This window comes from Amblyomma americanum, chromosome 1 (genome assembly GCF_052857255.1).
Source record: "Amblyomma americanum isolate KBUSLIRL-KWMA chromosome 1, ASM5285725v1, whole genome shotgun sequence".
Taxonomy (NCBI): Eukaryota; Metazoa; Arthropoda; class Arachnida; order Ixodida; family Ixodidae; genus Amblyomma; species Amblyomma americanum.
This window is the reverse complement of record NC_135497.1, coordinates 48,023,429-48,095,517: the sequence shown is the minus strand read 5'-3', so window position 1 is coordinate 48,095,517 and position 72,089 is coordinate 48,023,429. Positions and strand designations below refer to the sequence as shown.

At 44.2% G+C, this 72,089-nt stretch overlaps 1 protein-coding gene and 1 pseudogene across 1 annotated transcript; both read right to left on the bottom strand.

Annotated features, from left to right (window-relative positions):
* Positions 1-25,146: 25,146 nt before the first annotated feature.
* Positions 25,147-44,628, bottom strand: LOC144134173 (uncharacterized). The gene is made up of 7 exons (XM_077667165.1): positions 44,230-44,628; positions 42,666-42,855; positions 42,398-42,592; positions 40,712-40,762; positions 37,153-37,203; positions 35,411-35,611; positions 25,147-25,400 (listed from the first exon to the last, which is right to left on the bottom strand). Exons 1-7 carry the CDS (start codon positions 44,626-44,628, stop codon positions 25,147-25,149), a joined length of 1,341 nt encoding a protein of 446 aa, XP_077523291.1.
* Positions 44,629-57,551: 12,923 nt separating this feature from the next.
* LOC144132648 (uncharacterized) lies at positions 57,552-66,768 on the bottom strand (annotated as a pseudogene).
* Between the last annotated feature and the right edge of the window lie 5,321 nt (positions 66,769-72,089).

Here is a 72,089-nt window from a genome sequence, read left to right as displayed (position 1 = left end):
ACTTATGCTGAACCCTTTTCGTTAGCCTCCACGTATCTGCCCCATATGTGAGTACTGCCAATATACAGGTGTTGTATCCATTTCTCATGAGGGGCATTGGTAAACGGCTAGTTCTGATCTCAGAGAACCTGCCATATCTGCTAGAGCTGATTATTATTCTACTAGTTCATGATCCAGATCAGCGGTCACTATCTGCCCTAAGTAAACTTATTCAGTTCCAGTACCTTCCTACCAATTGTGAACTGCTGTTCTCTTGCGAGACCATTGAACGTCGCTTGTTTTTCTGCGTGTTAATTTTTAGACCCACTCTTCTGGTCTACCTGTCTAACTTGTTGACCATGCTTTGCATTTCATCTTCTGGGTGACTTAGCAAGGCAATGTCATCAGCTCATCGCAGATTACTTAGGTATTGCCCATTAACACTTATTCCCAACTGTTCCCAATCCAGAGCTTGGAATACTTCCTGTGCACGGCCAGTGAATAGCAATTTCAAGATCATGTCTAAATTCCTGACACCCTTTCTTATTGGAATTATATAGCTGACTTTGTTTATGACTATGGCAGCTGAGCAATTGTTATAGATAATTTTAAGTATTTTCACATAAGGCTTACATAAGATTCCGCAGTGCCTGCTTGTTGATAAAGTTTCCCCTGAGTTAAATGTTTTGTCGTAATCATGAGGTTTATATATAGGTGTACGTTATATTCAGGGCACGTCCCTGCCACCTGATAGTGTGAATATGGCCTATTGTCGAGTACCCTTTATGAAACCCTGCCTGATGATTCGGTAGTGAGAGGTTGATCAGATGGTTCTTGATAATTACAAAGTGAACAAGGGAGGGAAAACCTCAGGATGTTTGCCAACGTAATGACACAATGACTTGTGTTCGTCAGGGCAAAGTATTGATCATTGGAGGGGTTTAATTACAGTCATACCTTCGATGAGGAAGGAGTCGTGAGGGGTAGGAAGGTATGAAGTTTGAATGGTGTTAGGATGGGGAGAGTTAATCTTGTCTAGGCATGATGGCTGCTCAAGTTGATTAACCAGCTGACCTGCAAAACTCTAGAAAGGAAAAGGACAGCTCAGGAGAAAGGAATCCCGTGGTGTGGAGCGTGGAGAGATAGAGAGTGTGGGATTGATAGGTTGTGTGTCCAGCTGCATCAGGTGGTTCAGGTGGCGTCAGTTGGCTTGGTATATTCGGCTTTAACTGAGAAATATGCTCTTGATGTTCATGCAATGAATGATAATCTGACAGCTATCATTACGGAGTGCGCAGTTGAAGTAGGCAGTCGGACGATTCGACAGGATACCGGCAAGCTTTCTCAGGTGACGAGGATCTGATTAAGAAACGCCAATGAATGAGGGTATCTAACCCTACCGACGAATAGAACTGGCAGAGATATAAAAGGTTATAACTAAGCGGAAGGCAGCCGACATAAGAAAGTTTAATATGGAGAGAATAGAGCATGCTCTAAAGAACGGAGGTAGCCTAAAAGCTGTGAAGAAAAAACTAGGCATAGGTAACAACCATATGTATGCGTTAAGAGACAAGGAGGGCAATGTAATTAGCAATATGGATAAGATAGTTAAACTAGCCGAAGAGTTCTACACAAATCTATACAGTAGTCAATGCAATTAAAATGTTAATGAGAGACAGTAGTGCACAGCAATGCATCATCGCGCCAGTAGCGAAAGAGGAGGTAAAGAAGGCCTTAGGAGCAATGGAAAGGGGAAACCCAGCTGGGGAGGATCAGGTAACAGCAGATCAGTTGGATGGAGGGAAGATCGTGCTTGAAAAACTAGGCACCCTGTATACGCAATGCTTTATGACCTCGACTGTATCAGTAGCTTAGAAGAATACAAACATTATCTTAATTGACAAGCAAGGAGACGCCAAGGACCTGAAAAGTTACAGACCGACCAGCTTACTATCCGTTGCCTACAAGGTATTTACTAAGGTAATCGGTAATAGAGTCAGGGCAACCTTAGACTTTATTCAACCAAATGGTCAGGCAGCCTTTCGTAAAGGATATTCCACAATAGATCATATTCACTCTATCAATCAATTGATAGAGAAATGAGCACAATATAACCAACCTCTATATATAGCCTTCATTGATTACTAGAAAGCATTCGACTTGGTGGAAACCTTAGCAGTCATACAGGCATTGCGTAATAAGTGTGTAGCAGAGTCTTATGTCAAAATACTGGAAGATATATATAGCAACTGCACAGCTACCATACTCGTGCATAAAGTGAGCAATAAAATTCCAATAAGGAAAGGCATCAGGCAGGGAGACACATCTCACCATTGCTAATCACTGCCTGTTTACAGGAGGTATTATGAAGCCTGAGTTGGGAACAGTTGGGAATAAGTGTTAATGGAAAATACCTAAATAGTCTGCAATTCTCTGATACATTGCCTTGTTGAGTCACTCAGGAGGTGAACTGCAAATCATGATCAATGAGTTAGACAGGCAGAGCAGAACGCTGGATCTAAAAATTAACATGCAGAAAACCAAACTAATGTCAACAGTCTAGCAAGGGAACAGGAGTTCACAATTGGCAGCGAGGGGCTGGAAGCGGTAAAGGAATACGTCTACTTTGGCAGGTAGTGACAGCTGATCCGGATCATGAGAGGGAAATAGCTAGAAGGATAAGAATGAGCTGGAGCGCATATATATGGTGGGTTCTCCCAGATCATGAATGGCAATTTACCAATATGCCTTAAGAGAAAAGTGTACAACAGCTGTATCTTACCAGTACTCACCTACAGGGCAGAAACATAGAGGCTAATGAAAAGTATTCAGCTTAAGTTAAGGACAATGCAGTGAGCCATGGAAAGAGAAATGATAGTTGTAACGGTAAGAGACCGTGCGGCCAGAGTGGGTGAGGGAACAAACACGGGTAAATGACGTCCTAGTCGAAATCAAGAGGAAGAAATGGGCTTGGGTAGGCCATGTAATGCGAAGGCAAGATAACCAACGGTCCTTAAAGGTAACGGAGTGGATTCGAAGAGAAAGTAAGCATAGCAGGGTGGGACAGAAGGTTAGTTGGGAGGATGAGTTTAGGAATTTTGCAGGGAACGGTTGGGTGCAGCTGGGAAAGGGCAGGGTTAATTTTAGAGGCATGGAGATGCCTTTGCCCTGCAGTGGGTGTAGTCAGGCTGATGATGATGATGATGAATAAATTGTCCCGCCTTTGCCTTCTGTAGGCTCCTTGCTGTCAGCTCGATGACATTTAGTCTGGCGCTCATTGATTGCCCGGTTTACCCGATATATTGCATCGGACAAGAGGAGCATCAAAGCATGTCGATAACATTAGACAATGTGCAATTAAAGCTTGCCTTTATATCGAACCTGAAGTTGCCTGTCACGCCTCTAACAGTATTGCCGCTTTTTAAATGATTTCATATGTCTTGCTATGAGGACATTTCTACATGCCACGAAGCGAGGGTATGGGCACTAAAAGCTATGACTGCGAAATCACATTCTGAGCCTCTTTGCACAGGCACTCATGTATCAGTACACGTCATCATGATCCAGCTGTACTAGTTGTTACCTTCATGATATTAATTGACATTGATGACCACTGTAATCATCGACATCATCACTTTGTCTGCTTCCCGGAAAAGCTGCTCCCAGTAGCTCGCGGCGCGTGGCAAAGGCGGGACACTTGTTTCTCCTGCCCTCTCTGTGTCTCCTCCCTTGGTTGTGTTCGGCAAGAGCTTATAAGGAATGTTACGGACATGCACCACGCATTAGGCATGTAAGAGACTACACTTGGTACCTGTAGGCGGGGCTAGGGCATTGGCGCTCGAGCCGAATAAGGCAAACGCCACGTTTGAACTGTATTTAATCTAAATGGTGAATTGCAGCAGAAACCGACACGGGCGCAAGCAAGCGGCGAAGAGGTAAAGGTGGCGATGTGGCGCTGATACCGGTACAGCCTTTGTCCAAAGTTTAGAGCACATGGGGTCTGTTTTAATCTCTGTACAGGGGCTTTTGTAGCGCCCGTGGGAGTCTGAGTTTGCAGAAGAGTGAGGTATAGAATTACTGTTCTCTCCACGAGGCCTGTTGATTCATAACAATCCACACTTCATGCATCAAGGGCGAGCTTCCTTAGCTGTAAACAGTGCACAGAGGGTATACCTTATCTCTGAAATTTACATCATTGCAGCTAGATCAAATTGACGCCATTTACACTCCACATTTTTGTGTGTCGACAGCAGCCACTTGAAAGATGACTGATGCAAGCGTTACCAGGACATACGTTCTAAGGTGTGCATGATTTTTGAGTTTCCCAGATATTGTGGCGCTCCAATTTTCAATACTTTTTTTCTGTCAAATGTTCACAGCATAGACGAAAGTGCCCGCGATTAAAACAGCTTGCCTCTGTTCGTGACCGCCTCTCCTCAGAGAACCCCTTACCTTGCTGCTGTCGACTTCATTGCGGAAACTGTCATGTGAGCTCGTGTCCTTTAAAGCATTGGGTCGTGCATGGCGATATATGCGCACAGGCGTGTTTCATGCAAGCAATGCTGCATTTCCTTCGATATTCAATAGAGACTCCCGCTCGGACTCTACCCTGCTTCACTGCAGCAGCGTCGCTTCACTGTTGACAGGAAGCAGTGGCAAGGCTTATCATCAGGGCCGCATTACGCGCTTATTTTTTGTAATGTGAGGAATTAATCTCATGTGCGACATTTATCAATGCTCTTCCTTTTCTATTCATTTTATTAGCAGAAATGGCCACCTAAGAATACTATCACTGGAAGCCTGCATACTTCTCGGACGAAACATGGCGTAAACTCCCGGATGACATCAAGAAGCGCTACGGGAATGTTGACAGACATGGATTAATAAAGGAAAGGTAAGTTTGCACTCGTTTAAAAAGTTAAATCAGGTTAATTATAATTTCTCATCACTGCTAGAACCTTAGTTGCGTTAGAGTACAACTCATTTGTCAAGGGCTGTATCATCATTGTAAGATTTGTAAAATCAGGCATGCAATGCAAGCACCATTTTTATTGTGGGGTAGTTGAATAGGATCGAATTTCTAGTGCACCAAAACAGAAACCGAAGAACAGTTGGCTGCGTTTATACTTCTTGAAATGTGTGCTTTTTGGTTTTGTATGATTTTACCAACAGGAAGCCTAGCTGTGGCACTTAGCTTGGAGATGCTATGTGACCAGGCATTGTATGCTCCGAAAACTTCTTATGCCACAAAAGAGTGCGATGAGATCCGGCAACTTGAGTTCCAGATGCTGGCTATAACTCGGTGGCTCGGCATCCTGTCTGCTAACGTTGTAAGAAGGAGGAAATGTTTCTCTGTCAGCACTTCTGCCAGCCAGGAGTAGCGGTGCAGTAGGAAGGACCAGGGAAGGCCCAAAGCGGATGCTGGAGCAAGAGGTGGCGAAAGAGGGGGACTGATGGATTCGACATACTCGAAACGGCAGTAATAGAGTGACTTCTCCACTTAAGCTGTGGTTCCAGGTTCGTACCCCGGACCAGGACGAATTTTTCTTTGATCGCGAAGCTTCTGAGAAAGCTGTATATCTTTCCTTTGTAGTCGTATGACTGCGCATGGATGGATGCCAGTGAGCAATGTACCCTTAATACAAATTTACTCCACCTTGGGTTTGGGGTTCCCCTAAACATCTGAGCAGGTATATGTGTACGTTAATAATTGAACACTATGCTGGAAGTTTCAAATCAGAAGGATGCATAGCGAACACGTCTAAAAGTGGCACCTCCAGCGCTGGTGCGGATTTTGTGGTTTCGGACACCAGTATTTCCGCTACTGCGACATGTCGTGTCGAAGTGCTGTAAGGCAGAAGCTATCATTCTGCCTTAGCGCATCCAACATAGTGACACTCAGTCCTCACAGAATTATTAGTAATTAGGAAACTGGCACTGGCAAATGGACCTTGTAGGCAACGTGCTAAAAAATTAAGGGGACACTTAAGCTGTGCCTTAAGGGTATGATGCCAAAGCATTAATGGTTATTTGCTCCATTCTTTCGTAATTAACGCCTCTTTCTAATCATACGTACTCATTACCATATTTAAGCACATGCACTAGAGCAGGTGAAATACAAGAATACACTTGAAGTCTTTCCTTAACCAAGTAGAACGAAAGTGCCTCTTTGGCCTAGGGATAGTGTATCTGACTTGTAACCCATGTGTCATGGCTTCGATTTCCGGTATATTTCAGCAGTTTTTTTAAAGCATAATTAATTTACATTCCTACATGTTATGATGACATTTCAGGCATGCTAAGGCCTCATAGTCAAATACAGATAGGGGTTTTGGTTGTTTTCATTCCACAGGTGAACGTGTGACCTTCAGAATGCTGTAGATCAATCCTTAATTAGTGCAACAACGTGCACGACTTTTCTTCTGAACCTCTGCTCTGCACTGTCGCGTTAGCTCTGATTTCATTTCTTTCTACTTTTGTCTCAGTGCCATTCAAAGTAACTTCATTGTGTACAAACAACGAGCCATTTGGCAAGTATATTATAAAACGATGTGCTTATGAAGAGAAGGATATGGAGAGCTAACAACAGGCAGTCTCTCCGCTTTAAAGACAGAATGTGTTCATATTCAGTTAGGAAGAAAGGAGCGTGACACTCTGTCCAAAGTCACTTGAAGAGATAACTCACCTTTTGGGGCTGACTTACTAACTTCAGGTTTGACGGGATGGGGTGCGAAAGACGCTAATCTCAGCTTCGTGGTGTATGGTGATGGAAGGCAGCCTGCAGATTTGTTTACATTGCCTGGCGTGTTTGCATAATCCAGGGCTCTTAAATCTACCGCACTGGTGGGTTTGGCCTTTGAGTTAGCTACCCTCGAATTCTCAAAATCGGCTTGATGATCCAAGTTTTCGGAATGCTCCCTGAGAGCACAGAAGAGAAAGAAATTCAGCATTAGTGCATGTTGGCCGAGGCTTGAACCTCCTGATGTTTTAAAATGACATGTGACAAACCTGCATTTCCTGCTCATGAAACAGGTGCCCCGGCATTTCACTGCTGCTTTTGACATAAGGAACAGGGATGTGGCTTGGTTTGGAGGCCTGGGTAGTTTGCTCTTTTTTTCAGCTTGCAGTTAAGGTGTCAGACACCCGTAGTCATAAGTTCATGTTGTCATTGCGGCAGAGATCACCCAAGATGCTTTCTTTCTCTAGCTTTGGTTTCATGTCTGAGGAGCATTTTTTTCTTAGCTTTCTTCAGCGAAATGAGGCCATGGTTGCTTTGCGTGTTGTCGAATATTTTGATCGCAATTCTAGAAAGTACCCAGAATAAGTGGGTTTGCTTTAAACAAGGAATGCCAATTATAATCCTGTTCACTGCAATTGCCTGTCAAGACAATAATCTGTTGCTTGCCTCATGTTGCAGGCTGAAATTGGTGTCCAGATTGTATAAGTATACAAGAATGTCTTCTCCTGCGGACTTCTTTAGGATGGCAAGAGAGTCATACACGGTATAACGTGGGTCGATTCGTGAAAAACTTGGAGCTGGTTACTAGATCGCGTTGTCACATAGGCACTGGTTGTTTGCATTCCCAGTCGCACTTAGACAGTGAGAGAGTACCTGTTGCGGTCACTCAGGAGATGCCCTTAACTCAACAGGAGAAGCACAGTGGAATCTAGCCACCAAATGGAAAAAGGGTGCCCCTTTGGTGTCCAACTTTCGGCTGTCAGAACCCGGAGGATTGGCTGGAATCCCAATGGTTCACAAACAAAGCAAAGCTTTGTACAGCCAAGAGATGATACCGGCGGAATTACTCAGTACTCATAAAAAAAATGAATGCAACACATGCAGAGCACTAAACAGATGCTACAGTACAAAGAGGGATGTTGCACGAACAGTGATCCAATGCACTGGAGAGAATAGCAAAAGAAACAATTTAGTCAGCGGGTACTATATCAGTCTGTCGACCAGAGGATCACGATGGGCTGTCCTGAAAACTGCCGCGTGCTCCCTCGCCAGTTCGTAGCTGGGTGTCAGTGGCGTTTACCTGGAAGTTGTGCGGGAGTGCGTTGGAGTTAAACTTCTCCATCATCTGGCCACCGCCGCTTGACATTCGTCAACTACAGGGTGCGCCGCACCTGTAAATCTTGTTCTGACCCAACGCTGCTGCTTCTGAGCGATTGGAAGAGGTCATCACTTAATACGAGCGAAGCCAGGCATCCATGAGTTTTTCTCCACATTAATGGGTCCTTCTGTGGCATCGGGAACCCAGTTTTCGTTTGCGCCGCTCCAACTTATGAACGTGTACTGAATTTCCAGTCATACCTCCATCGTCTGCTTTGCAGTGGTCCCCGATATTGCCGCTCACATCGCGGTTGCAGCGGCTTGCCTGAAAAATTCTTATTTAACGCAGAAGTTGGTCGTCTACGCTGAGGCACTCCCTTTCGGAAAATCGGCCAACCACTTTGAGCCCTATCCTTGCTTTGGTTGGTTTCGTTTAAAGATTTAAATGTGACAGTCAGTATTTGTACTTGGTTCGTGCACACAGGCTTCTCAAATAATAACTGAAGTTGTCTGGCTTTTTTAGTCAATGATACTGAATTAAACTCAGTGGCTTACTTATCCAGTGGCAAGCCTCTGTTTTTTTATTTTGAAATTTCATTATCTGCTTGTGAAGTCGGTGGTGTGACTTTTGGTAGCATCATGATGGTGACCTCTGGGTTGGAGCTATTGATTCGTAGTGTCGTTTCAGAATTCAGCCATCTGAATTCACATGTTGCGATGATTCACTTTCAAGCCTAGAAAAGACTGGGAAAAAGAACATCACACGCAGAAAGGTTAATAAAAGAAAAGAAAAGATGAGTTTGCCGGGTGGAGAGGAGGGTCTTCTCGGCAAGGGTTTGCATAGGACACCGAATGATGTAAGGCTGGACCTGCAGTGCGAGTACAGCCATATAAAACACTTGCAGTTCTACGAGGCAAGGCAGATGTGGAAATGACTGCTCTATGAGGTGTTGCAAACCAGTTCCGCTGCCACTTCTACCGATCTAGTGCCAGGGGTGCACAGCAAGCCCAGTGAGCGATGTAGCGATGCCCAGGGAGTCCTCATTGTAATGGTCTACAGGGGCGCTACTGCTAAACCAATATGGCTGCTGTGCCACTTTGGTGGCTCAGTGGTTAGGCATTCGGCTGCTGACCTGAAAAACGTGGCAGTTGAATTTCGTAGGACGCGAAAATCTGGAGGCCGCAGTGTAATGTGCGTTGTTAGTGCACATTAAAAAACCCCAGGTGTTCAAAATTTCCAGAGCCCTTCACTGCGCTGTCCCTCATAGTCTGAGTCGCTTTCGGATATTAAACCCCATAAACAAACAAACAAACCAGTCAACCAGTATTTCTGCTCTCGAGGGGATCAGGCAGCCACCGCGAAGTTGGTGTGTGTACGTTTGCTCCCTTTTAGATACTTGAGTCCATAATGCTTGCACAGTTTAGGAACCAGCTTACTGTGCGCTGCAATATATCCCACGTTAGAGTTGAGCAAGTCACCAATTTGGTGTCTTGTAGAAAGCTAAGAGGTGTTGAACTTAGGCTGGCCACATCATATCCTTTGGTGGGACAGTGTCGTCGTGCTCAGTGCGAGATCTGCGCATTCAGGCATCAGAATAGTGACAAGAACCATGTGCATTGTTATTGTGTCGATGCAGTTTTCAACTTTTCTTAAGTAGAACGACCGAGTCCTTGCTTCAAGTGCACAGCATTTGCTAAGGATATAAAAAATTCTCATTTCGAGATTGGGAAGAAAAAGCACTCTCTGTGGGTGATGCCAAGTGTTTGACCTTAGTAAAGCAGCCTGCTACAGGGCCAACACACTCCAAGATTCAGTGGCAGCTATGTGCGTGAGTGAATTAAAGCATACCTGGTGTCATAAGTACTGAGCATAGTGGTTTTAATAGAAAACATTTGTTCATTGCACCAATGGCATGGTGCAGTTCTGGTTTTAAAACCACAATGTTGCGGTCTTGATGCAGATTAGGGGAAAAATTCTTCACCCCATTCGGGGTCTGCACTAGTGGTCTTGAAACTACTATGGTTTGCTTTGCAACACATGAAAGGGTCGTATCCTTGAGAATGAGCAAAGAAAAGAGGATTCATTTGCAACCACTGCTAGCGCACGCTTTTAAGCTGTCTTGATTGTATTTGTATATAAATTTATGCAAAATTTTTTCTTCGCTTGATGGCAGATGCTAGGCAGGAAGCATTGCAAGCACTTTTTGCTAGCATGCCCTTATTTGGTCATAGGTATTAGCCACTTTCTGGCACAAGCTGCCATTGTTTGGCATCCATACTGCATGCAACATACAAAGGTGATGCCAAACCTGCTCCCAGATGGTCACAAAACCACCTGTAATGCTGCTTGACTGCTTGCATGCTGCACCCCACAAGAGACTCCAGTAGGACATACTCTCTCTGCACTCTCGCATAGGCTTCATTACTTATCTGCCAATGTGCAATTTCATTAGTGCCTCTCGCCCAAAACAAACGCGCTGGCTGCAGATTACTATCTAATTTGTGGTATGCTGCAAATACAGTCACTGCTGTATTACCTTCTCTTTCCAAGCGTGGTAATGCGCTTACAGACATCAGCATTGGCTTTCAAGCTTTTCTGTATGCAGAGAACATGTTGAAAATGAAAGGTGCGGCAAATGTGAACAAAGCAGCACCTGTGTGCTCTTCATCATTGTTGCACTATGCCCTCATCGAGTATTCCAGAGGGGGCCGTGTGGCGGTGCCTCCATTCTTGAAAATCATGAATACTGAATCGTGCCATATTGACGTGGCTGGATTGAGCGTGTAGATGTGGAACAACATCTGAAGGGCACGTGCAGAAGGATTCTGTGCTTGCATCATGTTCTCGAAATCGATAATGAACAACTATAATTAGAACAGTAACTTTGTCGGGAACCAGCTGCTACAAATACGATTTTTAAAACATCCATTTGCATCAAGCATTGCAGCGTCTGGCTACGAGAGCTGTTGTGTTTCGGATGGCATTGGAATTCCACTATGAGCATAGCCCTCAGCTGCCCATGCTGGGAAAGCACTGAAACGGCAGAAAGGGAGATATTACATGAAGCTTTGATCTTTGTGTTAATTTTTGTAGCACTTCATTTATGTTTTACTGACATGCTTTCTTTTGTTTGCATTCGCAGCATCTCAAAAGTTTTTATTGCCTGTTTGCCAAAAAAAAAACCTTGTACAACCTAGCATATCCATCTGGCTCAGAGTTTGATGCTCGATGCTACAGTATGATTTGGATGGAATTACCAAAAATTGCCAATAATTTTTGAGAATAGCATGGATTTAATAGAGATATTTTATGTCCAAAGCTACTCGTGAATATCTGCAAAGCTCTACTGAGCGAATGGCCTGTACTTCCAAATTCAACATACTTGGACTCTACAATCATTTACACCCTCCAGGTTTTAGGGAGCACAAGCATTATTAGTTAATGCATGCCTTGCATCTACTTGCTATTGACAATCCTCGCAGCTTTGGCAGCATATGCCCGGTAACTCATAATGTGCGGAAGACATGACAACGAGGTGGCAGAAAGTATAGTGGTAACAGTTCCTCAGTCCACTAATCATGAACCAGCTGTTTTTGCCTACAGGGTGTGAAATTGTATGTGCTAGCTGTGGTCCTCTATGAGAGCATTCGTGTTGTAAGAGAGCATGTCTCAATGGTGCCTTGGTCGTCTGCAAGAAAAAAATGGCTGGTAGTTTAGCACTGCTAAGCATGAAACATTCTACGATAGCATGCCACACGGCCAAGGAACTTCCATACCATGTGACCAAGCAACTGTCATATCACATGACCATTCAAGTAGCAACAGTATTTACTTTCATAACAAAATGATCGTTTCTGTAACCACGCAGTATACAAGGCAACTTTCATGCCATGTGACCATTACATTAGCATCACCGTAAGCAAGCCGATTTCTTTAAACTTTAATTTCAAATTTTATTTAAACTTGTAATGCACATGATCATACAGTAGCCGCATAACCTTCTCCTAACCACACAGTATCGGAGTCATTTCATCTAAAGGTCAAAGGGCGGAGGTCGAGGGTTAGGGGACCCATCGGTTTTTTCTGGATCACTAGTGAAGTAATACTTTTGCACTAAAAAACCAGTGCCTTATATGTGTAGTCACAGTTGCTTCACTGACAATCCACAGAAGCTCTTCCACTGTGCTGTTTGAATCTGCCTTCCAAATGCATGACTGGCACCAAGAATGTACTTGTGTTGAACACGGAGGAATTGAGCACAGCTGCCTATGAGCATTTGGTTTTTGTTATATACATGCTTTATTGCTCTCTTTATTTTCGCAGGCATTGAAGCTCCCCCAGGAAGATAAAGACGAGCTTGCAAGAAAATGCTGCTACAAAATGAGTCAAGCCGATATTCATGGTTTTATTGTAGCTTGAAATCATAGATTGTAAAATAATGTATGATGTACCTAAGCACAGTGGGGCATTCCCGTGTTCTTCCCTGTGTACCAATGGTATTGCTGTGGCTGTGAATGTCCTCTGCTGCTACAGCTAAGTATACATCTGTTTCTGCAAGTCCATGTGTATAAGTGCACATACTGCATCGGGCTTTATCTTTCTTACCATACTATAAGGTACAGTTCCTTATCTTCTGTTTCTTACTTTTCCATGTCTAGCATCTCTGCTAGCCCGCAAAGTTACAAAACAAGATTCTATGGAGTAAGCCTGTCTTTGTGGTCCTCGTTGGCTCTTGCATGTATTTTTGTTCATGTCTTTCTTTTGATGATTCTTAACAAATGGCTGTCTTCCTGATTCATTTTGATTTCCTGATTCCTGTTATGTAGTGATGTTCTGGCATTATTTGCTTACTTTTGGGCAGATGAATCTTTGGGCATCAGTGCATGTGAACCGTCACATAGACCTGGGCCTTTACTTGTAAAGTACCTTTTTCTCAGAACGTTAACGAGATGTTAACTGCTGATGACCGTGTTGTGTGTAACTGTTGTAATCGGTCATAATCTCTGTAAAGTAAAGCATTTCTCAGTGCTGTGCTGTCATCATAAGCTTCTCCCGGCTCTTCCCCAATGCTTTTGCTGTCTTCCTTTCATGCTTGTGTTTGTCACCAATGGTTACTAATCAGAATACTTCACCTTTGACAACTCGTGCGGACATAAAATTTATGTTTTAGAAGTGTGCTCTACATTTTGGAGTAGAAAAAGAGGCTCTTTTTGTCTTAATATTTAGCGTAAGCATTTTATATTTGAAAAGAATGTTGAGTTTTGAATCCTTAAGTATATTATGTATGTGGTGGTAGAAATATATAAATACGGATGAGGTCAAGAAAGAAAGGTAATCAAGATAAGAAGCCTTTCTTCATGGGGCCATCCATGCATTAATTTTGTCTTGTGTTGCTCATTCAGTTTTCACTAAAAAGATGCCCTGCTGATTTGTCGTGGTCATCCTGTAACCCCATCTTTCCCATTATTTTCCACCGCCATCATTTTCCACCTCCATTGTTTTCCAACCCCATTATTTTTCACTGTTGTCAAGTGCCCACGTGCTTTGCATAGGGCCAAAGCTTTTCCCTCTGGCATGGTGTTCTGCTCCTCTGGCGTAGAACGCTTGGGAATATTGCTCTTTGATCCCACTTTGTGCAGGACTCCTTGGTCAAGCTGCCTTTGTACCATTAAAATCAGTTCGTAATCATTGTACATTGTTTCCCAGTGCACACACTTGTACCGTACTTTGCACAAGGCTTTGATGTTAATGCAGCTGTCCTTGTACATGAACAATCTGTGATAGCCAAGAGCATTTCATTTAGAGGACCTGTTTTCTATAGGGGCAAAATCGTTTTTTTAGGGTTTGTTGCAGGTATTGTGTAGGTAGAAATGCACGTTGCTTAAGGGCATTTCACACATCTATGCCATTGTAATAGGCCTCTTGTTCTGGCTCTTCTCCAACACTTGGACTACCTTCTAATGCCATTGTTTATTTGTTGCCTGTGCCAAGTAACCATAATACCTCTCCTTAATGAGAGGAGCAAGTAGCACAGGAAAGAAATGATTTGCAGCTACTGTGCACACTTTATTTGGGAGTGGCAAATAAGACTTCATTCTCTTCTTTTCTTTTTGATAGTACATGAAAAGGACATCTAGTTTGCACTTCGCATTTTATATGTGGCAACAACAAGCCAGTGGTTTTGCCAATGTGGGCACTTTGCAGGTAAATGTACAACATGTAAGCTGGCCTGTACAGCGCAGCTATCTCAATGCTTCAACAATCATTCAGAGGATCCACTACTCTTCCTGTCCGAAACCATGCGTTGTATTTGAACTCTTCAGCAGACATTGCAGGTATCCTCTGGCTGTTTGCTTTTGCATTCTGCAGTGGCACCAACAAAAACCTTGACATTCTCCTCTTTTTTGGTGTCCGAAATGTCTGAAAAGGAAAAATATATTAGCAAGGTTGGAGCAAAGTCTTGGGTACCAACAATGTATTTCCTCTTTTTTTTATTCTTTTTCAGGTGGGAAAGCTATCTTCTGACATGTTTGACAAAGTGGAAATCTCCCTTTTGCAGGTCTATGATTTGCTCACAGCCAAGCCCGTCTTACTTTCACTCCTCACTCCTGTACTGATCTGTGAAGAGTGTCTCAGGATTAACTGATGTGCACCACACATTCACAGTCTGTTGTGACAACGTTATGCCTGTATTGTCTTCACCTTTTATATGATCTAGTATGCATGTTTATCTCATCTATATTCATTGCACACTTCCAGTAGCAACAATTATTCTGCAATTTTCTGTTTATGGTGTTCAAGCTGCACTTTGTTATTGGATGGCAACTGCATAAATTTTCAGAGATGTTTGCATATGCTAAACAAGAAATGGATCAGCAGTGCAGTCACATTATTGGTTCTTTTTGACCGCTATAGAATATGAAACATAGAAAATTTTACTAACTTTGATTAAAGAATCACCTAATGACACATTGCTTCAATATTAAGGTCTTTTTCCTTTTACCATAGTTTTCTTCAGGGGCAGGCTTCTAACAGTGTCTGTGCTTTTGGAGCACAGCGAGACTGCCAGCAGGGATTGGATCAAAAGGTTCAGAAATTGTTCCTGCAACCAGAGGAGCCTTTACAGCATATTTGGCATTAAAATTTATGGAAATGAAAGGGGCCATATGGAAGTGGAATGAGTATTTTATGCATCCAAAAAAAACACCACTGCCAGTTATAGCTGCAGGATGTTTGGCTGTGAAGCATGACACATTGTATGATCGCATGCCACACGAACAAGCAACTTCCTTACCATGTGGCCAAGCAACTGTCATATCACATGACCATTCAAGTAGCAACAGTATTTAACTTTCATACCACGCAATTGTTTCTTTAATCACACAGTATACAAGGCAACTTTCATGCCATGTGACCATTACATTATCATCACAGTAAGCAAGCCTGTTTAACTTGTTATGCACATTATCATACAGTAGCCACATGACCTTCCCCTAATCACACTGTATGTGAGTCATTTAATATGAAAGTCAATGGCCAGAGGTCGAGGGTTAGGGGACCCATTGGTTTTTTCTGGATCACTAGTGAAGTAATACTTTCGCACTAAAAGACCTGTACCTTATATATGTAGTCACAGTTGCTTCACTGATAATCCACAGAAGCTGTTCCACTCTGCTGTTTGAATCTGCCTTCCAAATGCATGACTGGCACCAAGAATGTACTTGTGGAGAACACAGAGGAATTGAGCACAGCTGCCTATGAGCATTTATTTTTTGTTATAAACATGCTGTATTGCTCTGTTTATTTTTGCAGGCATTGAAGCTCCACCCAGGAAGATAAAGACGAGCTTGCAGGGAAATGCTGATACAAAATGAGTCAAGCCGATATTCATGGTTTGATTGTAGCTTGAAATCATAGTATATAAATAGTGTATGATGCACCTAAGCACAGTGGGGCATTCCTGTTTTCTTCCCTGTGTACCAATGGTATTGCTGTGGCTGTGAACGTCCACTGCTGCTACAACTATGCATGCATGTGTTTCTGCAAGTCCATGTGTATAAGTGCACATACTGCATCAGGATTAATCTTTTCTACCATAGTACAAGGGACAGTTCCTTATCTTCTGTCTCTTATTTTTCCATGCCTGGCATCTCTGCTAGCCCACATCATTACAAGACAAGAGTCCATGGGATGAGCCTGTCTTCTTGGTGCTCCTTGGCCTTTGAATGTATGATTGTTGATGTTTTTCTTTTGATGATTCGTAACAAATTTCTTTCTTTCTGATTGATTTTGATTTCCTGATTCCTGTTGTGTAGCGATGTTCTCGCATTTTTATTTGCTTACTTTTGTGCAGATGAATCTTTGGACATCAGTGCATGTGAACGGTCACATAGGCTTGGCCTTTCCTTGTAATGTACCTTTTTCTCAAAACGTTAACGAGATGTTGACTTTGGTGATGACCGTGTTGTGTGTAACTGTTGTAATCGGTCATAATCTGTGTAAAGTAAAGCATTTCTCAGGGCTGTGCTGTCATGATAAGTTTCTCCCGGTTCTTCCCCAATGCTTTTGCTATCTTCCTTTCATGGTTGTGTTTGCCACCAATGGCTAATAATCAGAATACTTCACCTTAGTATGACAACTCGTGTGGACATAAAAGTTTTAAAAGTATGTTCTACATTTTGGAGTAGAAAATGGGGCCCCTTTTGTCTTACTATTTAGCGTAAGCATTTTATATTTAAAAAGAATGTTGAGTATTTCAACCTTTAAGTATATTATGTATATGGCGGTGGAAATATATAATTACTGATGAGGTCAAGAAAGAAAGGTAATCGAGATAAGAAGCCTTTCTTCATGGGGCTATCCATGCATTAATTTTGTCTTGTGTTGCTTTATCGGTTTTCACTAAACAAGTGCCCTGCTGATTATTTGTGGTTATCCTGTAACCCCATCTTTCCCATTATTTTCCACCCCCATTATTTTCCAACCCCGTTATTTTTCACTGTCATCAAGTGCCCATGTGCTTTGCATTAGGCAGAAGCTTTTCCCTTTGGCGTGGTGTTCATCTCCTCTGGCGTAGAACGCTTGGGAATATTGGTCTTTGATCCCACTTTGTGCAGGACACCTTGGTCAAGCTGCCTTTGTACCATTAAAATCAGTTTGTAATCATTGTACATTCTTTCCCAGTGCACACTTGTACCGTACTTTGCACAAGGCTTTGATGTTAATGCAGCTGTCCTTGTACATGAACAATCTTAGATATCCTAGAGCATAGCCTTTTAGGAGACCTGCTTTCCATATGGGCGAAATCATTTTTTTAAGGTTTGTATCGGGTATTGTGTAGCTAGAAATGCTTAAGGGCATTTCACACATTTATGCCATTGTGATAGGCTTCTTGTTCTGGCTCTTCTCCAACACTTGGACTACCTTCTAATGCCATGGTTTATTTGTTGCCTGTGCCAAGTAACCATAATACCTCTCCTTAATGAGAGGAGCAAGTAGCACAGGAAAGAAATGATTTGCAGCTACTGTGCACACTTTATTTGGGAGTAGCAAATAAGACTTCATTCTCTTATTTTCTTTTTGATAGTACATGAAAAGGACATCATCTAGTTTGCACTCTATTTTTCACATTTTATATGTGGCAACAACAAGCCAGTGGTTTTGCCAATGTGGGCACTTTGCAGGTAAATGTACAACATGTAAGCTGGCCTGTACAGCGCAGCTATCTCAATGCTTCAACAATCATTCAGAGGATCCACTACTCTTCCTGTCTGAAACCATGTGTTGTATTTGAACTCTTCAGCAGACATTGCGGGTATCCTCTGGCTGTTTGCTTTTGCATTCTGCAGCGGCACCAACAAAAACCTTGACATTCTCCTCTTTTTTGGTGTCCGAAATGTCTGAAAAGGAACAATATATTAGCAAGGTTGGAGCAAAGTCTTGGGTACCAATAATGTATTTCCTCTTTTTTTGCTTCTTTTTCAGGTGGGAAAGCTATCTTCTGACATGTTTGACAAAGTAGTGTTCTCCATTTTGGTGGCCTGTGAACTGCTCACAGCGAAGCCCTTCTACAGATCTGTGAAGAGTGTCTTAGCATTAACTAATGTGCATCACACATTCACACTCTGTTGTGACAATGTTACGCCTGTATTGTCTTCACATTTTACATGCTCCATTATGTATATTTATCTTTGCTGTATTCATTGTACCCTTTCAGTAACAACAATTGTTCTCCCATTTCCTGTTTAGGATGTTCAAGCTGCACTTTGTTATTAGATGGGTACTGTGTACATTTTCACGGAGATATTTACATATGCTAAACAAGGAGTGGATCAGCAGTGGTCACATTGTTGGTTCTGTTTGGCCACTATAGAATATGAAACATGGAATGTTTTACTAAATTTGAATAATGAATCACCTAATGTCACATTGCTTCAATATTAAGGCCTTTTTTGTTACCATTGTATTCTTCTGGGGCAGGCTTCTAGCAGTGTCTGCTGCTGGGGCACTGCAAGGCTGCCAACAGGGATTGGATCAAAAGGTTCACAATTTGTGCCTCCGACCAGAGGGTGCTTTACAGCATATTTGGCATTAAAATTCAGAGAAATGAAAGGGGCCATGGGGAAGTGAAATGAGTATTTTATGCATCCAAAAAAACACCAGTGGCAGTTACAGATGCCGGATGCTTTTTCTGTCAAGTAATGCAGGTTCAAGAGTATATGCATATTCTGTAGTCTTCTTTCCCCTAGTGTTCCTATAATAACTAGTAGTCATAGTGTGTTGTACTATCGGGGCCAAAATTAACAACCCCCACTCCAAGTTTCGAACTGTGCCAAATTGCATCTGGCAATGACCTGATGATGCACTCCTGGTGCCGAGACTAGCACACTGCACCAATCTCAACATCAGGTGTGCATCGGCAAGTGGTGCTCGCATGCAATGTGACGTGGTTCAGAATTTGCTGTTGCTTTTGACTCCAAAAGTACTTTTTTGTTTAAGTGTATATTAATATTTTACTTGCAAGTCTTTCCGCAAAGCTTTAAAAGATTTATTGTCTGGCCAGAATGAATAATGTGCAGTTTTTTGTGGCCTTACACTGCAGATTTTCTCAGTGAAAATCTTAAAATTGATAGCGGTGGTGGTAAGATTGGGTTAGGCATGATCTGAACCCTGTTAAAATGGTGATGATGACAACTCATATATTATTTTATGCTGTTAACACTATTTCGACAACAGGACAGTGATTTTTCTTGTGTCTTTAAACCTGTGTTCGGCTTTGCTTATTTTCCGTAATATTTCTGTTCATGGTGTACCTTCTCATGATTTATGTCTCATACTTATGCATATGCAGAAAGCAAAAAGTAACTGTCAAGATGAGTTACAACGTGTAACCAATGTCCACTCCTAATATCATCTGTGACTCTGGGAAATGGAGTTCTCTATTCCATTCTCCTATCTACCCATCTAGATGTTGCCTGTGTGCTTTCATGTCCTCTGCTCAACTTTTAAATTGAGCATGCATGGTTGAGCACATAAAGAAAAATTGCTAGCGTCAGGTTTGGCTCTGTGACAAAGATTTCTGTTTGTGTCTGCTTGTGAAAGCAAACCTGTTTTGTGTGTCCTCACAGCCGACTTCTAATCAGTGAAGCTTGTGAATATAAGCGAGTGATGTCATTTTCATTCTGCAAGTCTTGTTTACAAGGCTGCGCATTGCCTAAACCACCATTCATGGTTGCATGTCTTGGTTCCAGAACCTAAAGGAAGAAACAGAGTTTGGTAATGAGACCGTGCTTCAAGTGAAACTGTTTCTTGGTAGTGTTGCAGTTCATTTTGTGTAACTGCCTTTACGATCCCCGTCCTGGGACATTGCAATTGCATGTCTTTGGAGAACTTAGAGAGGCTGCAAGTAGCTGCTTTTCACATGTGAAATTTTTCTTTTGGATGTCATCACGATTTTGGAACATGTATGATATGAAGCTCTGATGTAAAGCTGTTGTAGGTAGTGTGTGGTTTGCTGTTCACTTTCTTTTTGTCAACTGAAGTGATCAGAAGTCATGCAGTGTCTCAAAATTTCTAGTTTTTAACCTAGCTGCAACATAGCCACAGCATTTTGAGATGATAAGTTTTTGTGAACTGTTATGCTGATTATAAATGCATGCCAGCTTTGACCCAGAAAATTTTTTTATGAAGATCGAGATCTCTCAAGCATTGACTCGCTCAAGTTCACTCCACATTTGCCAGCTACACAAGATGGTGTGTGTAAAAGTATGCTTCTCATGAACTAATGTTTTGATATGTTGGCCAGCTCTAATTTATTTTTCGCATTTTCTCCTATTGCGCAGGACCTGACTCAACTCTGGCCACCTGTGATGCGCCATCTCAACAAGGATCGAAAATGAAAAAAAACCATTTTGTATGCCTTGAGTGTGAATATTCCACACCTAACAGAAGCAGCTTCATTAACCACAAGAAGACACACACTGGAGAGCTCCCCTTCACGTGCAGTTGCGGTCTAGGCTTTCAATGGAAGTGCAGGCTGGTGGAGCACCTTCGCACCCACACGGACGAGAGGCCATACAAGTGCATGTATTGCAGCCACAGCTTTAAAACAAAGAGCAATCTAACAGTGCACATTCCTAGCTGTAAGCGCAAGCTGCCATTTAAATGTTGCATATGTTCCAAGGGCTTTACAGAGAGGTCAGACCTAAGACGTCATGTGCAAGCCCACTTGTAAAAACTATTCATGCGCCACTTTTGCTCAAGCACATTTGCACGCAGTACGTAAGTACGTAATGTTTAAGCCGCGAAATAAACCTGAAAATTTTAATATCCAGGTCAAGTACCAAGACTCAGCCCTTGAACGCGTTTCCATATATAGATTCTTAGGTGTCCTATTTGAGGAAAACTTAAGCTGGACTTCTCATATAAATAAGGTTCACACAAATATCTCTAGATCTCTAGGCATTTTGTATAAAGTGAGATATTTGGTTCCCAGCTCTATTAAACGTCAGTTGTATTTTGCTTTAGTACAGTCTCATTTACATTACTGTCTGTTAATCTGGGGCATCACTACCAAGACAAACTTGCGCAGGCTTGAGATATTGCAAAAACGAGCTCTGCGTTGCATAGAAGATGTAGGTCCGCTAGAACATACATACCCATTATTCTTAAAACATAATTTACTCAAGATAAACGGACTGTTTCAACTAAAGCTTGCATATCATATATATCATGAAGTCACCCGTGACCCAGTTTCCTTTTATGCATTATACTTCCCTAACAAGAAACCTTATGATTTCAGGTATAGTCACTTTCAAATGCCTCTGATAAGAACGAATTATGGTATGCAGCACATTGATTACTTAATTCCTGATTTACTTAATAAACACCCACGTATTATGGAACTTCTGCAGCAGCCTCGTTCCCCCCGTAACTTCAAGAACAATGTTAAAATGTACCTTCTGTCCCTGTCTCCTCCATAAAGTGTCCAGTTTCTAGTTTTTTTGTTTTTTTTTACTCGCTGGGTGTATGTCCAGGTTCGCTATTTTTGGTTTTGTTGTCCTAAAGACGTAGGAGACATGCGATGCGGTTTTCATTGTTTTTTGTTTGCGTGCTATTTCTCCCCTTGCCTGTATGTTAATTCTGTGTATCTCATTGTTAATTCTGTGTATCTCCCTCCCCGCCCTAACTGCGCTGTCTTTTTTAGTATGTTTGTTAAATTTTGTGACAGAATTACCCTGAAATTGTATGCCCCCCCCCCTTCCTAGCTGCCTCGTTGTCTGGAGGGCTGTTTCTCTTTTTGCACCTGTGGTTTCGGGATTTGAGACAGTGGGCTAACATGAGGCATTCGATTATTTTTTTTGGGGTGGTCACCCACTCTGTATGCATCTTTTGTACCACCAGTCATGAGTGTGTATACATTGTTATGGTTGTTTGCACTGAACAATAAAGTTCCCTTTATAAGAGTACCAGTTTTGCAGAGCTGCCGGTTTCGTCTTCAGTGTAACAAGTTCTACTTCCATGCCATTGCATATACTGTTCAAAGAAAAAGAATAACACCGAACAGGCGTTCAAGGTTTCATCTTCAGAGCCAGAAACCATCCTTTAATCCGCTGTACACCAGCCAGCGTACACCAGCGGGGCACATCTTGTGGATCGAGCGACGGCGGTGGCGCATATATATATATATATATATATATATATATATATATATATATATATATATATATATATATATATATATATATATATATATATATAAGAAGGAGAGGGCACAGGCAAAAAGCACTTTATTACTAACGTTTCGACCGGGGTCCGGCCTTCGTCAGAGTGAACAATATCGTTGCTGACAGGAGACTTTTAAGCCAGCAACTATCAGAATATCAAAACCTTATCACGACTAGGAACAAAGTACAGATATCATGTGAATGCGTGGATACAATCAGGAATGACATTGAAAGATACAGAAAAAGCGGTAATTTAAAACGTGGCGCACATATGTGGTCAGTAAAATTGTTAGCGGGGCAGACAAGATAGTACACCAGGACTTTCGTTTAAACCAGCAGAAACAGTATCAAATTTGTAAATGAGATATGACTCACGGGTTTCTCTATCATGATGTGTCCTAATACCTGATTGTAAAATGGTAACTTTTATTTTGTCGAATGAGTGACCGGGAATTCTGATGTGTTTAGATAGCGGAAGGTTGTGGAGAGAGGTGCAGTGAGCCCTGTGGTTATTGAAGCGTAAACAGAATGCAGTTTCGGTTTTCCCTATGTACTGCTTGTTGCACACAGAGCACTCCAACAGATAGATTATGTTTGAAGTGTCGCAGCAAAAAGTCACATTAATTCTCATCTGATAGACGCGGTGCTCTGTGGCTGAGGTAGTCATATGTGCGAAGATTCTGCATCTTGGCTTATTACATGGGCGGCAGCCTTCCGAGACATGCTGTAAAATTCTTGAAGTCAACAAGTCACATAGATTTTTTGACCGTCTGTAGACTACTCTTGGTGGGTCTGGGAATGTAAGTTTAAGGCGTTGGCTTTGTCCGATGATGTTTGCGAAGAATGCCGGTGACGTTAGGAATAGAAGCTGAATGGGTCAGAATCAAGTTGGTTTGCTGAACTAAGTCAGAGCGATGGGATGTGTCCAAGAGAGCTCTTCGGTCAAGGTGGTCCGCACATGCAAACGCGTCGTCGATTAGAGAAGCGGGGTACTTTTGTTGTGTTAATGCCTTTTTCAGGGCCATGCAGTTATGGTTTAAATCAGATTGTTCAGAGCAGATCCGTTTGTAGCGGAGTGCTTAGCCGTAGAGAATACTGGTCTTGCAGTGCTTTACGTGGCTACTATGGAAGTGAAGGTACCGGTGTCTGTCAGTGGGTTTCTTGTAGAGCGTCGTTACTAGTTTGCCATCACGAAGGAGTACTGTCGCATCCAAAAAGTTAATACGCTCAGCGTGCGGATATGATATTGAAATATGTACGTGATTAAAAGCAGCGATGAAAGAAAGGAGTTCAGGCTCGCCATTCTCCCAAATTAGGAATATGTCGTCTATGTAGCGTTTATAATAAAAAGGCTTGAGTGAGCGACCGGACAAGAAGTTGTTTTCTATTACACCCATGAATATATTTTTGTACCGATCGACGTACCACTGATTTGAACATAATGATCGTTATTAAATTCAAAATTGTTAAGCTCAAGGATTAATTTCAGCAAAGCAGCAAGGGTTCCGCCATCGACACGATCGTTAATGGATAAAGTCTCATAGACTTGTTTTACGGATTGAATACCATCCTCGTGGGGTATATTAGTGTACAGCGAACACACATCTAAGGTAACGAGAAGAGAGTCGCATGGGATATGAAGGTCAGCAATGTCTCGTAAAAAGTGGTTGCTGTCTTTTATATAAGACGAAAATGTAGAGGGTATATGGCTGATAAGGGAAGCAACAAAACGAGAAAGGTTTTCTGTTACAGTTCCTATGCCTGAAACAATTGGTCGTCCAGGGACATCAGGCTTGTGTACCTTCGGCAAGAGATAGAATCTGCCTGAAATCGGGCTTAGTGGAATAATGGAGCACTTGTCGTTATCAGTGATTGTTTTTTCTTTACATAGTTTCTCAATCTCGTCTTTAATTATAGATTAGAACTGTTCAGTGGGATCGATTTCAATTGCCTGTGAGCCTCCGCGACGTAGTCGTTCATGTTCATAATGACGATCGCACCACCTTTGTCGGCGGGCTTGATGACGATGTCGCTGTTGTTCGCCAATTTTTTTTATCGCATTGCTTTCCTCAGCTGAAATATTGTGTTTAAATCGACGTTACCTGTTGTAGGCTTCCAGTATGTCGTTTTGAACTGCCTTTATGTAAAGATCAAGGCATCTCTCGCGCTGGCTGAGGGGTTTCCACCGTTTATTTGAAACAGTGGCTAGTGGCGTTTGTTGGGGCGGGTCGATCGTAAAAGTATTCTCGTAGTCGCAGATTTCTAGCGAAATTTATCTTTCAAAAGTTGAAATTCATCAAAACTACCGGTGCTGGGACAAAAATTCAACCCTCGTGACAAAACACTAATATCCTCTCTGGATAAGCTATAACAGGAAAGATTGGCTATGTTATGGGAATCTGCTGGGTTATTTGATGTCCTTACAGTGGTTTCATCGCTTGTCAGGGCTTGCGAGGATTCAGGCATAGGCACATCATCACGAAGGAGTTTTTTTGCTTTTACCGCGCCGAGTTCATCTTTCTTTTCACGGTATGTGTTTAGCAACGAAATTTCTTTACCCGACAATCTGGACTGAAAAAGAAGCTGGTTCTCTGTGTTTAGCCGTGACTTAGCATAATGCTCATGGTGGCACGCGACAATACGGGTAAGTTCTAAGGAGGATTTCTTCAGCGTTTGATCCCATTTAGCACGGTTGACAGAACACAGATCTACGGCAGGCTTCTTCAAAATAGCGAGGCCTTTAGGAGCAATTGACGCAGATAGGTACGTCTTTAAAGTAGACACATGTAGATTGGAGCGGACTCTCTTCTCAACTACTTTGCGAGCCCGTAGAAAATTGCTACTTATGCCAACAGAAAGGGTCGTACCAGAAGGATGCTTAGGGCCTAGTCCTGTGCAGGCAACCTGGACACCTCGGCGGGGCTTGCGCACGGGTGAAGCGCTGGACCTAGAGGGGCACAGGTGGCGGCGATAGGAGCACTAGATGACTTGTAGGAAGGGGGTCGAGTGGAGCTAGACGTTCGACGACGTGGAGAAGGGCTGAGTGGCTCAGAGTCATGGGTCGAATTACGCTTTCCTCGCGGTCGTTTACGTGGGGGTTGGGCCGAAACTGCTTCCGACTCCAGGTTGGAAGGGCCCGCTGTAATGGACGTAGCCACAGACGGTGACGAACACGGTGGTTCAACAGGCGCAACATTTAGGGAGACAGCGGGTAGAGCAGGGTTGGGGCAACTTTGCTGAGGAAGGCCGCGCCAGACAGAGGGCCAAGATTGTGTTGAATCCAGATGCCCATGATTGGTTGCTCCGTGTCCCAATAGGGGACCAGGCAATGACTGAGGAGCAGTTGAGCTAGATTCATTCTCAGCAGAATTGACAAAGGCTGAGTCGCACCAAGAAGGCGAAGGGTGGTTGTAGGGCGGCACGAAGCACAGCCACTGGAGGTGGCTCGCTATTAGCGCTACCCCCTCGAAGCTGGGGTGGAGTCCGTCAGCAGCGAGGACACGGGACGGGCCCATTAGACCACGAAAAGCCGCCGAACATCCAATGGATGTCTGGCAACGGATGTTTGAACGTCCGCTGGACATCTGTAGAGGTCCGAAAATGTCCGACGGATGTACATCGGTTGTCCGATGGACGTCCGGCGCAAAGAAAATGGCAGTCCAGTGAGAGTCCCGTGGACGCCAAAATCGGATATTCGGATGTCCGTCAAACGTCCGGAAACTGACGTCTTTTTTAAACGGCCACAGGACGTCCAGTGGAAAATTTTTGTTTGAGTGAGGGACGTTTAGAGGACATCAGAACCCGGCCGTCGCATGCGGGACGTCCGAACGCTACCCCCCGGACCAAACTTTCTGACTTGCGGACGTCCACAGGACATTTCCTTTTGATCAAAAGAGGTATATTGATGCAGTCTGTAGTGTTTCAGCAATACTTACAACTGGCCCCTTGATCAAGAAAGCTAATTTCTGTGTGTAAACTTAATGACTCGCATTCCCCCGGCTGTCAATTTGTGCATTGTTGAATGCCACTGGCACTCTTCCAGCAGACAGCATGCAGACTCGGAAACATGCCATGCACACATTGCATGTTTCTGCATCTGCCGTCTGCTGGAAGAGTGCCAGCGGCATTCAACAGTGCACAAACTGATAGCCAGAGGAATGTTAGCCATTAAGTGTACACTCTCAGAACTGAGCTTTCTTGACCAAGGGGCCAATAGTAAGTATTGTTGAAACACTACAGACTGCATCAATACGCCTCTTTTGATCAAAAAGAAATGTCCTGTACGTATCACTGACATGCAATGAACCATGGCACTCTGGAAGATTGCCTTGATCTGAACATACATACACACTGCATCAACATATACTGAGCAGAAATGGACAGTTCATTTCATATACTACAAAATTATTGTCTTAGATGCGATTGCGCATGTATCAAGTGTTGAAAGTATTAACATAAAAAAATGTATTGAAAAATGCCAAATGATGGGTGAAGAAGCACATACATGCTTTACTAGTACACAGATTTTAGTGAAACAAGTATTAAAAATTGCACTTTATTTCAAAGTATCACAGCGAAGAACACTGCGACTGCAGTTCCAGTTAAACGATAAAGATATTGCTACTAATGACAAGTAAACTACCATTTAGGAAAAGGCACACATTTCACAGTGCAAGCATGAAAAAATGATAACCATGCAAATACTTGCAAGGCACCATACATAAGAAACGTATGTTCATAAGAATGCTAAATTGGCACCAAAAATACAAGAACACAGCTTCCAGGCTTGCTGAAAAGAAGAATTGCCCTCTGAATAGCTCCAAGTTGAACTAAGACAAGATTAGGTGAACTGCCTACCAGTTAACACATAGTGCCCATTATATATGATCCGCAAAAAGCAAAAACATCTTTTAAGAATAAATGACTAGTATCATCAACCAAGTCTGCAATAAAGGCTTTGATATTGAAGGAACACAGGATTAAAAGTTAGTAAACTAGATGTGCCTTCAACAAGTTTACTGGTAAACAACAAGCATTAAAACTAAAACTATCTTGAATAAGCATTAAAACTAATGAATTGGTAAGCAACAAGCATTAAAACTAAAATAAACTTGAATAAGCATTAAAAACAAACACCAGAATAAAAAATATGACTAGTATTTCGTTACTCACAGAAACACCACATCTGGTTGAGCAGCTGTGAGAAGTTGACTGATTGTGCTTACCACCTAGCACAAACCATGCAGTACACATATAGTTGGATATTATTGAATATTGTTTGGGAAAAAAATTCCTCAATTCTCTGCAAGCTTGCCCCTCGCTCATTGTTGCACGCAACAAAGCACAGCAAACATAAACCATCACAAATCCGACACAGTTGGCCATTACAACTTCAAAACAAACATCCCACCGATAATCTCAAACAATGTATCAAGAAACACAACACATGAAACATGACTTGAAAGATTTTACAGCAAAGCATGATGTACATGAACCATAAGCGAACGGTCGAGTACTGTGTGGATAACCATTTGAACATCAAAAGGAATCAATCCCCTAAAATGTAAATAAAAAAGCTGCATCAAACAATATATGTGAAATTTAACTTGCAAAGTGCAGAAAAGCATAATAACCAAGCTTTCAGTTCTTTTCACCACTGATGACAGCGTCTGGAGCATTAAAATGATGGAAGGGTGACATTCTCCACGAGTTCTGTGCACTGCGGTGTCAACAGTAGATTGCAGAAGTCACGTGCACTAAAAAAAAACCATGAACCTCTTGCTCTTCTGTCATACGTTCCAGGCACACTCAGCTTGTGATGACTCTGAGTTGTATCAGACGACAGACCAGCGAATGAGTCACTGCCCGTGATTGCAAGTGACTTGCAGAAGTTTCATACACAGACCACAGATGTCTGAGCTCACAAGAAGACACTCTAAGTGGAAGACAGCACTCTAGAGAATTATATAAAGCACTCTTAGGCACCTCCACCTTTGTCATTCATAATGCCCTGTGCATCATCCCTACCAATCAGCAGAACGCGAGTATTTGGCGTCTGTACCTCTTTAGGTTGGCACTAAAAAAGAAAAATGGCAAAAATACAGGGTGTGCCAAGCTTCAGCAAAAAACACAGGTGAATAACAAAGCACGTCAGTTCTTGTGATGGGCAGATACAATACTGTTAAATAAGAGAGCAACGCCTTTACATGACGGTTTATGTGCAGCTCCTGTGAAAGATCCGAAGACTTCAGTGGCTGACTGCTGTGACATCTTTTTGCTCTTGCCTAAAGGTAGTACTGGCTACTACGGCTTGCAAAAGGACTGCTACGGCTCACATTTCAATTGCCATCTGCAAAACAAATAAGTAAATAATGTTTTCTTAATGTACAGTTAACATAAATAGTATACTTTTAAGAAAGAAAAAGTACCAGAAAAAGAATGCAACAAAGAAACAACAGACCATGTGTAATCCGCCTGCTGTGATGAAGTAACATTTAGCTCTACTGACAGCTCCCGCTTTTCAGCACACATGTTTCTTTCCTTTCTTTCACTTCGATCTTATAGCCGCCGTGGTGGCCGTGTGGTTATGGCGCTCGGCTGCCAGCCCGAAAGACCCAGGTTCGATCTCGGCCGCGGCGGTCGAATTTCGATGGAGGCGAAATTCTAGAGGCCCGTGTACTGTGCGATGTCAGTGCACGTTAAAGAACCCCAGGTGGTCGAAATTTCCGGAGCCCTTCACTACGGCGTCTCTAATAGCCTTAGTCGCTTTGGGACGTTAAACCCACATAAACCATAAAACTTCGATCTTATTTCTATTCTTCCCATACCCACCAGCCAATGTTCAGCGTCAAGTCTTGAGTGAAGCGGTTATGATATGGCAAGCATTGTTCCTTTTCTGACCTCCTTATTAATAACCTATCTACCTAGCTGAAACTTGCATGTAGAAAGTGAAACAAAGGTCTCAGCATCTAGAATGTGGAAAAGATTATTGCTGGTCTAAATGACCAGAGTGAAAGTCAAAAAGAATGTAACAAGCTGAAACTCCTGTTCTTTACATCACGAAGTAGCATTTAACTAATGAATAAACCAGCTGCAAACCCAACGATAACTTCAACAGAAAGAAGTAAATTAGAGCTAAAAGACTGCAAAGATCACTGAAAATAACAGAATCCAGCAAAAGTGGCTTAGTCATAACATAACTACATTACCTAGGTCCTTTGACAGAGGGTAATACATTGACAGTTGACAGCAAAAAGCTGAAATCCTTGCGAAGAACTAAAACATCGGAAGCGTCAGAGAGCACTGCTTTTGGATTTACTCTTTTTTTTTCCTCTACTCTCTTGGGATTCATTAAAAAAATTGGTGGTGGTTTAGCTCTGGTTAAACCTGGAGTTATGCGATAGCTACAGCTGTCCGAGTGGCAGGTCATGTGACCAACCACGTGACAAACCACGTGACCAGCCACGGCGCCGCGACACCGGCAGCTGCTCCGCACCACCTGGCCAACCACGTGACAGCGTGGTGGCGCAGCCACAGGGTGGCAGCGCCGTCACGCCGAAGGCTCGGAAAGCTACCGTAATGTAGCATCACTACAAAACTTGAGCCTCAGTACACCACTCTAGTAAAGTATGGCCACTCACTCCTAATTATTCTCCATGGAATAGTGGTTGCCCACCTCACCTGCTCATTCCCCTACCCCTGCCTTGCCTCACATCCACTGGATTGCCTTAGGCATAAAAAGTGGAACAAACATGCTCACACTTGTGCCCCGTTAATCCGACCACCATTAATATAAACAACTCGAAAAATGGACAATTTTTGTGAGAACCAAACATTTCCAATGCGGTTACGGCTCGTTAAAATGAAAACGGGGAGGGCGATTACAATTTTTGAGGACTAACACTTATTCCTGGAAGAGAATAAAAGCAACTGAATATAAAGAATTAGCCAAGGCACCAATCATGCCCATGCGTGCTAGTTGCTAGGTGCTAGTATATATATATATATATATATATATATATATATATATATATATATATATATATATATATATATATATATATATATATATATATATATATATATATATATATATATACTAGCACCTAGCAACTAGCACCGTCATAAGTGCCACTGGCTGACGCAGACGAGAAACCACCGCCAACATATCGGCCTGCCGCTGCTGCGAGGCCGTCGAGTCAAGGCTGCGGGTGATTTCGTTTGCTCGAACCACGCTTGAGAGCAGCACGATCTTGGCGTGCAAGTGCGTCAGTCAAGTGATTTATTTTGTATTTCGCGGGGTTTCTTTGCAGCTGGGAAAAAAGACACGCGTGAGGGTTTCCCTATCGTAAAATGATAGAATGGGGGTTACTGAAGGTGCTCAACAATTCTTCAAATGCAATCTGTTGTCTAAAGTCAGTATTTAATAATTTAGATAATTAACCTAATTAAACTAATAATTTCAAAACAAAAAAATGCCTGTGGTGCGCAAGATGGCTGTCACCAATATGCAGTTGGTTTCACTCGTCTATTTCTAATGATTAATTTTCTAACCCTTGGCTCTTGTTAGCTGGGACACCCGGTATATATATATATATATATATATATATATATATATATATATATATATATATATATATATATATATATATATATATATATATATATATATATATTTAAGAGAAGTGGGCACTTCTACAAAGACACTTTTATTTATCAACGTTTCGACCGCGGTGCGGTCTTCTTCAGGACTGTAGTGGTCTGTATATATATATATATATATATATATATATATATATATATATATATAATATTTATATATATACTTTTGACTAAGCATGAACTGTAAACACACTTTTCTTAACAACTTTATAAGCTTCAAAGCTGCCACTGTAAAACTGTAGTGGACCAATAGCTTCCTTCTTTTTTGATCACACAAGTGGAGGTTGACATCTTAAAGTATAAACATGCTGCAATGGCAAGCGGGGCTGGGTTTGATTAGTCACCCAAATTATGGCTGCTAGTGGTTATGGCGTGCACAAAACACACACCTTCAGATGGATCAGCAGAAGACGCTGATTTCTTTCGTCCTTGACTTCCGAAAAGTCTCTCAGGCGCGTGTTTTAGCCATGATTTTATTGAATCCTCGATGTTGGCCACACTTCCTTGTGGAAACTCCGCCGCGGCAGCTAAAAATAAAAACCACAAGTTGTTAAAATTTTGTGTTTAAACTGTGTGATAGTATTTCACTACACACTAAAACACTGCTAGTGACAAATTATGATATTAGCAAAAAAGGTTTTCTTAAGAAAGAATACACGTTATAAAAAAGTTTAGAATGTACAGTTGGCAGCTCAAATAGTAATGATGCAAGAATTTGTTATCAAAGTAACTCAAACCACTAAACCCACTTATAACAGCACAAGATAGCTCCAATACAACTGCCCTCACACAGCAAAGTTTGATGCTGTACATTTCATATAATTAGGCCCTTTGTTTTAGGAGTAAAACAGTAAAACACGCTGCTGTGCTCGAGGCGGCTGAAGTGAGTGTTTTAAAATTAAAGTGGGGAATTCTGTTCAGTCGTTGAGCACAGGTAGTTTTTTTATTCTAATTATTTTCTTGAAAGAACTGCAACAACTGTTCTCATCAGCAGCAGCAGGCTTTGTGTATTGCCTTGGCCACCAGGAGCACTCGGTGTTGCTGCAACACTTTACTGTCTTATCTGGGCAGCATAAAATATAAACACCCGTACAAAAAACAAAGCCAGACACACCTTTCGTATGCTTAAAAGATGTTCGCAAACATTTTTGGCTGCATTTTTTTTTCATTGCTTTTACTTTTTGACGTTGGACAGCACTGCGATCGCAGGTTCTCGAAGGCCGCGCCTTTGGGCCCGCAAAGGTCTCGGACGGGCGCCGTCGCCTCAAAGGCCCTCAGCAGCAAAGGCGCAACATTTTTGCCGTATAGCTGCACACCTTATGCCTTTGGATATAAGAGCCGATTCTCAAAGGCCTTTTCAGTGCCCGTGTAACAGGGGCATTAAACTGCTGTGTTAAAGGTGTACAAACTTTTGTTTCATTCTCCTCAGCGATGGCCTTTGGTTTTCAGTTATTCAAAGCCAGTGCGAGTAACAGCTATGACACGATTTTGTTGAAACCTTGGGCTTTAAAGCTTGTTTGCTCTTAGCAACTGTATGTACAGCAGCATGACAGTTCCAACATTTGGCTATAACTTTTGTTGGTCCACTTGTTTGCATGCATGTTAATGCAGCCTAAATGAACTGCTTCACTATACCTGCTACAAAACTATGTAACTTCCCAAATCAACATTGTGGTAATAAGGTATGCCATACAGGATAGCCCAAAATTATTTCAGTCACTTGGGGAGTTTATCAACTAAGCAACTCACCCACCATTATATGTGTGTTAAGCAAGCTGAATGAGATGCGAGGAAGTAAAGGACAGGTAATCCAACATCCCAATACTCCTTCCCCTAGACACTCACAAACCTTACAAAGAGGAATGAAAACTCTATTCAGGATTCTGCAGGGAAAAGTATCAATGACAACACAATGAATCACAAGACTACATATGAAATGTTTTTCCGGGAGCCTCCACGGCCCTTATCACTCGGGTTTACCTGCATAACTTTCTATTTGGCCAGAAGTTGAACAGAGGTTAACTCAACACCAGTTATTCTATGGCAAGTTCCTCTTATAGCTCTCGCTGCAAGAGGCAAACACTGAACTTGTTTGCAAAAATCCATTTCATGCCCATGTGTCCAGCAGAAAAAATTTTGAAATAAAAGGGGAGAAATGTCTTTTTTCCAAGTTTCATTCTTACAATGTGGAGAGAGGTACAACATTTGTGGCTGCTACAGGCAACCAAAATTAAATTTTCTGCAACTGGTTCTCCACCCCACTGAAGCTTTTAAGCAAGCAGTAGCCTTTGGCTTAACTATAATTGCATTGGACATCTTCAAGGCTGAAAAGTTCAGCTTGTTTTTCCTCCCGACCTAAGAGAACTTTGTTGCCAGCTGATCACTTATTGCATATGCCAGCATGCGCTTAGCAGCGACATTTGAATTTTTCCCCCCAAGCTGCACAAGCTCTCGCACCTGCAAAGAAAGCAAGCGCTGTTTTTAAGAAATGCATCTCCAGTACATAAAGAGGAGCAGATCATTTTGCAGAATATTTAGCTTTTTGGCAAGTGCATGTGCACAAAAGAAAACAAAGCTGCTGAAAAAGTGTATCACACATAAGAAACAAAACCAATGCTCAAAAGATGTTTAACAGGACACAACATAATTGCCACTAAGCATTAAACATAGTCGAGTTGCATTACTGCTAACACCGTGCACATGCTCTAACACAAGCATATTGCTCTGCAGTTAAGGATTTCTTGCAAATGTTTACCGTATACTATACTGTGGGGTTACAAATTACACAAAAATTACCACTGGAGACTGTTTGCATACCGTATTTACTTGGTTATAGCACACACCTTTTTAATGAAAAAAATGTCGCCTAAAAATTGCATGAGTGTTACAATCGAATATGACTATGCCAGTAACACTTCTTTTTCTGACCTTTAAAAATGGATGTGCCTTACAATCGAGAGCGCGTCAGAATCGAGTAAATACGGTACTCTGGTTGGCAAAGGCTAGTTTACATAGCTTCAGGACAAAATTTTTTCACTTCACTTACAAGCACAAAAATTTTACTCTTAGTGAAGCAACAAATTGTACGTTTCACATGTATACAAATGGTAAAACTTAACGACATCATTTCCAAGCTATTTCGGGCACTCGTTTTGTAGAAAAAAAGTAGTAAATATTTGCGCCTATGTTTTTGTTAAAAGACCTGCAATGAGGCAAGAATCCACACCGCATCTCCTTTAACGTATGAATATACTTGCATCAGTATTGAAAATTGCTTCAAGATGTATTATGAGGCAGTTGACTGAGAGAAGATGCTTAAGCAGATTTTTTCCCTACAAAATTTGCCGCGTCGAACTGTACACATGTGCATGTAAAAACACAGAGCATCAATGATGCTTACCAGCGACCAATAAAAACACGCTGAATGTCTGTTTGATAGTTTGGTAGTTTTCAGCATGCAAAACTATGGTAGATAGCTACAAGGGTAGATGTGTGGGCTGTCTACCCTTCTGCTGTCCTGTATGCCCCTTCTGCTTCCGTGTCTTTTGCGCTGTTCAAAAGAAGTATGGTAGATAGGTTCACCATTTTCCATTTGTCAAGACTTGAAGCAAGTGAGACACATTTGTCCAGGTATCCTACAAATGGTTAAACTAAGAAATCTGTTCATATTAATTCAAAACAATCATAGATGAAAAGAATAATGCTGGAAAATTCAGCTAGATTACCTACCCTCCGCAGGCGTGTTATGACAAGAACACCAGAAAAGAAAATTTCCTACACAGGTCATTTCTACTTTGCTAAGTAAACTCTGAGGTTCAATGAAAGGGGGGAAATAGATTGTGTATCTAGATGTCTTCCTATAAAAGGCACTGTTGCTTGAGGAGCTGCTAATCTAAAGGGATGCACAGTACCAAAAGATTGATGAACATAAAAATAATTTCTCATAGGCATGCAGTTTGCGCAGTTCTAGCATACATTGAGCTCTTGCTGTGCATAATGGAACTTCCGACAATAACCACACTAAAATGTGACTCCTGTGGTGAATCATTCGTGATGCATGTAACATTTTGCATTTAACAAGAGCATGTGTTAGAGTAGTTGGACAAGCCCTAAAGTAGATGCATTACTGCAATTTTTTTCGACCCAGTGCAGCAAAGCGAGGAGGGCTGCTACTGCATGTGCTACTGTCTTTAGCAACTGATCTCTTAAAATTTTCAGAAGCAATGATTCTTTGCTATGAATATACTGCCCATGTGCAAGCCTATCATATGCATCTTGAATATGTGCCCCATGGTACAGCATCCTTTGTCCAAAACGGCACCATTTGAACTTACCCATTAGCCTGCAGTAATGAACTATGTGCCGAACATACGAAAAGAGCAGTTGGCAGCAGCACCCTTGTAATCTTTTTTTTTGTCGGTCTGTGTCGAGAGCTCATGCTAATTTGCCTCTTTATATTCTGCATGACCTGATTATATGAACACTCACCAGAAGTGCAGTTTTCTTTGTCCAACTTCTCGTTGAACTTGAGCAGGTCATCCACTGAAGTGAATGGTTCACTGATAAGCAGGGGCTTGGTGATGATTGCTTGGCTTGGAAGCACTTCGCATAGTTTGTTTAGCATATCTCCGTGTTGCTGCTGTGTAAAGCGCAAGATGTTGAGTAGTCGGATAACGTGCTGCTTGAAGTCTAGAAATAGGGAAAGGGAAACAACCAAGAATATATAACTGAAACAAAAGGCATTTGGCACTCTAATTTCCTGAATTAAAGATTACTCTCTGGCAGTTTATGTTTTGTCATGAGCACTCTTTTCTTATTAGTAGTTTAAATGAAGAAAGAAACGTTAGGTGCTAGCACCACATAGATTGCAAAAATCACAAGGCAAGTGGCTAAACAGTAATGAAAGGTTGACTGTAATTTACCATCCTAAAACCCTGTAGCGTCGGGATTAATATTTTTTGCTTTCAGTCATAATGATTTGCCTGTAATCTACATTACCGAATGACCCAACAGGGGCCTGTAAGGAACATAAAAAAAATAATAAATTTAACTTTGCAACAGCACAACAGGTGGTAAATTAACCCCAAGACCGCCGCAGCACCATCCGTATCAAGTGGTTCCCGGCGCACGCGGGCGAGTGTGCATCCTCGCCGAACCACAACGAGACGGCCCATTCGGCGGCGCGAGCGCTTACCCTCCGCGCCCCTGAGAGTGACCGTTCCGTGTGGTGGTTCGAAACCAAGGACCGCGTAACCAGTTATGGCGAAGTTACCATGTGTTACCGCCTAGCTCGACGGACAATGCCGCCTCCCCACCCGGCACTCAGTCGGGAGGAGGCCGTCATCCTAAGACAGATACAGACCGGGTCACTCCTCGCCCCGGCAGTGCTACACGTACTTCACCCAGAACTCTATCCGAGCGATGTGTACAATGTTTGTGCAGCTGGTCCGGCGGACCAATGGCACATCATGTGGGACTGTGCCAGGTTCCCGACCGAGGCTACCTCCAGGATATACCCGCCCGAACTTCAAAGTGCAGTGCAGTCTGCAGACAAGGACATTCAACTATGGGCCGTCCAGCAGGCCCGGGGTGCGCTCGAAAAGCACAAGCCTCACGACCCACCACAAACGGGCCGAACGGGGGTAGTGCAGAGGAGGGCATAACCCCGGGTCGACGCTTGGCCAACGTCACGACGCGTCAAACCGTCGGTTGCCGGCATTTTCAATAAAGTTTTTCCTACCTACCTAACCCCTTAAAAAAATTTCCGATGAAAGCAGAAACAAATCCGTGAAGCAGCCACATGTACTCTTAGCTACATTCCTTGGTAGACAATGATTACAACAATTAGGTAAGGCGCGGCCGCGGCAGTTGCATTCCAGTGGAGGCAAAATGCTAGAGGCCCGTGTACTGTGCAATGTCAGTGCACGTTAAAGAACCCCAGGAAGTCAAAATTCTTTAAACCCCAGGAGGTCAAAACCACAGGAGGTCAAAAGCCCTCCACTACAGTGTCTCTCACAGCCCGAGTAGTTTCAGGACTTTAAATCCCTGAAAACCATAAACCAGCTAAGTAAGGCATGTCCTTAAGTAAGGAAAGCCGCTGTGTTAACTGGGCACATCTGGTTCACTACCTTACACTAGAGAAGTGGAAGAGGGAGCGAGACAGTGAAAAATTCCAAGCAAATAGCATCTAAGTATCCATGAGCAAGTGTGCATTCGATGTAAAAGCTTACCTTCATCTACTGAGTCCCGCCTGTCACTCAACCGTGCCTCTCCTTCATGCCCTGGAAATGCAAGTCTTAGTCTCTGAGCATTTGCTGTAGCATGGACAAATACTCCAAAAAACAACAGCCAAATATTTCCGAAAGAAACTAAATGCTAATTGAAAACTATTTCTAGTTGCAAAAACTAGCATGCAATAGCATCCTTAAGGGCACAGGGTAAGCCCTATACTTCCCATGCATTTTAGGCCATGTTGAGGTACATGTTTCTCACTAACTAATAACAGTAGCCTAATAATACATATATCATTGTTTGCCAAATGTTGTGCTCTTTTTACTGAACTAGAATATTTGAAATGTGTTGAAAATTCGATTTTTAATAAAATTTTTCCGGTAGTACACAAATCTGGCCTTTCTTTGCGCATTTCAAAATTCATAACAGAATAACTGCTCAGTGAAATTGCTTAATTCTAGTTCAGTAGTTGGCAACACTTATGTAGATGATTGCAAAAAAAATCAGCCGTCTGTCTTGAAAGGCATTGGAAATAATGGTACCTTTGTAAGAAAAAACACTGTTTTGAGATAATAGAACGTAAAGAGAAAAAAGATGTGAAAAACCATTTTTTATTTGTAGAAACGCCTCCATAGTAATTGGTTTAATAGCCCGCTGCTTCGTAGTCACTGTCGCCGTCATTTGTTCGCTTTTCGGCTTGTCGTTTTGACTGTCGGGCCTCTTTTGTAAGCTGTCGTGTTGCTCGGTCCGCAAAGTACATGCGCTTATGGTCAGCTTCCCTCAGCCACTTGATGGTGTTGCTCCCTGGGTTCAATCCACACGCCTTCAAAACGTTGGCCCGTGCGATGCTACCATCATTATATGAAAGAACAGCATCCAGTGTTGCCATCCGTAGGGTCCGAAGCCTAACAAACACATTCTTTGGCGCGCGTTCCCGAACAACATGGTTGAACGACTCATTTGCATTTTGAGTTTGCCCATGCAGGCACTTCTCTAGGAGCTCAGCCTTCCATAGCTCCCTATAAATGGGTTTGATAGCCTCCAAGACAGATGCAGGCAAACTCTCCTTGTGGAAAAATGGCTTGCCCTCTGACCGACTTCTGTTGAAGGCACACCACGTATCAGGTATCTTTGGGCAAAGTCCATGGCATGGGTCATCGTCTGTGGCCGATAAGTGGAAGAAGGTTGCCCAAACGGCCTTTCGCATTTCGTCCAGGTTTCCTACATTTCTTCTGATGGCCAAACCATAGTACGTCTGGAGCTTGTCTATTACTGCATCACTCAGTCGGCCTCGGCCCGAGAGGCTCTTTCCATCAGAGAGTTTTCCTGCTTTGTTTCCTTTTTTTAGCCTTCGTAACCTTGTGCCCATCCTTTTTTGCACGTGCCCTATTACTGCATCAGTCAGTCGGCCTCGGCCCGAGAGGCTCTTTCCATCAGAGAGTTTTCCTGCTTTGTTTCCTTTTTTTAGCCTTCGTAACCTTGTGCCCATCCTTTTTTGCACGTGCCCTATGCACTCAACCTTGGATATTTCAACGGATTCACCATATGGCATTTGTGCCTTCACAGCCATAAAAGCCTTGCTGTCACCATCCCCAAGGTATTTGACGTATCGAACGCCGTGAAGCTCCTCACTCCTGCCGAAAATTTTCAGTGCTCGTGCGACTTCCATTCCACCGCTGGTGCCTTGGTAGTTGCTTTGGCACAACTCTCTATGAAGGGGGTCACTGTTTGTACCCTTGATGCTGCACTTTGGACAACGTTTAGACAAAACCTCCACATCCAGCACTTTCCCAGAGTCTACACTGGTCGCAGAGACTATGCCGTTATTGGAAGTATGGCCTCGCTTCTGCCAGCTTCCATCAAGAGCAACTGCGATGTCTTTATCCCCCTCATTCAGCTGCACAGCTTCGTCAGCTGCCCTTTTCATCGACTCCTGAGCAGCAGCTTCGATGTGACCTAGAAGCTCTTGATTGTATTTCGCAAACTTTGTCGGCGGCTTAGGAAGGTTTAGCATAGCACAGAGTATATTTCCTGCAGCCATTCCCTTACCAATGGACCTCAAGGCATACACTAACCTGAGGTTGGCTTCATAGAGGCCAGAAGTAGTTTTCTTCGACGTCTCAAATCGTTGTGCGGCACTACACACTTCACAGTTCAAACTCTAAACGCTTGCAACACCTACTCGTTTTGTCACAATTTCGATGAGCTCAACACTTCCACCGCACTCTCTGCACACACAAATCTGTGTAATTGCGGCACAAATGCCGTCCATGTCCATTAAGGCATATTGGCTGCTGCTCTGTAGCACATCCTCTTCCTGGAAGCACAGAGAAAATCTTGAAAGCTTCGATGTCGAGGAGCTGGCGCGTTCGGCGTTCGGGATCTCATTCGGTCGTGGACATCCTTTTGCTTTTTCACGATGAGCGTAGCGGTTGCCGTGAAATTCACGCCTGACGAAGGCCTTCTTTGCCCTGGGCATCTCAACTTATCAGCAGCAACCAACACCGGCACAATTTACAATACTGATCGAAAGGGATAGCACTCGGACGCAGCTGCATGAAGGTTGCAGAAACGTGGAAAAAACGTGCAAAGCGTCTCAGGATTGTCTTGGCTAAACAAGAGGAGCTGTACAATAGTTGCCAGACAATTTTTTATATGTAGCTGATTTTAGACAAGTTTTGAAATCAAGTGGTGGACTTTTTGGTTGAAAAAATTGACGTTAATCCTGAAAGGGGGCGTGGCCGCTCACTACTCGGTTTCGCAAAAAGCGTTTTTCAGCCGTAAATATGGCTTTCTGAGGAAAGTGCGATCATGGAACATGTGTAGAAAGAATTGAACTTCTAAAATTACAAAAGAAAAAAAACGATTTTTTTTCTAATTTTACCTTACCCTGTGCCCTTAAGAAGGCACCTTTTTGGAGAGTTGACAAGCAATAGAGACCCCAAAGCAAAGTTAGTTGGATGCGCTGACAAATAAAAGTGCTTTATTTACGAAAATCTTTGGTTCAGAGTCAGAAAACAAATTTTTGAAGGTTTTTAAGCACTTAACCTCATGAGGTACACTGAACAGAACGCGGAGATAAGTAAATGCAAAGCGAAAAATCTGAATTTACCATCATCAACAGAAGAGTTGCGGGAAGCCCTGAAATCTGCGAGTGCAAGAAAAGCAAGCAGCCTAACCTTTAGACAGAACGCATAAATTTTATATCAAAACAAAAAATTGCAGGAATATATCACACTTTTTAGAGTTAAAGCCAAGGCTGTGCAAAGTGCCATTTTTATGAGTAAATATTACTTTATTTCAACAAAAAACTTAAATTTTTATTTCATAATCAATTGAACTTCAATTTTAAGGAAATATTTTTAAACCGTACAAAATATACTGATCTAAGCTTTCAGTTTCATTAAATGCACAGGAATGTGACTATACTACTCTGCCTTGTAGGATAAAGTATAATTTACTGACATATACTGCATCTGTAAATGCGGTGCACTTAACCCCACCACAACATTCAAAAGCGGACTGATAGAAGATTCTGGAACTGTTGCATTTACTGACCTTTATCAAAAAGATCCTTATCGCCAATGCGTACAAGCTCCTGGAAATCGCCTGGAGAGCACAAAAGGCAACAGAATAAAGCACATTTTCGCCACGCAATGCCAGAAGCTCCTGACAAATTTCATCCGGTTTGCACAACAGTGGTGTCTTGATCAAAATGTGACTTGTGAGTACACAGCATTTATAGTAACTGCCCGTAACAATAAAAATGAAACGAACTAAAATGGTGAATAAATTAGAGCTTCGAAATTCCCAATAATATTGCCCAAATGTAAATGGAATGCAAAACAAGACAACTGAGCATGCGAAAATCATTGTTAATCCTTGGATCAGCTGAGCAGTTTCTTGCAGCTAAAATGTCACTCATTTATAACGCTGCATGCGTGCAAGCGTCCATTTATTTACACACAAAGTGAACATAAATATGCCAAACAATGCTTAGAAAGCTTTATCAGATTATTTTTGATCCTGCCTGGCAGTGCTGTTCCCAGTAAAATGCTACACAGATGAAGGAAGGAAGACTCGACCTGAAGGTGTAATGTGTTTTTTTTACTTGCATTTCCTATTTCTGCTTACATGGTAGTCTGTGATATTCTCAGGTTTTTCTAGGACACCGGAGGTCATGCAATGCTCGATGGCATCAGTTACTGTTCCCTGTCAATTAATCTTTTTTCTTCTCCATCTGAAACACTTATAGTTGCCATTGGTGTAACAAATAACATGCAATACTAGGAACTTTTTGCAAGATTTATTCTGTGTCTGATACTTCACCGTCAGACCATGCCTGCGGAGGCCTTCGAGCTCTATTCTGCAGTAGTTCCGCGTCGCTGCTGAGTACTGAAGTATATTTACGCCTGTCCAGTTTTCTCCTTGACAACTCGTGTACACCTAAAGTCTTCTACATACAACTTGCTACTCTTCAACCAAAATTCCTCACAAATGTTCACTGCAAATGTTCTCCCCACTCCCAAATGTTCATCTCACTCCCATCTGCAATGCTTCGGCGATTGAGGGTACTGTAAATAAATAAATCCTGCCTTCTATAATGCCACATACAGTGAATTCATTGAAGTAAAGTTCTTCATACACACATTCAGTTCTGAAATTAGGCAATCACGGTGCACGCTCATCACTGACAAATTGTTGCTTCCGCAAAGAAGCCATACCATAATGTGCTCCACATTATTCATGTATTAAAAGATACCACACAAATCGCAATGGGGCAAAAAAGTTATCGCTATGCTAGTGACAAAAATTTTACACATCAATCAGTCTATTTCTGCTAATGAATGTTACAATTCCATGCACAGTGTTTCCCTTTATGCTTCAAATGGCACATCCCTCATTAGCATAACTGTTGATTTAGCAAACAGAAGTTCAGGAAAATAAGATACAAGCAAGTTTTGGAATATGTGCGGTCGTTTCATCCCTGGTTTAACACATTGAAGCCTAAAAATAATGTCACTATGTGTGAGCGCAACATAGCACACATCTGAAAGAAAATGGTAAAAGACGATGGTGAACTTGCTTACTCTCATTCGGTGTGGCGCTCTCTGTGGCTCCTTGATTTATGGTACAAGGCACAGAAGAGGACAGCCCTGAAAAGTATAAAACCAAACTACTGTCTACAATAACATTACAACAGTGTAGCTGCCTAGAATTCTTCAAGAGACAACAAACAATAACCTTGAGGAAAATCATGGGGCACCGATGGCACATTTTCCCTGTATGGTACTTTTGTCGTAGGCGTGTCGGATACCTCATCTTCAGACCACGCCTGCGGAGGCCTCCGAGTTCTCTTGTGCGGTGGTTCACCGTCGCTGCTAAGCTCAGAAGTATATTGACTTTTGTCCAGTTTTCTCCTTCCTAACTTGTATGCACCTGGAAGAAATTTTTAGACATATATTAGCGCAAGGTGTCCCCAGCAAAAGGCCACTGTGTCAACTGCACTTACCAAACAGCCCTTTAAGGGCAATGTCAAACCGCTTCCATGATGAGTCTGGTGGTGCTGCTTTGCGAACAAGCGAAACGATGCGGTCGCCCTTCGCATGATCTGGCCACGCGCACTGCCTGTCATCTATCCAAGACGAAGGCACCACCTCCACTTGCTCATGGTGCAAGAATTCGACAATGGCATATGCCATCTAAACAATGATAAAAAAGAAGAGATCAATCTTGCACAAGTCAGAAGAAACAGCAGCTTTAACTGCTAAAACATGCACTAACCGAAATCTGTGTACGAGAAGTTAACAATAATGTTGGTGGAATTTTGTGGCAGGTCAGTTCGCAGTATGTAGTTCTGGCAATACTAAAAACTTGTCGCCCATTGGTAGCTTCACCATTTTTTGCAGCCTACGCAGACGCCATATCTTTGGTGGTGAGAGGGATGACGCAACACAGATGCCAATCCTGGAGGAACCGAAGGGCACAGAGTACAAGTCCTCCCTAACTAAGAATTCATAACCAATAATGCAAAGCTCATTCGAGCGTTTCAGGTGCACTATGCTTTTGGCTACAATGACATGGCCATCTTGCAGAAAACAGCTGTCTTTGTCATTCAGAGCAATTCTGAAGTTTTCAAATTGCACAGTTTTATACTCAGGAGGGCAGCACTCTGGCAGCAGCAGACCTTGCGAGTGTGGATGGAGTGGCAAAGGTTCCTTGCTCAACGGCTCGCAGCTGTTTGCCTTCAGACCTGCCTCAGTCATCCTATTCCACAACTGCTCCAGTGGCTTTCCATGTTTGTGAAGGCGCTTCTTAATGGCTTGCATGTTGTTCTCGAATGGAAATGCGCTGAAGGATTCCAGCTCACCATGTCTTTCAACATCAGAGGACAGATGTATTAAGCAATGTACATTGAAGGAAACATGTTCTTCTCCATACAGATTACGAAAATCTGAAACAAAACACCTCAGAAGTTCAGCAGCATATGCAGCATGCTGATGACATAGAAGCTTGTTAGCGAGGATGGAAAGGGAAGCATGAAGAAAGAGAAAATGCTGGTACAGGTGATCAGACAAACAGAACTTCAGAATGACTGGACCGGTGTAAAAGAGAAAAAGCCTGAATTCAGAAGCCTTCCAACGGTCTATGTCATCAAGCCCTCGTGATTTGCGAGGCAATTCACGAGGTATGAAGCTACGCAACAGAGAGCTCTTTTCATTGAAATTTTGACGATGAAGTGGCCCAAAGCGTACACTTAATTGTCCCGAAACCCACAATGAAAGAAGCTTTTTCATGACACCAAGCAGCACAAGGTGCATATAGTCCAAGGGTAAATCATCGACACAGTTGATTGGGAGGTCCAAAAGAATTGAAATTCCCTTGTGATGCTCAATGTCGTGCTGTGCTCTGAAACTCGAGTCTGTACGCAGTGGGCAGTCCATGTCCAGAAATACAACTCTGCCGTGTAAATACGACCCTTCCACTGTGCATTTCGGACAACCGCTGTAGCCACCATGCCCTTTTGTCGCCATTATGAAAGCTCGCGTGGGAGCATCACAAATGATGGCTCTCACAATCACATGCAGAACTCTGCCGTTGAAAATGAGGCCTTCAGAGAGCAGAGTCCGTAGCTCGGAAACAAATGGTCTCAGAAACTCAACTGAAGAGTCTGGCTTTGACTTCCCTGCAAACGCACCAACAAGAAATGGTGTTTCATCCCCACAGTCATGCGCAAGGCACTGAATGGGCCAGAGCTGCATCTTTGAACTTTTTGACAGTGGAAGACCATCTATATTAAAAGACAACGGAATCAGAGCAGGCGGATTTTCTACTAGACGGAGCAAACGGAGCAGCCCGTCTGCAAGGCCGAAATAGCAATAGTGACCTGGTGCTAATGGTGTGACCGGGCATTGTTCTTGTGGTTTCCGTGGAGTACGCAGAAGTGTGTGACCATCCATTGGTAGATCCGACATACCAGACTGACTCCTTAAAATCTTCAGCAAAGCTGTCAGCGCACGCCTTTTGATTCCGTGCTCAACTGCCCACTCGCGCAGAGAATCTCGGAAATCACTTTGTAGGTCATCTGCCTCGCACTGCTGTGTCTGCACAGTTGCTGCTCTACAGTCGCTGCTCTCGGCACAAAGTCCAATTTCTATGCCCAGCGTGGGCTCATAGAAATGTGCACGATGGGGACTTGCACTCAAGGCAGCCGAGCTAGCCGAGTTACTATCACAAGCACCAACACTGACACCAGAAGCTTCGATGGAATGTTCAGCAGTCACCACAGCAGGCCCCTTCATCAGCTCACGAGGGCGCTCATCTTTCAGCGAGTGTTTACTTGTGTGACCAAGCAGTGCCAATGACTTTTTCGCCTCCCGAGAGGCTTTTTCACATACGCGTGCATCGCCTCGCTGTTGCATAGCCATAACTGTACCGACTGTATACAGAAATGTGACTTGCTGAAAAACAAACTATGACAGCACGCGCCATAACAGTACGTCCGGTTTTCACATGTAAAACGAACCTAAATCGGCTGAAGATTGTAACAAAGGAGAGCAACCCGAAACTACAAACGAACGTCAGTCGGCTAAAGGAAATAAAAAAGGAAACCAACTCACGTTTCTTGCCTTTGTCCGTCCGGCTCCTTTCTAGCGTTGAGTCATCCGAAATCAGCACAGAAAAGGAAGCTCCAAAAGTACGCGAGAAGACTGTGATAAACAATGAATTATTCGGTATTACCGCTTTCATGAGCTCCGCACCGTTCCCCCTGCGCGAAAAAGCGGCCGCGCGCGCCGCCACTGGGCCGGCTTTGGGAGTGGCTAGCGCTGGCTGGAGCGGAAAAGTATTGTCAGTTTTGAATTATTTGAATGTTTAGAAACTGTATGGTGGCGGAAATTGATATTTGACGCATGTAGCCGTTCGTTCGGCAAGAAAAACTCGTACATGTGCACTTGCAAAACGTCAAACGTACAAAAATGTACAGTGGATGACCAGAGGATCATATCGCGCCGGAACGACTCATACGTCCAAAAAAGTAAATCCGCAGGACTTTCACCGGTTCGCAAGTGATGGACGTCCAAAAGCAAAGATCCACAGGACCTCCGATGGTTTACTATCAGTGGATTTTGTTAATTTCCGGTTACGGACATCCGATGTACAGCCGATGTACATCCACATTGGGTTGCAGACAGTAGCGGACGTTCGGATCTGCAACGGATGTCCGACGGACTTTTGTGGTCCATTGTGGGGGGGGGGGCAGCCACTCCAATCCATGGTCAACGAAGAAGACGTGTCGTGATATGCGGCAGTGATTGCGTAGAATGGCATTGAAGGTGCATGCTTCTTGGTTACAACGACGAACGAAGGCTTGGTTTCGAGCACGCCGACGTCGGTTCACAGACCTAGGCAGAATCAAACTAGCGTAGATGCGCTTGACTTCAGGGCGCTGATCCGAGATCACTTGAAGCAGGACACGGTACTTGTGAAAAGCAGCACGTCCAGAGCTCGAGACGATATCATTGGTTCCCACATGAAGAATTAAGGTCCCCGCTGTGCATGGAACGAAGTCGAGAAGGTTCTTAACGTCATCGATGACGGCGCCACTTAGAGACACAAAAGCAGGTGTTCCAGGCTGACTTGCGTCAAAATATTGGTGCAGATGCTTTGTGTGGGAGTCACCCAAGACGACAGTCGTGGTCGTACTCCTTGTAAATTTCCATGTGATGCGTTTCGCCGTGATCCGACCGGAATCCAAAGTTGGAGACATCCGAAATGAAGACGTTGGTATCCGGGGTATGTAGCTTATAAGAAGAGGGCACAGGCGAAAAGCACTTTATTACTAACGTTTCGGCCGGGGTCCGGCCTTCGTCAGAGTGAACAATATCGTTGTTGCCATAAGGCTTTTAAGCCAGCAACTCTCAGAATATCAAAACCTTATCACGACTAGGAACAAAGTACAGAAATCATGTGAATGCGTGGATACAATCAGGAATGGCATTGAAAGATACAGAAAAAAGCGGTAATTTAAAACGTGGCACACACATGTGGTCAGCAAAATTGTTAGCGGGGCAGACAAGATAGTACACCAGGACTTTCGTTTAAACCAGCAGAAACAGTATCAAATTTTTAAATGAGATATGACTCACGGGTTTCTCTATCATGATGTGTCCTAAAACGTGATTGTAAAATGGTAACTCTTATTTTGTCGAATGAATGACCGAGAATTCTGACGTGTTTAGATAGCGGAAGGTTGGGGAAAGAGGTGCAGTGAGCCCTGTGGTTATTGAAGCGTAAACAGAATGCAGTTTCGGTTTGCCCTATGTACTGCTTATTGCACACAGAGCACTCCAACAGATAGATTACGTTTGAAGTGTCGCAGCAAAAAGTGCCTATAATTCTCATTTGATAGTTACACGCGGTGCTGGTACCTGTTGCTGAGGTAGTCATATGTGCGAAGATTCTGCATCTTGGCTTATTACATGGTCGGCAGCCTTCCGAGACATGCTGTGAAATTCTTGAAGTCAACAAGTCACATAGATTTTTTTACCGTCTGTAGACTTCTCTTGGTGGGTCTGGGAATGTAAGTTTAAGGCGTTGGCTTTGTCCGATGATGTTTGCGAAGAATGCCGGTGACGTTAGGAATAGAAGCTGAATGGGCCAGAATCAAGTTGGTTTGCTGAACTAAGTCAGGGCGATGGGATGTGTCCAAGAGAGCAATTCGGTCAGGCTGGTCTGCACGTCCAAACGCGTCGTCGATTAGAGAAGCGGGGTACTTTTGTTGTGTTAATGTCTTTTTCAGGGACATGCAGTTATGGTTGAAATCAGATCGTTCAGAGCAGATCTGTTTGTAGCGGAGCGCTTGGCCGTAGGGAATACTGGTCTTGCAGTGCTTTACGTGGCTACTATGGAAGTGAAGGTACCGGTGTCTGTCAGTGGGTTCCTTGTAGAGCGTCGTGACTAGTTTGCCATCACGAAGGAGTACTGTCACATCCAAAAAGTTAATACGCTCAGCTGAGTAAGCGTGCGAAAATTATCGCTTATATGGTGCGAAAATGATCGAAAATGGAGCGCTTATATATATATATATATATATATATATATATATATATATATATATATATATATATATATATATATATATATATATATGTATATATATATATAAGCGCTCCACCTCAGTTTATTGTAGTCGTTATTGTCGTTATTTAGAGCGCGAAAGAGACGCAACAACGACAGAACGAAGCGATGAACAGAACGCGCTCAAGAGACGCCAGAATTACGCTCCGCACGACTCGGGAAGCTAGAAGTCGTGCCACGTCCCGGCCTGGTCGCTTCATTAGTAGTGGGGAGCGGCTCTAGTTTCTGCTTCTCCCTGCGGAGATCACTGCCCAGGAGTTACTCTTCAACTGCGGAAGAGACCGGTTGGAGTTTCGAGAGCTTCGGAATGAGACGCTTTGTAGACGACGTGCCGAGGAAACGAAACTTTCGCAATTCAACTATAGGGTTAACGTGAGCTAAGCCACAGCCAAATTTTTTTTATGCCCTTTGTAGAAGCTGACTTATCTCTAGTCAGAATTAGTATTTCATCGTCTTCTCGCATTTTCCTGTCGTCAATCTTGGCACGCTGAAGTGTTGGCGCCCCTCCGCCGGCCCCACCGCCGGGGCGGAGCTTCCTGTCTCGCTGGAGCTAAGTCGCATGTTGGCCGTGGCGATGGTAGGTGCCTGACATCTGAGGGAAGCTAACCAATAGCCACCTCTCAACTTGTATACGCAGCAGCGGACCAACGGAGAAGAGTGCGAGCATGAAAAGTCGCCGGAAAGGGCTCGGCAACTTTAGCTCGTGATTCTGGGTTTTCTGCTACGTGTAGAAGTGTATTATTTGACTCAGGTGTTCATGACAACACAATGCAGTGATTAAGCGAGTTGATGGGCTCCCATCGGAAAGTGTTTCATCATCATCATCATCAGCCTGACTGCGCCCACTGCAGGGCAAAGGCCTCTCCCATGTTCCTCCAATAAACCCTGACTTTTGCCAACTGCACCCACTGTATGCCTACAAACTTTTTGTCCCATCCAACCACCAAGCTTTCTGCCGCCCCCTGCTACGCATGCCTCTTGGAATCTACTCCGTTACCGTTAAGGACCAGCCGTTATCGTGCCTTCGTATTACACGCCCTGCCTAAGCCCATTTCTTCCCCTTTTTTGACTAGGATGCCATTAACCCGCGTTTGTTTCCTCACCCTCTCTCGCTTCCCGTCTGTTAACGTTATACCTATCACTTTTCTCTCCATAGCTCGCTGCGTTGTCCTTAACTTGAGCTGAACCCTTTTCGTTAGCCTCCACGTTTCTGCCCCGTAGGTGAGTACTGGTAAGATACAACTGCTGTATACTTATCTCTAGGGGGATAGTGGTAAACTGCCATTCATGATCTCCGAGAACCTACCACATGCGCTCCACCCCATTATCTTAACCCCAAAATTTTTGAGCTTATAGCATTTCGTTGTTCCTAGCCCCTATCTTGTATAAATGCAAATTTTTGTGAAAATAAAATGACTTAATTAGGCCAATTTATGAATTTTCAAGGAGGATAAATCCGCACATATACTTCAACACACACAGTAAACCAACAGCAATATTCAAAATCATCTCCCCTACTGTGGCCGTTGGAATTTTTAGTTTTTTGCCAGTGGGGTTAGCTTTTGGAGTCAGGGATTTTTCAGTATCTCTGACGACTTACAGTTTCAATTTACTTTCATAATTTTGTTTAAAAATGAGGGTTGTGCATTTTTTCTGAGGATTTGATCCTCTTGTGCCAACACAAATGCAAAGTATTGCTTTCGGAAAGTAACACAAAACAAAAAGGTGCCGTACAGTCGCTTTTGTGTTTGCGATATAAATGAGCTTTAGCACTTTTGGCATGAAACATTCAGTAGAAGTATTGCCATTTCAGGAGTTTGTATCGTGCCTGATACACCGCCGATAATTACAGACCCCCCTCAGCGGAGCCGTTTTCTCTTCTTAAGCTCCATCCTCCATTCCTTCCTCATGGCGCGGTTTAGGTGTTCACCCTGATTGAGACAGTTAATGCGCCTTTCCTTTGGCCGTTAAACATTCGAATTTATTGTACTGACACCTTGGCGCACGTCAAAGAAGCCAGATGGTCGAAATAATCTGAACCTTATTTCGCTGCACCATGCCGATAACAGAGGTACTGCTACCGCATGTAAAGATGCGGTAATAAAACAAGGGGAAACGTTTTGCGAGTCTTAACATAACCCAAAAGACTCTACTCCGCGGTATCTTTTGTATTAACTTACTCTTTTAGTGTTCCTGTCTTCCCCAAACCTCAAAGTAGGAAGTGCGAAGAGGAAGGGTTTTTCATGAAATGTTGCCTCACATAAATTATTTTCGTTATATATGGAGGACGGCGCAATATGTGGAACAAGGAAATGGATCAGCATTTTTTGTCATTTTTTTCTTGACACCTTTTTTCCTTTCTTCGATGCGGCTAACTTGACTATTTCGTGGTTCATGCAGCGTCCCCCCTGTGTCTTTTAGGTCCGTTCTATTTTGTTTTAATTTTGTTTCTTCTGCCATAAAGTCATTCTTTGTCTACGCTCATCGCAGACAACGGAGTTTTGCAAGTGAAAATACGAGCGCAGGTGCGTTGCGGAGACAGCCTATACGCTTCCTGTGGTGGGTGCGACTAATTCGGGTATGTTTTATTTTCGAGAGTTCTGTAGTGGTGCGGACAGATGGGCAGACAAATAATTCACTGCTGACATGGCGAGAAGAAGCTGTTGACGTTTAATGCCTTCTTGCAATAAAAGAAAACGTTGGCTCAGGGTCGTTCTGCTGTCGGGCACGGGTTCGAACCCGGCCACAGTGTCCGCAATTTGCTGGAGGAAAATTGCGAAACTTTCGTGTACTTGAGACTGGTGCATGTTAAAGAACCTAAGGAGGTCGGAATTTATCTCCAGCCATGCACTTCGGTGCGCCAATAGCCTAAAATGTAATCAAAGCACATGAACACCTGTTGACATCCTTTAAATTTTTGAAATAAACCAGACCTTAAGGGCTGCGGGATATTCCGAGTAATAGGAGGCAGGTGTAGGATATTGATGCATGCATTAGTATAGGCAGAAGTTGGCTGCCTCCCGCTCTTGTGCTGTGACCTTTTCAATCCTGAAATCTTTCTCAATGCTAATCTCTGGCTGCTCATTCAACACAATAATCCGTAATCAAAAGCCCAAAACTGCTCATTGACATTTGTTCAGATTTTCAAGCCGCCCCGGTCTCAGTGGTTATGGCGCTCGGGTGCTGAACCGAAAGACACGGGTTCGATCCCGGCCTCGGCGGTCCAATTCGATGAATGCGGAATTCTTCTTCAAGTAAATGTTTGTTCCCCAAAATCCATAAACCTGTTCACATTTTCAGTCACCGATCTCAGGGGAACCTATTTGTCCTTAAGTTTATGATGACAATCTGCAATTCTTTCTTTTAACGTTTTTGAGCATCTTTCATTCGTCGCCTGTGTCTTGGCCAATCCCCCGCAGTGGGTACTCGCCACTTATTCCTTAACGTAACAATAACAACAACAACGACCTCTGGGCTGCTCCACAGTTTTGTCGGTTTTAGGTGATTCCTACTTTTTCCTGTACGTAATTACGTTCTGGTGGAGTAGTGCTGCGTACGCATCCCTACCTTCGCGCAGCTTGCACCATTCAGCACGGACCAGCGATCCAGGCGCCGCCTACGTGGAGATATCCTGTATTCGGGCCCTTTCCCACACCCACAAGAACGACGCAGCCTTGGCCCTTGAGTCCAACTGACTTGGCCTTTGATACCATAGCTCCGGGCACTGTCCTCTGCCACCCGCCTCAAACACCACCATCTTTTCATAGCGACGTGTTTGAAGACGCTGAACATGGTTGAAGACCTTCGAATGTGTTGCGTGGTGCAGCGGCTGGAATGACGAGTGCAAGCTCAGTAACGTTTACTTTGCGCTTGAAGAGTGCCCGGATGTGGCTTGAAAATCGCGAGAGAGCAACGTTTAGTCGCAATCTCCTGGCCACCTTCTCCAACGCCGATCGCCGGGAGGTAGCTAAAGCTGCACTGCACTCCAGTTTCCAGCGGAGAAGCAAAAGTGCGCCCATGTACTTTGAAGACATGACTCGTCTTTTCTAGGGCGACGACCCCACCATGACGAAGAAGCTTCGCAACCTAGTGCGTGGATTAGACAAGCAGGATCTGTTCGCAGTCCCCGTGCGCAGCCCATCGCGGACTGTTGCTGAAGTACTCGCGGAGGCGACCACCATGAAGATGACGCTCCAACAACGGGCCCTGCACTACAATCAGGACGTCACCAGCTTTGCGCCTAGGCGGCTTGCGCGAACTTATTTGGTCCGTTGTTCGGGAGGAACTCCAACGGTTCCGTCTGCCCCAAGTTGTGCCTCTTGTATCGCTGGCCAAAGTCGTCAAGGAAGAAGTGCGCCAGGCTGCACAAGAACAACCTGTTCCCGATGAGCCACCGCTGGTCGAGACTCCACACTGTTCTACGAAAGACGCCTGGCTACGGTCCCACTAACCGGACACCTGCCATGAGGCCAATCTTCCCTATCACGCACCTGCTCCCGCTGTGTCACGCCCTCCGAACGCTGATTTGCGGCACACACCGGACCGCAGGCCCCTTTGGTACCACTAGGAGGAGGCCGGTCACCTTCGCGGTTTCAGACCCGAGGCACCCTGTCTCTTTCCCTGGCACGGCAAGCGGCCACATGAGGCATAACAGCACCTCTGGACGCGCTAAAACCCTTTCTACTCCGGACGCCGCGTGTCCCGTTCGCCTTCGCCACTACGTTACGGTTCGCTAAGTCCGGCCGCCCGAACAGCTCCGCTGGCCATCATTCCTCAAGCCCCAACTGGGAAAACGCACCCGCGACCTCTGTAGGAAGGTCGCTGACGTCGGGACATGCCAAGATCCTCCATCGGGAAGCCTCCGAGTGTACGATACCTTGATGAAGTCCAGCAACGAAGGTATCCGATATTCTGCTTCCGATTTGCGTCTAGCAATAAACGGTGCTAAGGTGACCGTGCTATTTGATACCGGCGCTAATTATTGCGTAATGAGCAGTGCATTCGCCTGAGAACTTAAAAGAGTTCTTATACCGGAGACAGGGATCTATATTTGCACTGTTTGGCGCTACCTACTTCCTCCTTTGGGCAAGTACACAACTTGAGTCGGAATCCGTAGTTGTACGTCGGCGACTTTGTCGTAATTGCCAAGTGTTCCAGAGACTTGACCCTGGAGATCGACTTCCTGCAGGCAGACGGCGCTGTAATTCATTTTCAGGATGTGCGGGTGACGTTCTCGTCCAAACGGGCCGTGGCGCGCTTTGACACCCAAAATATCAGCACCAACGCTCTGAGCATTGTCGAAAATGACGTCACGGTGCCACCACAATGCGACATTATTGTACTTGGGTGGACCGACTTATTCCACGACTGCGAGAACATGTCGGACGGCCCTATTCCACTGCAGCATGAGAGGGGACTTTCACTTGCCTGAGACCCTCCAACTACGTGATTGCTGCACCAACCTCTTCCTCATAATACTTACAAACGAATTTCAGCACTTCGTTAAAGGCACGGCTGTCACCTCCTTTCAAGACGGTTGTGAATTCCCAAGCTCATGCGCCGTGGAAGGATCCCTTCACGCCGATGCTGGTCCACGCTACTGTCTTCAGTCCGTGAAAATAAACCCCGACTTTCCATCAGTTTAGAAGGATATGTTGTCCGACCTGTTAGCAGATTTTGCAGACACCTTCACCTGTTCTTTAAGGTCGTCCTACAAGCACCCTATTGCCACCGGTGAGGCTACGCGACTCGCCTGCCACCACCAGTACCGTGCTTCCCCGACGAGACGAGCAGCCGTTAAGAATCTGGTTGCTGAAGTGCTTCGCGACGATGCCATTCAGCCGTCTGCAAGCACGTGGGCATCGCCGATGGCTATTGACAAAAAGGACAGTACCTTGATTTTCTGTATTGATGACAAGAAACTTAATCACTTCACCAAAGAGGATGTTTACCCGCTGTTCAGAATCAACGACGCACTTTACCGACTGCGGGATGCCAGATACTTGCCGTCACTAGATCTCAAAAGTGGATACTGGCTAACAGAGGTGGACTAGAGATACCGAGAGAAGACGGCTTTCGTGGCTTTCTTGGAAGACGGCCTGTACGAGTTTAAGGTGTTCCGTTTTGGTCAGTGCTCAGCGCCGGCCACGTTCCAACGCATGGTGGATACATTTCTATGCGGCAGTCTTGTATGGCCTACCAGGACGATGTCGTTATATTTTGTACCGCCTGTCACTAATACGTGTAGCGTATGCGTACTTTGCTACAGGCTCTCAAAGGGCCACAGCTCCCAGTGAAACCAGAGAAATGTCATTTTGGCTTTATGTAAGTGTGCTCTCTCCCTCATGTTGTCAGCACCCAGGGTGTTCGGCCAGACACTGAATAGACCGCTGCCGTCTCTGGTTTTCCGCGGTCTACTGACCCGAAGGCCGTTCGGCGATTCTCAGGTCTGTGCTATTAGAGACGCTGTATTCAAGATTTGTCGAGAATTGCTGAACCGTTAGCCTCACTCACTCGGGACGACACGTCTTTCCTGTGACAAAGCGAACAAGAGCCCGCATTCCTGGAGCTTCGCAGCCGTCTACAAAATACTCCGATATTCGGTCACTTCGATGAACGCGTTGCAACGGAAGTCCACACTGATATCAGCAATGTTGGTCTCGGTGCGGTGCTGATACAGTGGCTGGACGGTGCAGAACGGCTCATCGGTTACGCGAGCTGAACACGCGCGCGCTCGTAGACCAACTGTTATACGGCTGAGAAAAAATGTCTCACAGTATTATGGGCCATCAGCAAGCTCCGACAGTACCTCTTTGGGAGACTCTTCCGTGTTGTCAGCGACCACCACTTCTTTATCTGACTGGCGAGCCTCAAGGACCCTTAAGGTCGATAGGCTCGATGGAGCCTTCGCTTGCAAGTGTACGGCGTAACAATCGTCTGTAAAGCGGGGCGTAAGCATCGGGATGCGGACTGTCTGTAGCGCGCGCCTTTCGCAATGGAACCTGAAGAAACCACCGATTATTTTCCTTTCCTTGGCGCTTTCAGTACTTCCGAGATGGCGTAGCTTCGAGGGTGGACTCAGAGTTAGCGCCACTCATCGATTTCCTTCAGCCAGTGGGGTCGAATTATTGTCACGTCGGCACGGTCAACCACCCTGCTGCTACGACTGCTAGCATCTGCTCTGGTTGGGTGGTCTCCTCTGACACTGCATCGTTCTTAAGTTGTATCAGACTTTAGCACCAATATACACGTTCTCGCTAATAGAGTGCTCTATTGCTAACGATTTGGATATTCGCCACTTGGATAAGAAAGAAGAGGGTGGGAACGTAAAAGGGTATGTTGCGCTTGCATACGCACGCTGCGCGCGACTGCGTCCCGCTGCACTCGATTGCAACAGCTAAAGTTCGTCTATACCTTAGCAACCAGAATTTGCAGACACCACCAAGCTATAGGTAGGTTGGAACGAACGAGGTCATGCCGCAATGTTTTCATGTTTAGAATTTTCGCCGTGGCAGATCGCTTCAAAGTCCTCCTTCACTCTTTTGCTGCTCTAAACGTGGAACAATTCCTTAGACGTGAATGCGCAATGGCTCAGTGACTGTAGTGATTGGCTTCTAAGCACGAGGTTGCGGTTTCGATCTCAGCCGCGGCGGCTGAATTTTAAAGGAGGCGAAATGCAAAAACACTCGTGCAGCGAGGTTCTGGTGCACAATGATTGTCAGGTGGTTTAAATTTTTCCGAGCCTTTCCACATTTCGTGCCGTTTAGCTGCTCGACTTCGGCATATAAAATGGGCATTAGCTTTTTACTCTTATTTCCACAAAATTATCCTGTTGACAACAGTGCTTCTTTTTTTTGACCTCGTACAATGGCTTCGCTGCTTGAATTTTGTTTGGTTAAAATTTCTTCAAGGTGGCACATGTAAAATAATAAAACGTTCGAGTTACATATTGAAGCGTGGTGAGTAATTAGTTTAAGCTTAGTGCTCGGAAATTCTACAAATTCCTTCAAAAATGCGGGATCGATTAATGCATATTGTCACTTCTGCAAGGAATATCCTCAAGGAAGGGCTTACTAAAAAGGCGCGTAATGGGGCATCTGCCAACAACCCTGCGCTGCGGCTCCATTTTTTATCCTTAACCATCGTGTTCTCAGGCGCCGTCAACTTCGATGCAGGGGAAATAAGTAGGCTTAGTACCATTTCAGAGACAGTTCCCACCTAAAATGCCTGTAGTGCGCGAACATTATGCAGAATATTGATGCCTCATGATAAATATCAAGTTCCAGCCGCATTTGAGACATCTTAGCAGCAAAATATTCTGGTTTAGGGCTCCCTTGCTTTCGTCAGTACTACAACTAGTAAAACCTGCGGGATGACCCATAACTTTTCCCGTCATGAGTGAAATGGGGAATAAATTTCACCACTACAGTGATTCATGGATGATGTTGCTTATTTCCGCATTAGTGTGTGCTTCTTTACTTACAAATGCAAATTAAAATATTGAAAATACCAGTGACATATACGCCTATGGAAGACGAGCAGATAGATATTCGTTCATCGCTTTGCAGAAGCGTATCCATGAGCAGCTTCAGAACTGTTTTGTCAATTTTTGGCACGGTAAGTCTACTGCCCTATTCGGTCTTAGTTTGGCTGAGAATTTGTCTTTAAGCTCTCACAGTGAAGGGTCAAACTGCAAAGCATCAGAATTCGAAAGGACCATCCGACAGACTTAACAGCAACCACTCGTGAAGATGGATTGGCAATGGCCACTGTATGCTATCTAATCTCATTGCTGAACTCCAGCTAAGGGACTGAAGTCTTGCCAGAAATGCGGGTTCAATCACCACGGCGTAGGTCGAGTTTCGATGGAGGCGAAATTCTAGAAGCGCGTGTACTGTGCGATGCGAGGGCATGTTAAAGAACCGCAGGTGGTCTAAATTTTTCCGGAGGCCTTCTCTACGGCGTCCCTCATAGCCTGAGTCGCTTTGGGACGTTGAACCCCCATAAACAAATATAACAAAGAACTGCCGCAGCTCTCGAGGGAGCTTAGGCGGCCTCCGACACTTTGTCCAAATTTGGAAATTGTGGAGACTCTGTTGCCTCCTGACGCGAATAAATTGTGAACTCCGGCACTTCCAGACTATTTGTGTCGTACATTGATATTTAATTTAGGACCGGTCAACATCATCCAGCCGCACAGAGCTGCTTTACTGAGGTTTTCGGTTTACCTGCCTTGAAGGCGGCAAAATTAGGTTGTTATTTACGTGCGGGTTCCGACGCAATAGTGATTCAGCACAATCCCGACGTTTCACGGCAGATTAAATGGCGCTTTTTTTAATGAGTTTTAAAACTTCCAGTCGTGTCGGAATGAGCCACCGCTGCGTTTTTATTTCCAAATTTAACCTTCACAGAGTTTCGCTCAGTGTAGGCAGAAAGCAACCAAGAAAAGGAACTAGGAAGAATATGGAGCTTCGAAATGTCAATCCGGCAGACATCATTTAATGCGTTCAAATTTCAACACAGATGGTTCAGATAACAAGTTGTATATATTTATTTGAAATTAAGGATTGTACAGAACTGTTGTGGGCTGTGAGCTCTACAGCATGTAGTGTTCAGAACTGCGCAGATTATTCTGGCGGCCGTCTTCCCGCAGCATTCAGTGCATTTATGCGACCATTTATTTTGCGTATGTACAGCTTTGCCCTATAGGCCTGGCGAGAAAGGAACAATCGATGCCCGCAGCTGGAACGTGTCGATTATGTTTTTAAGTAGTGTCTAGAAGGTGTCCTGATACACAGCGCCGTCATCTGAAAACGCAAAAAAAAGAAACAGCGTGAGAAACCGGTCAAACGAGAAAAGTCTTTAACGACAAAGTGGCTAAACAATAAAAATATACACTTACTGCAATATGCGAGCTAGTGGACCCACACTGAAAAACTAAGTTTGTAAATGTGTTACAAGAAATCAGCATTCGCGATATTCAGCCTTAGCTCATCTTAGTAACAATCATACTTTTCTTGAAGGAGCGAGAGAGAGACTTAAATGAGGTGGTTGCACTTGCAGCAGCGGAAATTGATTTGGCGATTGCAGTGCAGTCAATTTCACGTTACAGAAGCAATATGAGCTCTTCCACTGCTGCAAAGAACAAGCTCGGACCACCAGCGGCATTTCTCGCAGTCGTTTACGTCCCCACTAGTGCTGCAGCTGCACACATTATGGTCCCCAAGTAAAACTCCCATGCACTCTGGGCTGTAGCCTTCGCTGTGGTTACAGGGCAATAACTGCAACCCTGTCATCTGGCGCAACACGCGTCCTGAGCTGACCGGCCCGTTAACAGCTTACTTCTAGTACCCATAATGCGGCGGATGAAAGGCAGGAATTCTCGAACACAATGTTTCAGTATATTTCCTCGAATAGAAAAATTGGAGCAAGTGCCGAATACCGCAAGATAGCGACAAACTAGAAATCAACTGGCTATTCACCAGAAACGTGTGTTTAGGGCATCTAAACACACCACATGCTACGACGAATCAAATGTAAACAACATTTTCTAAATCAAACATTGTCTTATTCTTTCGGAAATCATCATCATCATCATCTTCGTCGTCATCATCATCACCAGCCTGACTACGCCCACTGCAGGACAAAGGCCACTTCCATGTCTCTCCAATTAACTCTGTCCTGTGCCAGCTGCGGCCAAGCTTCTTAATCTCATCCGCCCACCTAACCTTCTGCCGCCACCTGCTACGCTTGCCTTCTCTTGCAATCCACTCCGTTACGTTTAAGGACCAGCGGTTATCTTTCATTCGCATTACACGCCCTGCCCAAGCCCATTTCGTCCCCTTTTTTTCGATTAGGATGTCATTACCCCGCTTTTGTTCCCCCAGCCACTCTGCCCGCTTCCGGTCCCTTAACTTTACACCTATCATTTTTCTTTGCATGGCTCGCTGCGTTGTCCTTAACTTAAGCTGAACCCTTTTCGTTATCCCCTACGTTTCTGCCCCGTATGTGAGTACCGATAAGATACAGCTGTTGTACACTTTTATTTTGAGGGATATTGGGCAAAATGCCATTCATGATCCGAGAGAACCTGCCATATGCGCTCCACCCCATTCTTAGCCTCCTAGTTCTATCTAATGAACTAGATCAGCGGTCGCTACCTGTCCCAAGTATTCCTTTACCACTTCCAGCACCTCGCTGCCAATTGTGAACTGCTGTTCCCTTTCTAGGCTTCTGAGCATTACTTTGGCGTTCTGCATGTTAAATTTCAGTCCTACCGTTCTCCTCTGCCTGTCTAAGTCATTGATCACGCCTTGCAGTTCATCACCCGAGTGACTTACTAAGATATTGTCATCAGCGAATCGCAGATTATTTAGGTATTCTTCATTAACTCTTATCTCCAACTGCATTTGAGCACTGATTAACGCTCGTGATTGCGTGCCTCGTTTTCCTGCACTCAACATCGTCGCAGTGGTTCCATTCATATATTTACAAAGCACTGCCTACCGGGAACATTTTGACACCGAAACCTGCGTCAGAGCTCCATGCGTAAATCAATACATGGTAAACGTTTGCATGTCGCGATTCGTGACACCCGCCATATAATAGGCTAACGGCACTTATAATTTTTCGGAGGGCTTATAGATGAATGGAAGACCTTTAGGTTTGAGTTTTAATAGCATTTCAGGTTCTCTAAATATTAGCCGCGGTTCTGAGGCAAACAAGTATTATTCATATCAGTAAGAAACCAGAGCAAAAAAGCTTACCGTCGTGGTTCGGAGCCCACGTCTGATGAAAAGCTGGCTGCTGCGCTTGCATCTCGTGCAGCTCCCAGCAGCAGCCTTTCTCAAGGGCTCCCTTCGGATGAACCGCGGTATTACGGCAGTCCCTGAGTTCGTAGCCGATTGAATAAAACCTCGCCTGGCGCCAGCGCCTGCCACACTGAACCCCAGGTTTGTTTCCGTGTCGTTGTGGACTATAAGCAACCCGAAGCGTCTTTTAATGCTGGTACTACCCATCGGGCTTTATCTATAACGCCAATGTAAGATTTGGAGCGATTTCCCAAGCTTTGCTAAATGAGGTTCCATACGAGGCATTGGTCGCTCTCCTGCCTGGGACGTATTCACATTTTGCCGCAATTAGTCTTTGGGCAAGAATAGAACACCTCTCTTTTTGAGCTCGAAAAATATCCCCCGAGTTTTACCCCCTAAATTCTGGGAAAAATAAACCGAAAAACGAAGGGCCCCGAATACACGTTGCTATATAGGCTTGCGTGCAAGAACTTCAGCTCAACGGCCAGCTTTTCTTTTATTTTTGTCGCTGTTCGCGGTACGATACTGCTGTTTTTATTTGGAATGTGACGCGGTAAGTAGTTTCATTTCATTTTGTTTATATTTATACCATACAATTTACCAAACAAAGTTTGGTGAAGAATCTCTGGGACACTCACCATTCAAGTCTGCCTTGGCCACCTCCTCTGCTAGCCAAGTGGCGGCTGGCTGCCTGCGAGACGCGCATCACGAAAGCCCATGAACCTCATTTTTGCGCACGAAGCCTCCCGAGATCTGTTGATTTTCACACGTTTCACCTTGGCACCTTTGTGCGCAGGCGACAGGCAAAGAGAGATACACAAACACGTCACCTGATGTCGTACTTCAAATTTCATCGCTAATTTTGTGTATGAGGTGCGCCACGTCGGTGAATTATCCTGTGTAGCACTTTTTTACTGTGTCGTTGGGCACAAGTTAAAGGTTAAAGGGGTGCAGACACAAAGTTTTAAGGTGTCCGTTTTTTCGAACCGAAAGAGGTCTAGGGGTCTAGTGATCATGAGTATGAGCACAGAACATCATTGCGAAGCGTGAACAATGAATTACACACGATTTTATACCGGAAGTTATGGTCTCGGTCGGTGCCAGTGCTCACGGTTGAGCGGCTAACCTGGACTACCACATTTGTGATGACGTTGCCTTTGCCCGCAAGCACTGGCTGTTCCTGTGAACCAATGTGCTCGGTGACGTCACAATAAATGGGGCAAGTGCACCTTGGCGTCACAAGATGGGCTGGAAATGCCAAGCGGCTCCTCGGACAACATTCAAAATCCCATTAAATTTTTTGTATGTGCGACTCAATGCCTTCGAGTGAAACTTGCTAGAAGGCATCTCGTTACGTCCATGAAGCAAATACACCGTTTGCTTGCGTTCGAAAATTTTTGTCTGTGCCCCTTTAAAAGTAAGAGATTTGGTGCTAAAGTGTAGCTTTGTGGCACTGTGCGAGTAGGAATTCTGAATTTCCAAAATGCGTTCTCAGCATTTGCTAGGGTGAAAACAGCAGTTGACATTCTCATTATTTTAGAATATGGATTACATTTCAGGCTGGTGTGGTTTGAATTTTTTGCATACCTGCCATTTAAATAAATGCTGTGCTTAGAAGTGACGGTTGTACAATAATTTAAATTTCTTTAAAGAATACAAGGTGGTTATTCAAAAAAATATTTTAATGTTACACAATAAACGCCGGAAACTCGAGCGTCGCTTACGCAGCAGGTTGGTAGGACTCGTCAGATGAGCCGGAGCTTAATCTCTTGCCGAATCCTCTGGCCGTAGATAAGCTGATCCTTCGGATGTCCCTTTTACTCCTGGACAAAATAAGAAGAGCGAATCCTTCTAAACATCTTGTTGCCTCACATCAAGCGCGCCTAATTACAGCGTGCATGTAAATTCAAAGAATGCCTTATTAGTACGCCCGCGTCCTGTCATGTTTCGGCAAGGAGCCCCATACTACCATCTGAAGACACGCAGACAAGCGCACCGGTATCTCGTGAAGTGCGAGCCAGTGTGAAAGCAAATGCTCGAGACAGGTAGCAAATCTGTCCTGAAATTGATAAGTTTGCGCGTCAGCACTCACCATTTCTTTACTGCTTGCCATGAAATCGACCATCCTCAAGAAGAGGCAATCATCGACTGCCGTTTTTGGGAACAAGGAAGGAATCAAGTAAGGTCGAGATACTTTAAGGAGAGCTTCTTTTGATAGTAATAAAACAAGAAAAAAGACACGAATGAGTACTAGGCTTCTCTCTGAAACGCGCCGAGGCTGCAATAAACAGAAGGAGTCAAACGATAACTATAAGGAATGTTTGTGAACAAGGGGTAGTTTCTGAATGTCTGGGGTGCCCTTTTAACTGCTGTTGTCTATACGCTACTGAGAAAATCAGTTTCTTGGGAGTGCAACTTTTCTACACACTGGCAATCGTGTGCCGTCTGGCAAGGACGTTCATAAGTAAATGCTATCCGGCTGCCGAGCCACAAGGTGGGATGGTGAACGTTTCCGCCCTCAAGGTTTGATGTTTTCGTCGAATTTTCGGGTAACCTGTGTCCCAGTTCGAAAATAGGCACGAATTTAGATGGAAAGTTACAATGATGAATAATACGGTAAGAGACGACACAATTCGATAGCAACCTCTCATTGTGCCCCTATTCTTTTTTGTTTCTATATTGTGGAGAAATGCTACATTTTGAGATAACGCTGAATATTAGCGAGCCGACCTGCTTATTAGAGTTGGAAGGCCAGGACTCGCGGGCTGTCTTTACAATTTGTGCTGTGGTTGTCTAGCTCCGTTTGCAATATTTCTGACAAATCTACAAAATGAAAGTGCTCGTAGCACCATTAAATAAACCCAGGTGGTCGAAATCTTGCCGGAGCCCTCCACCACGGGTGTATGCGTCTTTTGTGATTCTTCACTTCCTCCTATCCTCACGGCGTGGTTAATATGCCCTCCTAGAAATGAGAAAATCTTTTCCTTCCCTGAAAAATAGTTTTCATTATCATTTCACAGCGCCATTAATTACTATGGTGCCTGTTTAAACTGATATCAAGGAAACGTTTTTGTGGCAGTGGCTTTTGGCTCGCAGAGGTACGGACAAACAGCTATTTCGGCGAAGGGCATATATGCCCTGCGTAAATGTCTTATAATTAAATTTCGTATTTCTGCGTGACAGTAAGCACAAGTAATGCCATTCCGAGCATAATGTTTTCATAATATAATTTCAGCCTTTTTTTTTCTTGAGCCGCAGAGAAAAGGTGACACGTGCGAAGATTTCACGGTACTTGCGCCTGACTTCGATTCACGAGCTTGTGGCTGCGGCGGTTGCTTGTGTGCACCGGCACAGTCACTGTTGCACGCTCTAGCAGAGAGAGGGAGAGAAAAAGAAAGTAATAAAGAAGGAAAGACAGAAAGAAGGAAAAAAGAAAGAAATAAATAAAGAAAGGAAGAACGAAAGAAAAAAAGAAAGAAAGGAAAAAGAAAGAAAAAAGAAAAAAAGAAAGGAAGAACGAAAGAAAAAAAGAAAGGAAGGTGGAGCGTATATTTGGATCTCTTTGTGAAAGGACTCAAGGCAGGGACAAAGACTGAATGTGACAATGACTACGACAAGCTACGACGTAAGCTTGGTCAGGGCCCCAAACTCCTTATGGATATTTGACTTTCGACAGCCCTCGTTAGATACACTGGTGATTACTGCAGGTTTCGCCATATCTGGCAATAAACGTTCCACGCCGTGCGTGAGTCGAGATGAGTTAAGAACTCGGCACAGCGGTTTGCTTTCAACACCCCGTTAAACTTTCTATTTTCTAAGAACCACCGAAACTAAATAAAGTCTAGGAAGCGCCGATTTTCTTTTCCGTTCTTTACCTTGTTGCCTCCTGAACATATTATCAGAAAATATTTTAAGAGGTGCCGAGAAAGTTTTCCCGCCTGTTGAAAATGAAACCACACGCATATTAAAAGCCCGAGAGTGATGTGCCTGTGGCACTGAGACCATGCTCTACACAGTAACGTTAACTGGTCGGTACAACATTGCGTCCTAGCAAAATTAAAGAGGGCATCCGCTCTGCCGAGCACTGACACTATCGGGAACCCAGATAAACAACCTCTGATATAGCACCAGATTCGGGACCGCTCGTGCTGCCTTGAATATTCACAGCTGCGTGTAAAGCGTGCACTGTTGCAGTAAATGTAGCTTTGCGGGTAAGCTAGATATCAAGAAGGCGAAAATTTGCGCAAAACTGGTGCTCACTCTGTTACTCGAGTAGACTGTCGGGAGAAAAACACCTATTTATATTTCTTGTACATATCAAGCTTTAAGGGTCCCACACTGCCACGCTGACCACATTAGTCGTTCTTACTTGTAATCCATTGGATCGAAGTCGTCGTTGTCCAGCAAAAACGTAGTGTCGGGGTCAGCGCGCTTTCCGAATCCCCTGGCCGTTGAGATCTTCATGTTACGAAAGCCTTTCTTCATTCTGTGGGCAACAAGTTGTGGGTGAGCAGCAATATGGAGTCAGAAGTAGGCGAAATTAACGTAATATTCATTTGTCTGCATGCACCACTGTAATATTTTTCTTGAAGCGCATTCTGAATCTGGGTGGCAAAATAAGTGAGTTGGTTATAATCCGTGGCAATGTAGCACCACAAGCACGACAACAACTAAAGGCGGCGTCGTTTTGTATGGTCAGAGAGTGACGTCCACAAAGACGCTTGATAGATTTCTTTTATTGAGAAAATAAGGACCAGAATTTGCGACGAAACCTATCAAGTCGCAAGTGCTGTATAACGCTGACACTTTGCCCGATTGACGTGTACTCTGTGCACAAAACAGTTTGAAAAGTTTGCTATCCCAACCGTCGTTGTCTAGTCTTGAAACTAGCGAAAAGAGTTGATGTCAAAAAATGTCTGCAACGAATTGAAACTCAATTTTTATACAGTGTAACTCTGCTCAATCGATCTCGAAGGGGATCGCAAAATATTTCGGTGTATCCATACTTCGATATTTAAAACATGGCAATGGATAAGCTGATCTGCAGACTAGAAGCAAGAGTACATTGCACCAACGCTAGTAAAGCGCTCGTTGCAGTGACGCGCTGCCCACCGGTGTACTGGCAGCGCACCTGCAGCGGACAGTTGTTTGGAACTGCGTACAAGATGTCTAATCCTGTTACCGGTACACAGTATATAGAATAATCGTTCGTTAAGCTCAAGGTGCGTTTGGATTCCGCAACGCATTCGTCAGCGAAGACAGGGAAGCACGCAAGGCGAGAGCCGCTGCTAGGCATTACTTAGGATGCCTTCACCGCACGGACGTGAACAGGCATTGAAAAGGAGTACAAGAGACCGAAAGCCACCCTCTACCCTCCTCCCTCATTTCACCTCGGCACACACTTTCACAGCTGTCAGCACGTGCCCAAGAACGTGCAGCCGATTCATTCCCACGAGCGAAAAAAATGATCGAAGATTGTCTTTAGGAGAAGCGCCACTCGGATGGGGATGGTGCGCCGTTCGATATATCGAACTACCGGAGAAATTAGAGTTACATATGCGCGACTTTCCTATACCTTTACACGAGATTTTCAAGGGGATAATGTTTTCGATACAGCCAATAATTTCAAATATCCGGGTATGAATTATTCGGGCCCGAATGAAGATTCGTTCCTGCATTCTATTCTCTGAAAGATTGCATTCGAACCAAACCGAGTGCGGTCCGACGCGGCAGAGTGAAATGCTGTTGAATTCATTGATTGAGCTTGAAGAAATAAAACTAGCTTAGAGTGGACGGCTATTCTACCCTGCCTTTCAAGCTGGTCAGTTTTTCATGTCTAAGAATGATTTCACCTCGGTAAGCGATGTCTCGATCACTCTATTCGAACTGCTAGTGAGCTATGTCCCCTGTTTATGTGAGTCATCGAGGTCTGTATGATGTACGGGAATACGAGATTTGCCTTTTTTTTCTTATTCCTACCTTTATGATATTCAATAAATCAAACCCGCGTTCACTGCTACGAGATTTACACGAGTCTGACAGAGAAGCATTTTGCATTGCATGGCTTTCTTCATTTGCATTACAGAATTCTCGTTAGTTACGCGAGTTGCTCACATGAAACTTTTGTGGATACTGAATCAGTCATTTCCCGCGTACTCCAAGCATTTCCTTCCTTGGCTTGCAATGTCTACGTGCTGCCGTCTTTGCGCTCAGCAGAAAGCCCATTCTTGCTTCGCAAAAAGGTGTTGTACCATTTTACAGCGATGTTGTAGGTGTCCCTGTAAACACCGAGCGAACGCAAATAAAGCACATGTCAGTTGCTTTTCCTGCGCATTCTCAGTTCCGCCTCAAGCACATGTCGCATGAACGCCAACTTGCTACATGTCCATCTTTGTTGTCGGGTTGGAGCAGAACTGGCATAATATGTCCGCCCTGAGGGCTAGCTGTATCGATCCTCACCGCTTGTCACAACTCAGTGGCCGGCTGAGACATTTTTGGCTCGCGTGTGCGCCGCGAGAGTATAGCCGTAGGTTGCAGTCGGAGGCCGCTGGGACCGATACTCATGTGAGACTCCGGTGCCCCGAGTAGTGTCCTTCACCGCTTTTCCGCCGCCTTAACGCAATACGGGGCGGCAGGGTTCGACAGGCATCGGAACCGCCATGAACAGTTTGTGGCTGCAGAAATTCAATCAGTATGAAAGAAGGCCTGACAGAAATGAGCGCTCTCGAAGCACAATGGCTGGCTCTTGGAATCTTGTCGAGAGCTAAAAGACATGTAGGCGAGCGAACTTGTCTGTCTGCAGGGCGCTCCAATCTCGACGTCCGTGACTCGAGCTTCTGCTCATTTCGCCTCACAGGACCCGAGGCGACAGCGGCCGAACTAAAGGCAAGTCTTACAGGGGCTGCTGCGCAGCGGGCAGCCGGTGCAGGGCCACGTGGTGTCCGAGCAGGGCGGCTATAGGGGCAGCGCGCCGCGCTTGCCGAAGCCCCGCGCCGTCGAGAGGCGCAGCTGCTGGAATCCGCGGTGCTGGCGCTCGGCCCCCGCAGGCCCCACTCCGATGGGCGCGGCACCGTCGTCAGTGCCGCTGGCCTGGCCGCAGCCCACCACCACCGCGCTGGCCAGCAGCAACAGGCCGGCTCGTCCCAGGGCCGCCATGGTCGCTCGTGTGCGCTCTGCGACAAAGGAAGCAAGCCCTGTGAGGCACTATGTGCGCGCGTGCTCTTTTCTACTTGTTGAACTGATTACTCGTGGTGCAAAGGATGTAGTACATTCAACATGGCGGCGGTAACAGTAGCCTAGCCGACTACTGGATATACTACGAATCTCCCTATTTTACAACAAACATTAGCTCCTCAGGCTTGATATTTTCCTCGGACATTATATGTACCTCCAAAACCAGTGTGAAATTATTATATTACACTGCATAAGCTTACACGCAAAATGTCTTTAAATTAGTTTGGTCCACTTGTCACTACAAAATATCATGCAGTAGATCTTCGTTACAAGGATACTGATGCGACGGTAAAAATCTTCTCATAAATGATATCTTTATATAAGTTGAAACTTTTCTGGAAGGGCGAAAGATTTGAATAAAGTGGTGCGTACGTTGGAGATGACGATCTCGTGATGACGGAAGATAACACTCCTCACACGGCTTTGATATTGTCCTTCAATCACTTCGCAGGATTGGTTCGTACGACTTTTTGACATAGCTTTTTTTTTTTCTTCTTGTGACCTCTCAACGTGAGGTGACGTTGGTAAGAGTTTTGTAGTCCTTTCTTTTTTTTCGAAACCTATTGCCTTTGAAACAAAGCTGGCGCACAACATTGCTCGATAGCTAGCAGCCGGACGTCTGAGGTGGTAAGTGCCGATGACAAAGGGGCAAAATAATGGAACAGTAAAAAACTGGAACTGGAAATGGAAAAGCTTACGACCCCAGATCGAGCAGCGCATGCCTGCTCGTGGTGTGGAAACAGAGAGCAGCTCTTCGTACTGAAAACTAAACTTTAGCCAGGACTGTGCGATGTCAGTGCACGTTAAAGATCCCCAGGTGGTCGAAATTATTCCGAAGCCCTCCACTACGGCACCTCCAATTATTCCTTTCTTGTTTCACTCCCTCCTTTATTCCTTCCCTTACGGCGCGGTTCAGGTGTCCAACGATATATGAGACAGATACTGCGCCATTTCCTTCCCCAAAAACCAATTTAAAAAAAAATCCAGGATGGAAGATAATCATGAAGGCAGCGCTGATGGCTGGAATCAATTTTTCGGTAGCCAGTAAGCAAATATGTCGGACTAAATTGCTGACATACGCATAACCTTTTGATGGTGCCCAAAATGAAGTCCCAACTTCAAAAATGAAGCAATAGAAGGACTTGCATATTCAAGGCAGGATTTTAGACGTAGCGAAATGCCTTAAAGTCAAATAGATATTCGGGTTCGCTGTATATTTAGACCCCCACTCCCCTAAATTAGTAATCAGAAGAAGTGCACGTTTCGTCCGTAGCGTACCTGACCTAGTACTGTGCAGTGTTGAATAGCCAAAAGAAAAATACCACCCAGCTGCTTTTTGAGCTGAACGAACATGCAGGGCTAGGTTCCAAAATCTACTGCCATTACAGCTGATGGACAGCCGAGCGATTGAAAGGAGAATATAGAAAGATACTATTTCTTCTTTGACTCGCCAGTCACTTGTTCAACTCGCTCATAGGCAGAAAAAGCCAGCTAGGCTATTTTTTCGTAAAATTGTTTCACAACTGTGAATTATAGCTACTAGACCGAAAAAAAAATGTCTCAGAAAACGAATTGGCGTCAGGAACCGACAAGTTAATACTTGTTGAAAGAAGTTAATAGATAACTACATATCAAAACTGTTCTTTGTATATAGTGTGGAGCTCTGTATTACTATCGGCCAGCTACAAGGCTTTTTGACGAGCACCGAAATGTCAGCAATTAGGAATTCTCGCATTTCACCTTCATGGAAGGGTGGCCGCCACGGCGGGGAGTGCTCAGCACTTGTTTTGCCTCTGAAATCAAACAGTCGGAACGGAAACCTTTCTGTATGCTTACCCGTGATTTTTATTATCCTTACCTACAGTGGAATTTTTTGCAGCGGGGTTTGGGAAGCAGTCAGCAGTGACCGCAACATGACTCAAGGATAGTCAAACCCAGCAGTTCACTGACACGTGACGCACGTCGTCCGATGTGTTGCCAAAGGCATTAAGGAGAGGGACTCGCTCATTCCTTCAAGTAGGAAGCCCTAAGTCCACAATGAGGCAACGTAATTTTGCCATCTCCCTATCTTTCACTATGTTAAATATATCAGGCACATGAATGCAACACAAACTTGTCGCTCAGTCTGCTTCAGTCTCCGACGAACGGAAATGGATGGCTGCGGTGAGCTTTTTGCTGCAAGTAGTAGTAGCAAGGGGTTTTAATTAAAATAGTAATAAAAAGGAAGGAAAAGATTTTTGCTAGCCTCGGCATCTGCCATCGATACTGAAGCACCTGAGCTGGGGCAGCGGATGTAAAGGATAGCAGGCAGAATGGAGAAATGAAATGAAAGAGATGAGGGGACAGGAAGAGAGGATAGTGGAGGAAACACGGACGTCACAGTCATCGTTAGAAGAAATACAGTTCCCCTCAGTAACAACCTTTTTCATATTTCCTAATCAGCATCGGTACTCTCGCCTCTTGTGCTGCTTGCGTGGCTCAGTCCACATTACGATTACTCCGCTCGTCTGCTCAGTAATTTCACAGCTGGCTGTCTTGAGCCTTAGAATGCCCTTGCGTGCATACAGTTCCGGCTACGGACGATAGCAGTAACTTCGCAAACGTTTACTCTATCAGTAAGAAAATGCGCAAAAGGACACGTGTCCCTCTTGGAACCTCGTGGTCGCGGTGATGAAAAAATAGCGCGCGCGCATCCAGGCTAGTGCTATTTATGACCTCGCGACTTTTTCGCTTCACGCCCAGCGAATTCGCTACGATCGTAATGGAGGCATAATCGCATTAGCCAGTCCCTTTGCCGGCATCTCCTGCGAGACATGCGGCGAGACTGGGCGCGGCGGCGCCTTTAATGGTGGCGTTTTCTGTGCATTATCCAGTGGAAGAAGCGTAAAGAAACAAGCGGGGCTTTTACTCGACGTAGCTTTTAATTGGAGCCGCGCCCGGGGGCAGCAATTAGATTGGTCCGGCTTCCTCTGGCCATCGACACATTTCCCATTGAGGTGCTCGGGAAATCCCTCGAGCTATGCCGGAGGCTGAGCGCTGCCCTTCAGTGTGTGGGCAGCTCTTCTAGAAAATCCGACGCGTTCTCTTTCTTCATCATCTCCTCCTACTTCACAATACTACACGTTTTTCACCTGCAACCACTAGCCCCGTGGTTATCATGACTGAACAAGGACAAGGGAAAAAAATAAATTGTGCCGGACACTCCATTATCGGTCCTCTCTTACTTCGGCCACTATATAAGTCTGCTGAATGATGAGTGTGCCCGGTATGCGCTTCGACAGAACGCCTAAATTTTGCACAGCCCTCTGATGCCCAAGCGAGCGCTTTTTCTCGACCGTCGTTCCGATGCAGATCTGCAGCATACGAAATACAAGCCTACACCAGTGGACGTATTACGAGCGCGAAAATTCGGATCACGGTTTTGCCTTTCAGATCTTTTGAAGTAAACCAGTGAACCGCCGCCGCGTTCCATTAGTTTTCTACGTCCTCGTGGAATGGCAGATAAAAACTCTTGGCCCTAACTTTCGTACACGATGTCATCTGGGACCTCGTTCTTTTTCTTGTTTAAACGAGGCTTAATATCTGGCTATGGCATATAATGCACCAATGTTCGTCGCATGTCAATTAAAACTAAAAACTTGTGATATTAGTCCTGCGCGATGCTTTCTGTGATGACAGGTACCTGAGTTCTTTTATCTGAACCTTAGTTTCAAGCGAAATGGGCATGTTATCTTTAATTTAAGCTTTCTAAATCTCGACCTCTACACTCGCATCTCAAGCGTTCTGATGTCAAATCATTACCAAACTCATATGGTATTCTCTCTGGCACTGCATAAAATTCACCGAACAACTTCAAGTGACAAGAACAGCTGCCTTTGAAGTGTTTTATTTTGTACGTTCGAATTATCGTAGAGTAACTAGAGCTTTACAGTACGGAATAAAACCACTACACTTACTTTAGTTCTTCCAGAACATCATAACGTCGCGTTTTGCACATGTAGCTTGCTGCTAAAATAATTCTCTCGTAATTACCCAAAATGCAAGAATTCTTAATGTTTCATAAAATAAGGCCAATAACCAATTGCAATAACTAAACTTTTGCGTTAATGTAGGACGCCAGGCTCAATAAGCTGCACAGTTTTGAAAAATATGCCGTGCAAATTTATTAAATTTTCAACTGGTTTCTAGTTCACCAAGGCTGACTTGGAAAATTTTTTCTACGCTTTATAAAAACCAATCTGTTAAACCAGCGAACATGTGGCAGGTCATACCCGATAAATTTAAAGTTACTATGAGTGCTCATTTGAAAGTTAGGGGGCGCTAAGAAACGAAACGTTGTATTTTCCCCACTCTCCTCTAGTGTTTACTATATGCATAACTCTATTCTGCACTTCTATATTCAGATTGGTATGAGCTAATGAAAATGACGTTTTTGTAAGCGGCACAGACTATAGTCTATGTTAAAAAAAAGTGTGGCTTTTTGTCCAGACTCCTGCCGCTTGCGCGCGTTATAAGATGCGAAACAATTGAAATTTAAACTGAAATAGCTCTAAAGCACCTGGCGAATCGTAGGCCCCATTTCTTTTTTCCTGGGGTAGCAGCCTCAGCCGCACTTCTTTCTAGAAAACAGGGACACTTGGCATGACCTTGTAGCTACTGCAGCGCCGAGCGTGACACGTGCCAATCGAACGAGCGCCTTGCGGCGTAGTCGTGAGTGCCTCGAGGCTGGCGCACATTTTGTCTCCCACAATTGACAGAGCCCTGCGTGTGCGAAGAAATGCAATGGCCGTGCGAAATCGACTTTGCGGCAAGCGCTCAAATCACGGAGCACTGCGGATGCTTTCCTTCGTGGTACGGTCCTCGTCTTCCACTTTCTCAAGCGAGGACACGGAAGACCGGCGACAAACCCCGCCCCAGCATGGCATACGGCGACGTTGCCTCACGTTCGATGATATTCTAGCCGGCAACGTTCGCGCCTACCGGCCAACAGGTGGTTGCTCATTGTCACTCTCCTGGTGGTTATCTCCAACGAGATGGCCACATCTGCGGATTTCCTTCCGCGTCAACCCTGTAGTTTCGTCTGAGGCAGGCGTGCGGCTCTTTTGCGCTTGTTAACGAATGCCCCGTGCCACAAATGTCTGTCGAAGCGCACGTTGCTCTGCATGTCAGAACAAAAGCTGTGCTCGTTAGGGGCGTTCCTGGTCCCGGCTGCCGTGACTTAAATCGTTTGGCGCTGTCGTGTAGTCATTCTTCAC

Bases quoted from the DNA above. Each gene is read 5' to 3' on its own strand.
- LOC144134173 (XM_077667165.1), bottom strand. From the start codon at position 44,628: ATGTCGGATCTACCAATGGATGGTCACACACTTCTGCGTACTCCACGG. The intron at 42,856-44,229 runs GTGAGAGCCATC...ATCATTGTTTAG, and splicing joins GCAGAGTTCTGCATGTGATT to ATGGCATATGCCATTGTCGA. The intron at 40,763-42,397 runs GTTATTGTTTGT...TGTGCTCTCCAG, and splicing joins GCCCCATGATTTTCCTCAAG to GCGATTTCCAGGAGCTTGTA.